The sequence below is a fragment of the Melozone crissalis genome, unplaced genomic scaffold (genome assembly GCF_028551555.1).
Source record: "Melozone crissalis strain CALT ecotype California unplaced genomic scaffold, PUWL_Pcris_2 ptg000006l_1, whole genome shotgun sequence".
NCBI classification, from domain to species: domain Eukaryota; kingdom Metazoa; phylum Chordata; class Aves; order Passeriformes; family Passerellidae; genus Melozone; species Melozone crissalis.
In genome coordinates this window covers 16,127,671-16,199,759 of record NW_026535784.1, presented here as the reverse complement: position 1 = coordinate 16,199,759, position 72,089 = coordinate 16,127,671, and the positions used below count along the sequence as shown (strand labels likewise).

Here is a 72,089-nt window from a genome sequence, read left to right as displayed (position 1 = left end):
ATGGTAGATCTAGGGCATTGAGTGTATATATCTTTCTTCTTCCTTTTTTCTTTCTCTTTCTCTCTTTCTTCTAATTTATTGAAATATGTCTCAAGCCAGACTAAAATGTTCCAGTCAACGCTTTAGTAAGGGCCCTGTTTTGTCTGGATAACTTGAAGTTGGCTAATTCTAAATTTCCTAAGATAAGGTTTATGAAGTGACTTACTTTTAATTGGAGGTTGTTTCTAAATTTGCCAAGTACCTTATTTTATCTTTGTGTTCTAAAGTTTGCAAGTAAAACTTTGTATTTAAATGTCCTGGGAATTTTGATTCTTGTGCACCACCAGAGTGAACACAATTACCTTCCCCCTTAAACTCACCCAGCAAGCTTGCAGCTTAACAGTGGTGTACAGTACTTGTCCTTGTTTCCACCACCTGTGCATGTAAATGCCTCCTGCCCTTTAGTTTGACCAGCAGTTCCCTACTCTGCCATGCTGGTCTCTTGCCTTCCTTGCCCTGCTTCTTGCTCCTGGAATTGCCAGGTGTTGCTCTCAATGGAAGACTTTCTTAAAGATTTTTTTTCTTTCCAGCTCCATTGGGCTCCTTTCTTGCTGCAGGCAGTCTCCCAGAGGGATCCTATTGACTAATGCTTTGAAGACCTGAAGATCCTAAAGTTCATGATTCTGACTTTACTCCTCACCTGACCCATATCCCTCAGGACTGCAAACTCCACACTGCATCCCAGGCTGCCTCCAGTCTCGACATCCCTGATTAGCTCACTTGTGTTGGTGACCAACAGACCCAGTATGGGCTCCCCTCTGGTAGGGCTGTCTACTACCTGGCTCTAGAAATTATCCTCCATGCACTGCAGGACTGTCCTGCACTGCCTGCAGCTCGCTGTGCTACTTTCCCAGATGTTGGGGAGGTTGTAGTGTCCCAGCAGGACAAGAGCCTGTGAGCACAATGCCTTCTGTGGTGGGAGAAAGAAGGCTTCATCAATAGGCTCCCCTGCATCAGGTGGCATGTACTAAACATCAGCTGTGAGGTTCTCTTAGTTGCCTTGGTCTCTGATTCTTACCCATGGGCTTTTGACCTGTTCTTCAAAGACAGCTCCTCACACTCAATTCAGCCCCTGATGTAGAAGGGCAATCCCTCCACCTCTCCTACCTCTCTTCTGAACAGTCTGTAGCCATTGATAGTCATACTCCAACCATAGGATTCCTCTCACCAAGGTTCAGTAATGGCAACAAGGTCATATCTTTCCAGCACAGTGGCTTCTGGCTCCTGCTTGTTGTCCATGATGTGTACATTAGTCATTAGCAATATCCAGCCAAAGAGAGAAGGAATTTGTCTGGTGCTTGGTAGTGCGCCTTACCTATAACTTAGTCTTTTAATTCCTTCTAGTTTCGTCACTATTGTCCTTGAGCATTACCTGTGTGGCATTGATCTACCTCAACAGTGAGACTTTCTGCCTTCAGTTATGCTGGACTATTTGAACCTGAGTCAACAGGCTGCCAACAGCTGAGCTACCCATTAAAACACAAATGTGATCAAAAATTGACTGATTGCTTCAGTTCCTCTTTTCCCAATATGTTAGCTTAATTAAAGGAACTACAGTTACTTTAATAAAACACTAGACTAAAGTGTGCTGCATCTTGTTCAAATACCACTTACATTAAAAAGTTAGAAGTTGCAAAGTAAAGCCTTGCCAAAATCAAGTTCCAGCAATAAGCACAAACCAACAAGTGTGAATTACAATATTGTTTTAAAATAATGATAGCTATTTTCCCAGTATACTTGTTCATAGTTCAGTTATCTCTTACTGAACAGCTATTCTATGATTCAGCTTAATCATTCTGAAGCCCAAGATCCTATGCTTTATTTGCCATGCATTATTCAATATCTCTCTCTAATACAGCTATTGTTACATTTCTTTTCTATGAATCACTTCACTACAGAATGTGCATTTCTTGAATGATCACACAGAGGGATAAAGAAGGAAGGTATTTTATGACTGTGGATCAAAGACATAAAAGCATTAGTGTCAAATCTGCAAGGTGAAGGATTATTTAACTGGAGATGTCTAAGATGTAGGGGTTTTTTCAAAGTACATGAATTCTGTAAATCGGAATTACAAATATCTTTGGTTTCAGGTGGATTTCTGGCTTCTGAGAAATTCTGCAACTGAGCTATGGGTGTTATTCAGGCAATATAGAATGAACAAAACCTAGAACAGCCTAGTCTAAAGAGAGTGCCTAGTATCATGTGAGATCTACATTCAGATGCAAACAGATTAGAAAACTGCCAATAAAACATTTTAAACCAATGATTTAGTATCCTTTTCCAGCAAACTTCTACCTCACAGGGCTCCATACCTAATACTGCGACAGAAAAGTTTACTTTATTACCAGAAAAACTCCAGTCTAGATTTCAGTGTAATCCTTATTGCAAATAACTTTGACAGCTTGTCTCACTGGGTTGTTGTTCATCATTGTGCTCTTCAAGTTTACTTGGTTGGCTAAGAACCACTAAGTAACAGCAGGAAGCATCTTCCTCGCAGCAAAGTACACCCAGTAATCTGGGTGGCTGGAACCTGCTCCTGAGCTCCCTGCAGCTTTAAGCAGGTTCCAGCTGCCAGTTAACCACATGTGATTTTTCCCCTTGTGATTTCTTTTCTTATATATTTTATACGACATGGAATTTTGTGCTACATCACCATTTTTGTTGGAACAGAAATTTACTTTTTATTCCCAGGACAAAATGCCTAACATTTGAGTTCCCTTCTTCAAAGCATAGTCATTACAGACTTCAAAGAAAAGAAAAGGTGATCAGAATTTCTTTTACCCTCCAAATTTTATTCTTCAAAATTGCATTTATTTTTGACATAGTAAAATCTCTCTCAAATAAAAACATAGAATACCTTAAAATATGACCTATCAGTGGAAGAGATCTGAAAAACATCGGCTTATATTTGAAGCTTGGCAATGGAGAAGATGAGCTCTCACAATGAAGAGCCCTAAGAAAATCTTAATGATAAATGGTAGTATTGGTCCCAACTGTAAGTGTTCAATGTTACATCCTCTATTCATCTAGATCCTAGATGCTAATGGCAATATTTTCTAAATCAGGAGTTTTGATGGCAAGCAAATCTCAGCTGATAAATGAATTCAGCCTTTTGCATGTAGTCCTAAACATTTAGTATCAGAGTATCTTGTTTGCCCTGTCACTGTAGGACACGAAATAACACGACATGCACACAGGGCTGTTCTCAAGGTAAAAAAGAAGAAGTTCGTTTTCTGACTCCAACATTTATAGATTTCCAAAAGTGACAGTGGATTGGAGGGTGAAAGTGCTACCTCTCCAATGACACTGGACGTACCAACAGTGCATCAAATTGCTCCTCCTCTATAAAAGAATGCAAACCAGTAAGTTATTTACAGAAAGTGTGTGAGAAAGTTCATTACAAGAATGTAAACATTAGAAGGCTTAGAAAATCTTAAAAAGTCAGGGCGACGTTGCCCAGAAAATAAGATTAAAAGGGTAGGAGTTAAGAAAAAAATGAAAACTGTTTACAGGAAACAGGTATGGCTGCACACTGCAATTCCCATGCTATCCTTAAATGGGTAGGTTGCCTAAGGTGAAAACTACACCACGACAGTAGAGCTGCTGGCTCCTTTGTAAAGCCTACGGAAGCACCGTACTGGGTCATCAGGCACTCTGGGAGATTGCTGTCAGGGCCCAGAATTTGCCTGGACCTTCTCGGGATGCGGCTGCCCGGGCTCAGGGCCAGCTGAGGAGCAGCGCGGCTGAAGGCCCCGGCAGAGCGAGCGGCGGGGCCCCGGCGAGCGCAGCTCTGGAGCGGGCCTGGCTGCGCCCGCCGCCTCGGCCGCAGGCTGCCGGGCTCTCCGGGCTGGGCCTTGCCTGAGCCGGCTGCAGTGTGCCGTGCCTGTGTCCTGCTGATCCAGATCCTCGCTCGCCGGCTGTGCCTGCGGGGCCTTGGCCTTTCTCTGTCACGGGAGGCAGCCACGCTGAGCAGGGCTGAGCGGGGCTGCGGGTGCGCTGCGGCCTCCCTGGGGCAGCGGGTCGGGCCCCGGCTGCCGCTGTGCTGCCCTTGGAGCGTTGCTCCTCATGTGCGCTGCTCCGGGGAAACTGGAGGGTCAGAGGGGTCCTTGTCGTTTTTCAGAAAAGCCTTTCACTCTTCTGAAATCACATTTTGGTATTTTATACTAAGCAAGCTGTGCTTTCCAAGCAAACTTGAAAAAGAATTGTTTTACTCCAATTCCTTTAGGTATTTATATTACAACAATTACAGTAATATTAACAGATTAACTCACTAATGCCAAATTATTCTGGGGATATATTTCTGGGATATATTCTTGGGATATATTTCCTTTCCCAAAGCTGTAGAAGCTGTACTGTGACGGTGGTCACAAGGGTTGCAGGTGAAGAGAGAGACGAGAATGTTGAATCCATGTTCAGAAGGCTTGATTTATTATTTTATGATATATATTACATTATGACTATACTAAAAGAAATAGCAGGAAAAGTTCTCAGAAGCTAGCTAAGCTAAGAATAGAAAAGAATGAATAACAAAGTTCTGTGTCCCAGCAGAGAGCGAGAGCAGCTCTGCCGTGAGTGGTCAGTAAATCCAAACATCCACAGGAGACCAATCACGGATCCACCTGTTGCATTCCACAGCAGCAGATAACCATTGTTTACATTTTATTGCTGAGGCCACAGCTTCTCAGAAGGGAGAGAAATCCCAAGAAAGGATTTTTCACAAAAGATGTCTGTGACACTGTACAACTTAATTTCTATCAGTTCATGACTCAACATCAGCCAGGCAATAAGTTTATTTCCAACATATTTCCATGCCTTTGATAAAGTTGTTTCTCTGGTATTCATGTGTCTGAAAAATTTCTTTGTTGAATGAAAATTGAATTGAAATTGGAAATGGAAATGAATTGAAAAATGTTTTTGTGTTGCACTCTACATATTGCTCTGTGTTATATCTTCTAATTCACATATAATAATGGTTTATGGAAAGCCAAAGCATTTGTATAAAAGATTGCATTTGCCCACTTCTCTTAAAAATAGATCCAGATTGTATTTGTGGTTACAACTGGTGGACATCCTCAAGGACATCTCCCACAGGAGGAGGAATGGCTGGGAAGTGCCATTGCAGAGGAAAATATGCTACTAGCTCTATTCTAGGGTCTGAGCTGTGCTGAGACAGAAAGGGGAAATAAAATTCAGTCATACAGTGAGTATTATCTACAAAACTACTGATTCCTTTGAAAAAGCAAATGGTATTTTTGCAAAGAATTTTACAGCTCTCTCTTCTGCAATAGAAAATTAACATCCACTTCTTTCTGAAAGCGAATTTCCACCATGCTTCCATCTCCAATTCCTCCAAAACACAGATATAGATGTAGAAGTACAAACAAACATCTCTTTTCTAGAGAGGTTTCAGCCCTGTAAGAATGCTTGCAGGCAACAGAATGCACGTCATATTTTCAGAAGGTTACTTCAATTCCTATTTCCTTGTTTTTCTCCCTTTTAAAACCAATTGAGGTTAACTATATCAAATTGAAAATAAACTGCAAATTTTCTTTTAAACTCCATTTTTTAAATTAGTAGTGAGCCATTTGCCTCCTAGGATCTGGCTTTACTTTTTAACCTGAAAATACACAAACAACCTCTAAGTTTCTCTGAGGTGTAGGTTATTTCTCTGAAATAGCTCTACAATATACACATAAAATTAAAACAACTACAAAAAAAAAATCATCTGTTTATAGCTGACTATTCCCACGAAATTGGGAAATCTGTAAACATGTTGAGTCCAGATTATATGCTGAAGTAAACACACTTTGTGTAGTTTAAAAGAATATATTTAGATTGTGTTGCAATGGCAGTTTAGAAAATAATTTTTTTTGACAGGAAAGGTTTGCCTAAAGGTTAAAGTAGATTCTGACAATCTAGGATGGGATGATTTCACATAAATGAAGATGACATTTTCTGATTTAGAATATTAAAAAATATAACTAAAAAAAAGTGCATCTAGAGGTAGGTAATTCTTTGGCTGACAAAAATGGTCTTTTGGCTCAAAAACACTTCTAGCCAGAAGACACTGTGGCTTTTTGACTTTCTGTATCATGTTGGAATTAGGATTAGACCATATTCCTTCAGGTACAATAGTTAACTTGGAACTAAGCCAGAATTTTCTGTGGTTAACCATCTACACTAGAAAAGACGTGTTTGGTTTCTTTTTTCTCTGAATTTCTGTGTTCGCCTGTTGTGAATTAAACTTTCAAGCTGTATAAGCATTCTTCTAACTGCTCAATTCATCTTCCTCCTTTAAGACGATTTGACTGATCTTCTTCAGGTTTTGTTGGGGTTTTTTTCTATAACACATTTAATGTCTTCTACTATTTTGACTAATTATTTTTGTGATTCTTTCATCCATGTTCCTTATAACTGTAATTTAGACACACAGCTTTGATCTCAGCGTAGTACTATAACAGCTTCTCCCTTGGAATAGAGGAACATTGCAATCCTCTCAGTCATTTCCAGTCTCTCAGACCAGTGGAACTGCCCAGCTGCACTTGTGTATCACCTCTTTTCCTTGCCTGTCACTATTGCATCCCCTTCTGTTATCACTGGGACTGGGGTCTGGGCGTGTTTCTGTGAACTGCCCTTGTTTATCATGCTTTGAGATCTCTGGGAAATATTCAGATATTCAGGCTGATTGCAAAGGCAAAGAGACTGAGTTTTGTCTCTTTATCTGAGTCCTGCCTAGAGAGTCATAAAACCATAGACATGTTTGGGTTGGAAAGGACATTAAAGATCATCTGGTTCCAACACCCTTCCATTTGATCAGGTTGCTTAAAGCCCCACCCAGCCTGGCTTGGAGCACTTCCAGGGATGGGGCATCCACAGCTTCTCTGGCTAACATGTTCCAGTGCATCACCACCCTCACAGCAACGAATTTCTTCCTAACATCTAATCTAACCCTTCCTCTTTCAGTTAAAAAACATTACCTCTTGTTCTATCACTACATCTAAAACTAATTTTGTCATATTCTAAGAAAAGCCTTCATCCTCTGCTAATAAATAATCCTCTGGTAATAAATGCAGATATTACCATACTGAGTTTTTCCTTCATTGATTGATCCCGCCTTCCTTAATCACTTATTGAATCAACAACCAAATTTATCAGCATTGACTGGATTATTTTTGTCCTCAGGTCTATTAAAATACAAATAAATGTAAAATCAGTCCCAGGAAAATATGATGAAAGAAAAATAGCCATTGGTGATATTCCCTATTTGCACAGCATGTTGAGATTTGAGATCCATGTTACTTAGTTGTTAAATCCTTTTGCCTTGATAATTTTTATCAAATGCACTTATAATTTCATAAAAATAAGAAATATATTGGTATAACAACATAATTTTACAAGATCAATTTTCCAGATAGCCATGTTGATTAGAAGTAATTACATTATCCTCCTTTAGTTGCTTATTTCTTGAATCCTGTATCAGGCTTTACACAATTACAATAATTTTTTTAATGCTGACAACACGAGACCTTTGACTGATGACAGATTATTTCATGACAGATATGGTAATGCAATGTGGCTTTTTAGCCTCTAAATAATCCAGATATGGGCTTAAATACCTATTTGTCCTAAACTGTTATATTAGTGTGAACATAATAGTGAACTGAATAATGTCCTTTCTCATGTTTTATTTGGTGAAAGATTTGACCAGAAGTTTCAGAAATACTTTAATCTGGGTTGTCTCTTCCCTAGAAACTTGGGGCTTTTCATAGTCAAAAATATTTTTGCAAGATTTCAGTATATGAAACACTTTTTCCTAACAAAGGAATACATTCAAGGCCTTATTTTTCATTCTTGAGAATTCTCTGTGTTTTTCTGTTGGAAGTTTCAGTCTGAAAGAGTTGATGACTACATTTTATGTATCTTATGCAGGCACATGTTAAATAAGGAGGAAAAGAAGCTCATGGAGGTCGCACAAGGGCTATAATTCAAACTGACTCTTCATGAATATTTTTAGATGCACCTCCCAGAAAAAGCAACGAGCCTTAAAACAGAGATAGGATGGAGAGATTGAGGGATGGAAGGAAAATTGGTTACCCATCCTCTCCTATCTTTTTTCCTAACAATTTAAGGTTTATTAAACTTCCAGTGTTAGAGTCCATACATAATTTAATATCTTTATGCGTTCACTAGCTAGACCTTACTTTGAAAATTTTATTTTAATTGTCTGTCACTTCCCTGATAGATTTTGTCCACAAAATGTAGTCAAGTATACAGCCACATGTTTAAAACCAAGAATCACTTATGTTTCTATACCTGCAGGAGACAGGGAAATGTTTTTCTGTGTCTTTTTGTAAGCAGACATCTATTTCTGGCATTCAGAATATCAAAGGCACTCCTGTGTAAATAACATCATTAAGAACAAATTCATAAATTAAAGATCAAAGTCAACTAGATATTTTTATCTTCTGTGTACACTTAGAGATTTATTTGATCCAACAATTGTATTGTTTTATTTCCAGTTAGTAAAATAGTTTGCAATAGCCTATGCCTTCAGATATCTGAAGAACGGATATTCAAGTTAATTAATTCTTTTTCTGATTTTCTTTTGTTACGATTTTATTTTAATAATACAATATGATCAATTGTTCTTTTTTATCACATTCTTTCATTAATTTTAATTAAATTAATGAAAGAATTTTTAGGATTTTTAATTATAAAAACACAGTGGAAAATCAGCACCTATAGGATAAATGAAAGTCTTTGGAAAATTCAGAGACTAATTAAAAGACTGGATCTAATACATTTCTCTCCCTCAGTGGTATTGGATTTTATACATGTGTCGTGGTTTAAGCCCAGCTGGCAGCTAAGCCCCACGCAGTTGCTTGCTCACTCCCCCCGGTGAGATGGGGGAGAGAATCATAAGGGTAAAAGTGAGAAAACCTGTGGGCTGAGTGAAATACAGTTTAATAAGAAAAGCAAAGGTTCTGCACACAGCAAAGCAAACCAAGGAATTCATTCACTGCTTCCCATGGGTAAGTTGATGTTCAGCTGTCCCCAGGAAAGCAGCACTCTGTTGTATATGATGGCGACTGTGAAGAAAATGAGCTCTGCCTCAGCCAAAACAAGCACAACAAGACCTTAAAGGCTTAAATAGATGTAAAACTGAGGCTGAGGCACATAATACTGAGGCTATAGGTTGATGTCCCCTAATTTTTTTAAAAAATATCTGAATTTACTTGAATATATAACTTTGCTCCTATTTTAGAACACTTCTTTGTTCTGAACAATGACTTTGCTTAAACTGTTTGATTTTGGGGATTTTTTTACAATCAGTGAGTTTTTAATATCCTTTTCTAAGTGGTTTCTTTCCTTTGGAAGAGTCTCTTGAAAACTGACCATTTTTTTCTGAGATGGGTTTTAAGTGTGTGATTAAAGGAATATACTTCTGTCCTTTGGTGATCATGGCCAAGCCATTTTTTAATGATGATTGTTTTAATGATAATTATTTTCTCAAAATAAGAAAATAAGTATGTTTGGGTTGATTATGTTTGGGTATTTTGGTACTGCTATTCAGGGAATGATTTTACTGGATTTTTGTCTGGAAGAAATAAATGTAATATTTTGTATCACCTTAAATTCACTGAGTAAGAACTTTCTTTAGCATTGTGTATGTCAGTGAAATTTGAGATATGTGTCAACAGGAGCTTGAGTAAAGGTGAAAAGTATGTAAGTGCTCTGAGATGGTGATGCTTATTGATTTTGAACTGAGAATGACATGTATTCATACGTTTTAATAGTTATTCTTATGTGATTTTTAGTGGTTTAATGTGGTAGGAAATTAGGTTGGTGGCTAAGTTTCTTGCATATAAAGACAAGAATGTTGTGGATGCCAAAGACCGCCAATTATATGTAGGAAGTAAAATGTAGAACATATTACAAAGAGAAGGAGCTGTGGCTTAGATCCTTAGCTATTCTTGAAGCACAGTGATTGATATCAAATAGACACATGATCCTAGATAAAAGGCCTTGTCTGATAAATGAGTGAATCCATATTCTCTCAAATATTATTTTGAAAGTTTTTCTTTTTCAATTAGTTGTTTTTAGAAGATGATGGGGAAGGGTGTTAATCTTTCTAAATTCTGAATCCAGAATAGCACATCAATCTCGGAGGCTACCAAAAGGGAAAAATAAGATCTATGCCTGCTAAAATGTTTTGTATAAAAACAAGAGCTATTTAGAGATTAAGAGGTTTTTTTTCTTACTTTTTCTCTGCAAAACTTCTAAAGGGAAATTGACTGGTAGGAAGAAAGAACTTATTTATTGAACTTTTGCAATGGCTGTTAAAATCCAATACTTCTGTTCAAGCTGAACTGTGTACCACTGAATAACCTTGAACCATCTTTAGTGATCCTTCCTATGTACCTTGAACATCCTTTGAGTGGGGTGGCAGAACGTAGTACACAGGGAGGATCCATTCCCACACCAAGTGTTTGATCACTCTACACAATGCAATGCTACTGCTGAGGAGTTATAGCGGTTCAGGAATCTTATTAAATTCAACTGAAATAAAAAATGAGTTGAAATGTGGAAGTGACTGCATTGTGCCATGAAAAAACATCTGTTTGTCAATGATAATGTTAAATTTTCATACATGTAGATGTATGCATTCTAGTGTGTCACTCTCAAGAAGTAACAGAGGGTTGAGTTGCTCAATGAATATTTTCCAATGCCAATCTTAGTACCCATGGTAACTAGGATAACGTTGAGAGATTAGAAGTGTTCATAGGATATTTTCATTTATACTACAGATTATGGGTAATCAATTCTTTGGACACAAGCTTTAGTTTAAATAGCAGTGATGGAAAGTTAAGAGCAAAAATGTAGGAAGAGATATTGTATGGATGGGTCTGCCATTTAGAGAAATGTTTCTCACTGCAGTTTTCAGGAAAGATGTGTTTACAAAAATAAAATTCCAGGAAGAAGGAATTTGCTTCAGAAGCACAGCATTTCTAATCTACTGAAATTCACATGATGACCAGCTTAGAACTATCTGCCATATAAGCATGTATGTTTGAATTGAACTTTCAGACAGCTTTTGAGACTGGCTTGAACAAGAGAATTTGAAGATATACAGAATAAGGGTGAAGTCATTGTTGCCATCAGAAAGAGGCAGAATTAGACTTGCTCATGAGATTTTTCATAAAGCAGGTTCTTTTCTGCATGAACAAGGAAACTTATTACTCTAACGGCTTTGTTCATTTCTTTCAAGAGAAGACTTTTTTGAGTTCAGAATAAAAATTCAACAGACTTGCTCACTCTAGATAGATTCGAAATTTAAAAGCCTCCTTTCAATGTTGAAACATAAAAATAGGAATATATATAAAAATATACATATTTAAAGTTTTATGCCTATCCTCCCATTCTGCAAAGTTAGAATTTTGCACTTTTTTTCCCCACAAATGTAAAACTTGTTCACTGAATTATGTCACACCTTTTCTAGGGTAAATTATTTTATTCTGATGTCATACTTATAACCTTTTCTGTCTTGGTATCATGTACTATTTTTAGAATGTATTCTTTATCATATATAATAGTCCTTAATAGAATTTGATCCTTGATAGTTTTCTTCTCTTGTTCCCTGTCACATTCCACTGTTTTTGTCATCTGAATTTGTATTTATGTTCCTTTAGTTTCCTTTTGGCTTAAGGATTTTCTCCAAGTTGATTATTAGCCCTTAGGGTGTCTGTTTATTCCTGGTGACTCTCCTTCTCTTTATCTGAGCCTTCCCAAACATTAACTCACTGTCCAGATTTACATTAACACTCTATAGTGGAAGCTCCTTGCTCCATTTTCTTTAATTTAATAACAGTAAAAAAGTTATTTTTTTATATAGGGTATATAAAAGAAGTGTATATAAAAATAGTGTACTTAGCATTTTGTGACAAGCATTCAAGCTAGAAGAAGACAAAGCAAAGGTTTTACTGACATTCTTTACTCTGTTCTTTTAAAATATATCCAGTACTATACAAACACAATGTGCAAAACCATACTGTCATTTCTGCACTGGTTCTGTGAAGTACAATGAAGATAAAATGTTGAGGAAAGAAAAAAATTGCTCAGTGCAGATGCTGTGGATACTTCTGATGGCGTGGTAGATCTCAGAATCACAGAATGGATACAGTTGGAACTGTGAGTTGCCTTGCTCAGCCCCACTACTCAATCAGGGTCATCCTAGAGCACAGCACACAGGATTGTGTCCAGACAGTTTTAAATATGTCCAGTGAGGGACACTCCACAACCTCTCTGGGCAGTCTTTTCCAGTGCTCAGTCACCTGAACTGTAAAGTCTTCTGCATACTGAGGTGGAACTTCCTGAGAATCAGTTTCTGCCTGTTGCCTCTTCTCCTATTGCTTGGCACCACTGAGCAGAGCCTGGTTCCAGCCTCTTGACCCCTCTCCAGACACTGACAGACATTGATGAGGTCCTGTCACAGTTATCTCTTCTCCAGGCTGAACAAGCCCATCTCTCTCACCCTTTCCCCATAAGAGAAATGCTTCTGTCCCTTAATAATCTTCACTGACCTCTGCTGGAACTGCTTTAGGAACTCCATGCATCTCTCATTCTAAGGAGCCCAGAACTGGACACAGCATTCCAGATATGCCTAACCAGGGGTGAGTAGAGGGGCAGGATCACTTCCCTCAATCTGCTGGAAATGCTCATTCTAATACTCAACATTTGTATATTCCATGAGTAGTAACCTACTCTACTACTGAGGGAAATGTTTAATTGAATGGTATTTTCCTGGCTGTGTAACTGGGTGCAGAAAATAAATTTAGCCAAGCTTTATTTTTTGAGTGTTTAAACCTTTAGGTTCATTAAATTGGCTCTTTTCCCACTCAGAAATATCAGACATGCAGCATAGGACCACTGATCCTAGGCCTGATTGGCCAGGGGCCATAATTTGGTGCTCCAGGAAAGAATTGCTGTGGGGTGCTGTGATGACATATTTTCCTAAAGCAGACCTGTTAGTGGTACAGCTTTGAAGCCTGCCTGGTAATGTATTAGGCTATTTCATTTCACCCTAATATAACTCTGGAGGATGTTCATATTTATGTGGATATCTTTGACTTGAGGAGCTTCAACTCTTGTCTATGTCAGTCTTATTGTGGCAATTACAGTTCTTACTATATCTAGTGAGTACATTAAAAAAAATAAAAATGCTTTACTGGTTTAGTTCTTCAGACACTGATTTTTTCTAGTTTCTAAGAAACATTATGGGATTACAAATAAATATGATTCACCTGGCTATTCCAGGCACATGGAGTTTGCCAGATTTCCACTGTTACAGACTGAGATCACACTCCAGAGCATTGTCACTCCTGTGAACATGAGGCAAAAAAGAGCCATCAGAAATGAGCACTTCTTCTCCAAGTACAGGGTGTCTTAAGTGCATTGCAAAATGGAATTTCAGATTCTCTAAATCTCAATCTCAGATAGCAGAGGGGTTTGTTTTGTTCTAGTTTCAAGGAAAATCGCTAAACTGCTCTCTTCTTTTACAGTTTTAGACTTGCTGTAATTCCTACTATCTAGTGAGAAATAAAGAGGTTTTGTAGAATTTGAGATTCATAAAAACTGCTGGTTAGATTTCAAATGTAAAAATTGCAAAAAATAAAGTTGGCTGCAATCCCACTATAATTTTGAGTATATTAACAGAAGGACTGCAGCAGATTTTAAAGCTCTAACAGCATTAATCAGGAGCACAAAAAATAAGTCAGAATTGCAATTCAGCATACTACAAAAAAGTTAAAAGGGCAAAAATTACCAGAATAAGTCTTCTACTTTACAAACTTGTTTGAAAGATTTTCCTTGAATTTTTATGTCTTAGAGATTACATACTAAAATTTTTTTAGAGAAAAAAATGCAAAGTTCATGCTTTAAGTGTTTGTTTTGGTTTTTTTTAGTATTTTAAAGTTTCAAATTCTCAGGGAAGATAAATTCACCTCCTTCCATATCTTACAGATTTTCATGGCAATTAAATGTACATCTATTTTTTTTTCCTCTTGTATTTAATTTTATAATAAGAAACTCTCTTGTAGGTCATGGGTGGACTTAGAGGCCTGTGGAGGCCTCTAAGTTGAAATTCCTTTTTGTGTTGGAGTAATATCATGGAAAAGAAGAAAAATAAGTAAATAATTTCCATTACATGACATGCTATACTTTTTTTAAAAATTTATTTTTAAGCCAATTAACCAAATATGTTAAAAAAAACATATTTGAAGCATCTCATGAAAGCATATTTTTCTGTTACATGTAATCTCAATTCTCCCAGATTCCAGCATCCAGAGGACTGAAATAAATTATCTGCCAGGGACCAGAATTTTATTTGGTGTCACTAAGAGATTCTGTGCCATATCATAGCACACAGTGGCTGAATTTTAGCATGAGTGGGAACAATTTATGTAACATTCCCAACATTACTTAAAATTTAAAAAAATTAAGACTCAAATATTTTTTGTTTGTACTCTAACAACTATCTTTTTGGCTACTGGGGATTGCACGTGTATGGTACTATAATTACCTTCTGTCCTCCCTCCACTACAGATATTTCTAGATTATTTTCTCTGACTACAGGTGGTAGAACTTATTCTAAAGAATCTCTCTTTATTGAACATATTCTACTGCTGAGCATAACACTGGGGCACTACCATGAGAAATACCTGAATTTTTTCCACTTCTAATATTTAAGCTGGTACCAAACCTTTTAAAACTCAAGCAACATTAGTCAATCATGCAAACACTTTCCAATATGAATTTGTCTCAAAATATACTATATCCTTATACTTAAATTAATATTCTGGCTTTTTTAATATTTAAATTTTTTAGACTAATATTGTATATAACCTAATTTTGAATAGAATTCTTGCTCATTAATTTATTTTTATGTAGCAGAATGTCTGTTTACTGAACAGCAATGGGAATATACTAGGATATGTCCTCATATCCCAGACAAACTAATTTATCATCATCAGGGACTAATATCACAAATATAAATTTTTTATATTTTGCAACTGACTTAAAAAAAAATATGAAAAGCTATAGCAGTAGAGGAATAAGATAGAAGCCACTCTCTGCAAAATTTGGTTTCAGATTTTAAAACTGCAGTTCTGAGACTACTACAGATAGAAGATTTTGAAATAATTTCTTATTCATAAAATAGGAAAGAAATTATCTCCTTGTCCTTTTATTACCAGGGTGTTTTTCATGGAAATTTACCTCATCCAAGCCAGATAGATACATCTAATGAGTTTTATGGGCTTTTGAAAAAGATTGTTTCCATTCCTGACAAGAATGATGAATATACAAATAAGTTGTTAAACTCTTTCTGTAGTTCAGAAAGAGTTGACAGAAATAGATAAATCCTCATGGAAAAGAACTGTGTCACCTAATCCAAACTCACTCAGTTAAAGGATGCACGTTGATGCCTCAGGTTTTAGCTTTTATATTTTTCAGATTCTATTCTGCTTTAGTGTGTAAGTCTAGGCTTCATATTAGGGGATAGCAAGCTCTCTTCACACAATAGGCAGACAAAACAATTCCTTCTCTAGCTTCGCAGGGCATCACGTTCCTGTCCCTTTGCATGTAGCAGTAATAACATTTTTTTCCTGCTCCATACGCTTCTACACAAACCTGCTAACCTTAGCTCTTACATAGATTTTCTGTATCTTTTAGCCCAGAGTTTACCCTTAGTCCTGACATGGCTAAGTAGAGTTAAAAAAACATTCATCAGGTAAATGCTGATGTTCCAAGACGCCCATCAGGAATGACGTGAAGAAGGCATTCAGGAAAAAGGTGAAATTAGAATGATATCTATACTATCAGTTTCTCTACTATTTGTGGAACAATAGTTCAAATTAGTTCAAATTAATTTTAGTGATGAAAAGCAGCTAGAGTAGAAATCATTGGATGAAAGTATAAACAGCTGCAGTGGGAAAGAACAAAATTATGCACATCTGATATATCACAGTCTGCTCAGAATAAAGTGAAAATTTACAGGTGCTATAAATTTAAGCTTTGGAAAAAACCACTAATGTGAATGCAAACATTGCATACAAAGACTTGTAATTGAAACACTTATGCCCTCTAGTCCAATTGACTAAAAATCTATCTTTTTTTCAGGTTTGTTTTTTTTTTTTTTTTTTCCTGCAGAAGTAAACTTTAAATTGATATGGAAATATAATCTGTATTGTAGAGAATCATAATGGTGCTACTATTTGAATGAACTATAGATGGTAATTTATAAATTGAAAATAAAAAAGGTATTTTACATAAAACAGATTTTTATGTTTGTTAAAAGGAGCAATGGGTTAAAATATTACCCCAGCTAAAACTATTCAATAAAAAATGGCTAGAAGAGCTTTGACAAGCTCATTAAAATTAATATGAACATTTCAATGGGGCAGACTGGCTGTTATAAATTATTCAGGGAAAGTAATTATGCTGTTCAAAAAAGCATGCTTTTTTTTTTTTAATATTAAAACAAAAGCAAAATTTTAACTAGTAGCTAATTTCCATTTCACCCTGAATTACTAGTTTTATCTTCTGGGGCTTCCATAACAAAATCAGCTACAATAAACACACCCCAAATTACAGCATTGAGGATCAGTGAACTTTATTGCCTTGGGTATCCATGGTTACCAGTCACTGAAGAACAAAAGAGACAAAGATTTGACAGCACTTTATTGTCAGCCAGGAAACCACAAATCAAGTTGATTTTATATCTGTTTTAGACACGAACTGAGGCTACTGCCTGCCAGGTTTAGGAGTATGTGTGTCGATCCATGTACACGGTTTGTATTGTGATAAGGAGTGGCAGGAGCCTGCTTGCAAGAGGAGGTGGATTGAGAAACCAGTATAAAGGATATGTTGATAATTCCTGTCGAGTTTATATCACTTTGTATAATCTAGGAACACAAAAATGTACAAAGGATGCCTCTCCTTGTGACTTGTGAGTTCTCCACTGTTGAAAACTGCTGTTCTAAAACCTTTCATGAACTCTAAAAACTGCATTTTAAAATGCTTGTAGTGTTTAGTCCTTTTAATCCTGCTGGAAGATTGTGATAGCTAGGGAAGTACTTCTAATTCTTTATCTGTTTATGCTCTGCAACCAGTACAGTATTTATCAAATTGAAAATAACTTTACTAACTTTACTGCTTCCTTTTTTTTTTTTTTTTTTCTGGCTAAACAAAACTTTTTTCGTTTCCTTTGAAGAACCTTTCTCCTTTTCCTTGCTCTTTTACTTATTCCATTTCTGCAGAAGGGCTCAGCAAAGATTTGGTACTTTAAATACATTCTGTTTGAAAATACATGAGCAGAACCATGCACCATGGAGGACATCTCCTCAACTTCTTCTAGACTGGCAATGACAGTTTGCTGTCCCTCTTAGAAATATTTTCTGAGTACTTATTATTACTGGGATTTTATTTATATTTGAACAGCAATTATGAGAAAAATGTGAAGTATTTGATTAAAACTCACAGCACTTATATTGTATGCAACCAGTGAATTAAAAAGACTCCCAACCAAGGCTTGAGGGCAAAATAAATGGGGTAGAAATGGTTGAGTAAACCCACATTAGCTTTGCTGACTTTACATGTTGAGCCAATGTAGTTTTACCATGTCAACCCTCTTTAGTTCTAAGCTATTCAGCTGTATGCACCCCTCTTGGTAACATTTACTTCTGGAACATTTTGAAAATTGTTTATGTAGGTTAAAAAAAATAGCAGAATTCTTTCACTGTTTTACCTCCAGCCTGACAAAAAAAAATCTAGACTTTTAGGAGTTTCTCTGTGTGTAAACAGAGATGACCGTAAGTATTTTCCATTTGAATTTAGTTTTATAAGTATCATCAAATCAGTCATTGGCTCATAACTGTTGTATCATATAATTGTATCATGTAATTTATTTATTTGCAAATATCCTCAGTAAACTTCTAGAATTTTTTGTAGCATCTTGTTTTTTATGAGAAATGACATTTAATCAAAACTTCATAAAAGAAATTCAGAGAACATGAATTGGCTCTCTTCATTAGTAATTATTCACTTACCTCAAATAAGTTTGGTAGTTTCTTAAAATCTTTGGAATGATGTAGAACAATAAAGTCTTCTGGTTTTTTTGCAAGTTTCCTCACTTTAAAATAATTTTGTTGTTCTTTTAGAAGTAGAAAACTTCAAAATATTTTTAAACATTTGATTCTCTATCACTTCAAACTTTTTTATTCCTTCAACCCCTTTTTATTAATTTCCTTAATTCTTCAAGCATGGACATTGATTTTAACAAAATATTAATGTAGGTAGAATGAAAAATTTCATATTTCTGACTGCATAATATCTGCGTCTTAAATTATTTTCATACCTTGACCTCAAAATACTCCAAAATGGGTTAACTCATTGAGAGATAAGGGAATAATGCACAGTCTTTCAGGAGTTTTTCTTTCATTGTCCTTGTGAAATGACTTTTTACATACTGATTTTAGATTTTAGGTCTGAAAATACAGAAAACAGTATCTTTGTAGAAGCTCTTCTGCGATATCTGCTGGCTGAATTGGCACTTGCAGTTTGAAAGTGCCAAGTAGTAATATGAATACTAATACTGGCTGGAATCTTTCCAGTTCTATTAAACTCTTTCCATTTCTGATAATTAGTCTACTCTGGCTGTAATCTGACAAGAGGACATTTCTGGAAGTCATACTATCCAAATTGGACTTCTAAATAGAGTACAATGATGAAAAAGGTTATGTATGGATTTTTAGGTATAGTAACAAGTTGAAGAAGTTCCCTTTTTTTCCACTTGGGAAGTTTTAGCACAAAAGGTCTTAATGGGAACAATGGTGTGGTAGGTGTTCAAAGGATGTAAAAAGGGAAGTGAGGCATAGACATGTAAGACTTCATACAATGCTTTGGAAAATCATCTGTCAAGGGATTATAACCACTGTGAAATTAAGAATTTATATGTGCAATGAAGAGTTCAAAAGCATTTGAATTTTATTTAAAGACTACGAATGGAGTTACAATGGTAATGATGAAATCTTGTCTTTCACATATACTAGAGATAAGAACAAAGTCTTACACTTGCATTATTATAGAATCATTTCTCTTATGTTTATGACATTTTCATTGTTCAGAGGGACAGGGTGGACATGAACTCTGCTTTTCTAGTCTTGTGAACTTTTCTAGGATTTATTATAATATTACCGTAGATTACTGATCCATAATAAGTCTTTTGCTCATCTCTAATAGTATACGAGAAAGTTGAATTTTTTTTTGAGGAATTGTGAATATTGCATTTCTTTGCTTGACAGTTTTACTAATTGTATTGGAAATGCTCAAGGACTTGTTGTATCTTCAGCTAAAATGCAGAGATATTATGGAAAGGAGGGAATTATTTCAACTGAGCTATTTTATGCCACTTTCCTGAGTCCTCCTGCCTTTTCAGGGGCTTATCTCACTGCATTTAAGACTTGCTCACCGAAATGAGCTGTTGAGAAAAGCTGGAAGGAGCCTTTCCTCCAGCTCTCCCACCAAACAGCTCTGCATGTTGGCTCCCTCCCAATTCACCTGGGACAAGCTTTTAAGTCGAGACTCTCATGCTTGAAGATTACTTCACTATAGATAGTTCTGTGTGAACACTACTTCCTGAAAGCTATCTAAAGAAAGAAACAACTAATTTTTGAAAGGGGCTTGGATGGGATACTGATTAAATACCATCTTCAGTTTTTAAATTAAACATCTGTTGCGTTAATTAGTTTACTGATCCTGCCCTGTTTCACTAAGTAGAGAATTTGTGTTTTAAATGTTGAATATGCAAAGTCTGCTTTATGGCTTTGTACTTCATCGTCTCAGATGCAGTTGGCAATCCATCCTGTAACAATGTCACAAAAGGAATATTTGTTTTTCTTCCTTTTTTATTTGACTAACTGTTCAGTACTTCAATAATGAACTACTGTCTTCATTTAGCCAAATTATAGTTGTCTAGGTGATTTCTTTCTGAGCAACTGGCTTCCTATCATAGCTCCTTTTCCTTTTGGTTGCCTTCATTGTTTAGCAGAAATATGGAATTTAACCTTTTCTTTAGAGTTAAAAAACATACACATTCTAAGCCATAAAGCTCAGATATTGCTTTTTGTCCTTCATATTTTTTATACTCAATAAAAACACATCGGTCAGACATAGATTTATCCTATGTAGTTCTCATTCTTTTCCACCTTTTGCTTGCACTTCAGAGAGTTGAAATTTCACTAAGGGAGCCCTTTCATTTAGGAGACAATTAGCTGAAAAACCAAGATCAGTATTGATAGTAGTTAAGAAATTGGTCTTTCCACATCAATACTTGAGCCATATCAGCCTGCGACTAGCATAATAAATGATATTACATGCATGTATTTTTTGTTAGACAAAGATGCCATCTTGTGGCAGAATGTTGGAAATTGTATCAAACTGTTTTCATTTTGGTAGAGAAATGAAGTCAAATTTTTAGCAATATTTCCAGTATTGTTTGTTGTACCATCATCCATTGAACCACGATCCTAATGTACATACATACCCAAGATATCTGATGAGCTAGCAAGTGAATATTTAGTCCTTAAGAGAAGGCACTTATGACAAATGCCTCATGGCAAAAAGTGTTCAGCATTGGGAAAAGTGTGATAATTCTTTCGTCTAGTAAGAAGTCAGCTTACAGTTAAAAGACCTTCTTTATAAAAAAAAAAAGCATGTTTGTTATGCTTTATTCTCAGAGAAGGGGTTAAATTACTCATAGATTTTTCTTACATCTAAAAACTGAAAATAACATGAGCCATTAGTGACTAAATGAATAAAAATAATTAATACTATTCCTATTTATCTTTTCTTTTACTATGCAATTTTCTCATTTACAGTAGCAATTTGTAAATGTTGCAAATATATGACCTCTATAAATAAAATACATGGAATGTGTATCACAATTAAGATTTGCCAGCCAGATATACAGGTTTTCTAAATAGCATAAAATGAATAAAATTTAGATCAATAATGTTTTGACTGAGATTAATATTTATATTTTTTATTACATGATTCAAGGGGAGGTGAAAAAGGAAAATAATTAGTGCATTGAGGAAGAATAACAGTAATTAATTGTGCACAGGTGGACTTGAAGAAAGAGGCATCTGTTGCACATTTCTGAAGCAGTAGGGAAGTCACACAGATGTGACAGCCTGTGTAATCACAATATGAGTAAGTACCAAGGAGCTCAGAAGTGTTTTCCACTGACTCTTGCCAGCTACTTTTTGCCTTTAACAGAAATCACTTTAGTGTTTAGATAAATGTTTGGTGTGTTTTGTGAGGTTTGCAATATAGAAGTAAATAACAGAAAATGGTAAATTAAATATTATTTTAGTAGAAACACCATTAGAGAGTGGCAACTTTACTCATACTCTGACTTAAAAATCTGGTTAGTCCTACTAAGCATTTTGGAGTTTTTAGAGATTGAAAACATGAATAAGGAATGGCACAAATACTTGTGGTTAACTATCTGTACCTTCAATTCAAGAACTTAGTATAAGAAACAAATTGTCAAAGCCATACATTTTAGAATTTGCATGAAGAAATAGTTCTTTTTCCATATTTGATGGTAACCTAAAAAACTGCATTTAAATGAGTTTAAAGTGAGGCAACAAATCTCCTAAATTCAGGAAAGAGATTACATATTCACATGAGTTTACACTGAAATCTTGTATGTAATTCACAAGGATGAAAAATATTGGTGGGGAATATAAAAGTAGAACTAATTAATATAAAAGCAGAATTAATTAACAAATCTGAAAGTAAGAAGAAGTTACCTCTGTCTGTACATTAGGCTATAATCTGAAGAATTTGGTAGTTATTAAAACTATATATGTATATAGAGCAATACATATATTATAGAATGACTCATATGACTTTGATATAATGAATAGTTTCTAATGTTTAAGATATGTAGAAATATTGTGTTGACTGTGTATGGCATGGGCAAACAGTTAAAGTCCTCAGAAATCTATGCAGATCAGTCTGTAATTATTCATACCTATATATTCAATATCTGACTTTTACGTATAAGAAATGTTCACTTTTATCAAGCAAGGACATGGCTATTATACTTTGCTTATTAAAGAGGTCGCAAAGTAACAAACAGTCTTCTCCTGACTGATATCCCTGTCACTTGTTCATCCAGAAATATGGAAATATTCATACACTTAACAAGAAAGAAGATAAATTGGGCTGTGAGTTGCCACTGATTCTCTCAGGTGAACACCTTATTTTGCCACTTTAAATGAAGTTCTTCTGAAAGATCACTTCTGCCACTCTTCTGCAAATACTGAGACAAGATCTGCTGTTTATCAGCTGACTTTGCAAGGGTCTTTTTGCAGCAGCAAAGCAGCTCATACATCTGGTGTGTTAAATTATCAGGGCCCTTCAGCCTAACAAGCTGAAACATGCTCCGTCGAACAGGTAAACATAAAGCAAACAATGATATATTATCTTCTGCAAGCTCTTGCGCAAGGCAGAACAGCAACTTGTCCCATAGGGCCTCTGAGGGGCAAAAATTAGTGAAGTAAGAATAAATCTTCCTTTTTTTTTTTTTTTGAAAAGCTTTTTAAAGCTGGAGCCTTGGTGGCTAAATTCTCCAGCTAAATAGGAAGTGTTTTATACTTTGGTGGAAACATCTCATTTCATTTCCAATGCCATTTTTGGTAACTGCTCTGCAGTATGAATTGAATTTAGTCAAGAGCAGATTCAGCAATCATCTATAATGGTGGAACTGAATGAGGAAAGTTAGCAATGAAATAAAAGAGTTTCAGTATTTACTGCACCTGATTCATCAATTACCCTGGAGCTTTCCAGTACAAACTGGATTTCCTTATACACAAAACTATATGCTGTTCAAGCATCCTGCCACAACAAGAGCTGTTACATTTCCTGGTAAACAGATCTCTTTTCCTTTGACTACCTCTTAACATATTAACTATTTCCTTTCTGAATATGGCATTTTCAAGTGTCAGTAACAGCTGAAACAAGCCCTGGAATTAAAAAAAAAAACAAAAACAAGCATAGGTCTTTTTTATATTGATATAATTTAATGGTTGTTTTCTTACCTGATGAATCAGAAAAAAATCTTTTTGTTCTTTGTGGACAGTGGATCAATTTTTCATGCTTTTAAAGAAAATGTATTGAGGAAAGAGAAATGATGATGAATAAGAGGTGAGGCATATGATTTGGGAGTGGATTGCAGCAAAATCTTGGGAGTTTAGCTCTAAGCATTTTAAATTTTTTCTACTTACATAGATATAAATTATTAAAAACAATTAACGCCATCAACAGGTATAAAACAGTATATGGCTATTAAAATAAAGAAATTAACAAAATTTTCATCTATCAAGTGGATGTTTATTATCTCTTATAAAAAGTTCATCCTTCATGCAACTTTAAAAATATTTGATTAATAGCATTATGCCATAAGTGATATATATAAACTGGCTGTATAGAAAGTCTGTATAGAACCTTCCTAGATGTTACAGATTCTGATTTTGAATACTGCATTAGCTTTTTCTTCCTTTCAAGGAAAAGAACAATTTCTAGTTATGCAGTAGTTGTGAGGTCAGGTAACCATATTGTATTTGTAGCTATAGTTATTCATTTTACATAGTTCATTTTTTAATAAATCCTCATGAAAAATCATCAAAATTCAAAAGATAAGTTCCATGAGACAGTAGAGAGTTTTTCCTCTTTCTTCTCTAAACACTGGAGAGAAAGAAAAAATACTTCGTCTTGTTTTACCTCTGGCTGAGAAAGATGAAAGTCTTCTGGGCTTTAGTGCTGTTTCCTACTGCATATAGAACAAGAAATTACTTTCAGAAGCACTGAGCACAAAGAGAGATTAGTTTGTATGAAGTAAAATTCAGATTTTTTTTGTTTGAAAATGAAATTATCCTCTTTCAGTGTCCGTGTTACTTTTCATTCAGTTGTATTACCTGGATGTTTATTCACAGCTCTCCCAAGGAAATTTGCCTGAGTTTTATTCACTGATCTTCTGTTTTTCATTTGGGAATTAAGAACATGAAATTCGGACTGGAAAAGTTATTGTTTTCTTTCTGATATACTGAGCATTATGGAGCTTATCTTAATCACTTCAATAACACAGGCTTTAAATATTCAATATTTGGAGTGTCTCAAATGTACTGACCTGCACAGCCATAAGGTCAATATATGCATAACCATTATCTATTGTGAATTAAACAGCTTTTCATCAGGCCTGTACACAGTCATCCTGGGAGGTGATTTCAGTGCACACAGGATGCACACATCACGCAGTGCATGGCAGTGCAAAACCATCCTGTGCTGTACTGCTCTGGAGACCTTGGGGCTTGGACTAGGAGACCTGTAAAGGACCCTTCCAGCCCAAGTTATTCCATGATTCTGTGATCTGAATCCACCTCGTTTTTGCATGATTCTACAGCAATTCTGTCATTGCACGTGCCCCAGTGTGAAGATAGAATGACGTGACTAAAAATCTTTCAGAATGAAGGGAATATAAAAGCTCTTCCAGAAGGGGGCGTTGCTTTTCTTCCAAGACAGCTTTCTCTTCGTCTAACGATGCATTTGTACTTAAAATTTTTTTCATTCACTAATGAGAATTTACCACCTCAAAGGTCTGTGTTAGATTTTCAAAGTCATTGTAGATTAACTCAATTACCCATGCATTGACTTTAATGTGAACCACTTCATGCTACTTAATGTTAAAATTGTACTAAAAATTATGAGAATTGAAAATCAGTATTGTCTAAAAATAGTGTAATAATATACAATGCATTAGATCTAAAACAGCAATTTGCCTTTAAAGATTAAGTGTCTGTGGTGAAGTGCTAAATTCACCCATAGTTCAGCTGCACTGGCATGTGGTCCTGCTGTTCTGGTCGAGAGATTAAGTAAAATACTCTTAGCAGTCAAAGCAGTTTTCTAGTCTGGAAGGCCCTTCAATTAGCCATGCAACTGCCTTTCTGAAGCAGGGAATAACATGCTATTCTGCTGTTAGACATTCATTAGACATAAAACTTCAGCAGAATAGTAATTTCATAATGTCTATATGTATTACAGCAATCTATTTTTGCAAAGCATTCCCAGCCAGTAACATTGATGTGCTCTGTCAAATAGACCTCTCAGACATGACCAGACTCTAGTAGCATATTAAACAGGACAGAAAGAAAAGGAGAAATTAATCTTTTACTTCCTTAGCCCACTGTGTCACATAAATACAAAATATTTGAAATCAGTAAATATGAACACACATACTTGACATCAAAACTTAATGCACTGTATCTGACTTGTGTGGAACAAAATAGGTGAGAGGAGCAGGTGTTTTCTCTTTCTGAGGAAAGAAAAGCACCATAAATAGGAATTATTAGTGAAAATCAGATTACTTCTGTGGAAATAAATGTTTAAAGTAAAAACTGATGTGAATGTTTGCATACAAAGTAAACGAACAGTATTTTGACCACCGTCAGCAATAGATTTGTAAGTGGATAGTGAAGGCATATACATATAGAAAATGGGTTATGATTGTACAGTTACTGCCTTCTTTACAAAAGAAATTTAGATTAGAATTTTACAGAAATGAGTGGAAATGTAGTAGTCAGAATGGTCACCTTAACAAGACTCCATCTGTCTTTGTCACAACCAAAATCAGACATTCCAGGTTATTTTAACTATCATCTGGAAAAAAAATAAATTGAGAAACGTGTAAAGACAAATTCAAAAAGAGAACCATGCTACTATTTATCACCAGAGATTTAGATAGACCAAGTGTTTCTGTGGATATTTTGATCTCAAAATGTATGCAACTGTGATAGTAGTAGTTTAGTGGCAGCATTTTGTGCAACACAGTGTGCTGGCACATAGGCTCTTTGAAAAGTTTACAATGAGATTTCATTGCAGGAATATATGGCATGAGCTTTCACTAGAGATGGAAATAATTGCCCACATGACTGTACTGCAGAGGCTAATCAGGAATAATGGAATAATCAGGTGATGGGTGGAAGACAGGTTACACAAACCATTTAAGGATCCTACAATTTGCAATTCTGTGCTCCCAAGACAATGAAACAAGAATGATACACCTGAAACTCCAGTAATAATTTCACAGTGCCATAATAATTTCTCCCTTCCAGCTGGGGAGAGTAGTTGGGTGAAAATTTTCTGCTAGAATTTTTTCCATGCTTATACTTGTGTATGAGTCCTTCCCCACAGCTAATAGAAATTCTGAGAATGTTTGTACATTGATGATGCACCAGAAGTCTATCAGTGACTTCTGTGTATATCTTTAAATCAAAAATCATGCCAAGATCATTTTTCTAATAAATGTAAGGTAAGGCAGAAAGGGAAATGTCTCTAATATTATCAAGTGAGAAACACACCTTTGGCAGTGTTAATGCTAATTTGCACAGTGGAGACTGGTGTTGATATTCATCATATGGTAAGGTTTGTTCCCATTTCTTTGGTATCATCTCTCTGGTAATTTTATAAAACACCGCTGTTCCTTTGTAATGAGATGAACTGTGGTTACCAAATTCATCCCCTTCTTTAATTTGGAGCTCCAGCCTTGGTTATCTTTGTGAATGAAAAATCAGTCTGTAGGCTTTCCTGAAGCTTCTCCATTCCCTGCTGCCCATATAATATATTATAAAAAAAAAAAATTATCCTGAATTTAGGTGCATGGCATCTAAAATAATTCATTAGCATGAGTCAAGTAAAGGTATTCATATAACATTTGGTTGTTCCTTGATTGTTCTTTATCATTCCTATTACTTTATTGAACATCTGAGTTCAGCCTGCTTCAGTAGTAGGCATATCTTTGTAGCTAGCTTTTTTAGCCCTTTAATAGTTGGCTTCAAGAATAAGTGGTGAAGGCAGTGCTGCAAGTTGTAAATCAAGGAACAGAAAAGGAGGTATGAACATAAAGAAGAATAAAAATAAAGGGGTGTTGTGAATGAAATTAAAAGTATATGCTTTCTGGTTATTCAGGATGGATAGCTATGTGTAACAAAAAATGAATGGCACAGCAGAGGGGTAGATGCATTTTTAGGCTTTCTAAATCCATTTATTTGATACATCTACAGACACTGTCCTTTGTGTGTAAAAGCAGACATTTCTCATGGGCTGGAGACTTCTCTTTTTGAAGAATATTCCTTTCTTTAGAGTACATTCAGTTTTCAATGGGAGAGTTTATGTACAAAATGTTCAGAGGGCCAAATATATATTTATATGTTCAATCTAAGACAGACAGAAGAGACTATGTGCAATTTAGGGTGAAAACCTTTCACAGGCTTCTTCTCCCTATTCCCTATAAGCAAGTCTCTGAATGGTGGCAGCCACTACATGGAATTTTCTAGGCTGTTAACAGAAATGGCATAACTCTCTCCCTCATCACCTCAATTCACATTGCAACTCACAACAGGCACTATTTTGCCTTGGTTTCTTCCTCAGTCTAAGTGAATTTACTTGGACAAAGCAGCAGACAGAAACCTGTCCTTTTAAAATAATTCTTCAAATACCATGTGTTTCTGAGGAACCAGGTTTCACAGAATTCACAAGGGTTTAAGAGATCATCTGGTCCAACTCTCCTGCTCAAAGGAGGGTCACCTGGAGCACATTGCTCAGGAGCTCGTTCAGTTCGTACATTTTCTTTACAGTTGGAGCAGTTTCCCATTAAGCTCCACATTCCTTTCTTTGACAAGAAACAGAACACTGAAATAAACTAAAATTACACACTAAATGTACTGTGAGTAACTTCAGCCTACCTGTGTTCCCATACAGCCTTTTTAATAGCTGAGGTAATTGATAATGTCCATACACTTGCATGAATTAACTGCCTTACCTGAAGCAGAAATATTTCCTCCAAATCTAAAATGAGTCTGCTCTCCTTGTCTTAATGGGAAGTGCTGTGTAGGTTCTGGGGGACCAATATAACCTTCCTCATAGAGCTTTTGAAGTTCATTGGTTAATTCTCTGGATGCAGACAGCAAAACTACTATTTTATGTGGGTTTTCTCTTTTCTGATACAGTATCACATTAGCCGTCGTGCTACAGAGAGCTTCTCCCAGAGCCTGAGCAAAGAGGAGAAGATACCTGTTTTCCAAAAGGAATGCAAGGCAAATGACCACAAAGCTGTAGTAAGGTAAAAAAAAATAGAAGTAAAGAAAATTATATTTAAATGCTTTATTTAAAATAATTTATCAACTGCTAATAATTTTTTCTTAAAAATAATATGGGGCTCATTCTCCAAGGAAACTTTTGCTACCTTCTCTTCATCCTTGTTTCCAACATATGAAAAGGTGGAAATTTGCTTGTGTTTGTAGTGTAAAGTATGTTGACTATGTAGATATGATTTCAAATACACATGAATTTTACATGAAAGGAAGATAATATTTCATAATAGGAATTTAAAAAAAAATGCCTTTTTAGTTAGAGAGCTAAATCACAGTTGCCAGATAGTTGATTAAGACTGATAGTTGCATTTCCTTTCTCAAGGTTCTATGTACTACATTGTGTACATTCTATAAATGAAAAAGGGTTTTTTTTTGTAATTGTGAGCAACAAATCTAGGAGCAAGTTAATGGTTAAAAATGGATGATTTCTTAACACTACTAATTTCCACTTATTTGTAAACACAGAAATAAATATTTAAGTGAAGAAAATTTTGTTAAATTATTCATGCATTACCTTTATAAATGCTCATTTAGTTCAAAAGATACAAGCCCATTTCTGTGCATTCTAGATAATAACATCATCAAACACCTTCCACCCCTCTTCATTTCTATGACCTAATAATTTCAAAGTATCACTGAGATTGTCCCCACTTTTTCTCACAGAAGTGCTCACAGCCCTGGAAAGCCAAATAATTATAGGAAAAATAACATAAAAATAGTTCTGCAGAAAGAGTAAGCTTGTGTTTGTAGCTGTTTTCCCCTCTGCTGTCCTTGATGACTTTTTCTGGTTTACCCACCTTGCTTAAAATCTGTGTCTGAAGGGATACTTCAGAGTATGTGAATGATATAATTATTTAGAGGTTTTTTCTTCAATTCTCCAGAAACTGCTGAAACATAGAAATCATCTTTTTTTTTTTTTTTTTCCAGGAGTCCCCATGTTTAAATGCTTTTTTAAGACATGCCAAAAAGTTTTAGAAATATTGTACTGCATGCTTTTGAAAAATCTGGACTTTTATCTAGCGCATAAAATTGACCTACTATAAACCCTTGTGCCATGCATGTTGATTCAGGCAACCATTGAAACTTGTAGAAGTAATGACGAAAAAATTCAAAGGTCAGACTCAAATCAACTTGGTGTGTTATGAACACAGCAGCTCTAAGTAATGTCTATTCTTTGTGTTCAATTTTTGACTTTGGTGAACATGTCTGAATATTTATTGGTGAAAAAACTTCATACAATCTTCATTCTGACTCCTGCTAGAAATGTAGTGGTCACCATATTTAAAGTAGAAACATCAAATACTGCATTAATTTTTCTGGTGAAACTATAGCATGAAAATTTTGAGAGCTTGCTCTAGTGTTTCTAACAAAGCCCGTAGGTATTGCAGTCTATATAAAAGAACAAACATCATTTTAATACAAGAAATCATAAATCAAAATCTGTTAAAATTCATTGATTTTGATGTTTTAAAAAATGGTGAATTTGAAGTGAGGGTATTACTGAGGATGGTATGCTGCAGCAACCCTCTTTACTGTAGCACTAATGGCTCTTGCATCTTCTGTCTCAACTCCTTGCCTTTTTTTGTCTGGGTTGGGAGGACAGGGTAGAGTAATAGTGACTGAGCTGTTAAAAGGTTGGGATGAAGGATGCTGGACATGAACCAGCGCACTCATAGATATCACTGAGTGATACATATAATGTCTTGCTTTCAATGCTGAAATTGATGGCTCAATTGGCTGAATCTAAGTGTAGAAAGAAATTGTATAATCAGCTTGCAATAAAAATATCTCTTCTATTACATGCCTGGATTTTTTTACAAGAATTTGTTTTACAAAATTGGTTTATCTTTTGGAGTTGGTTAGGCTATCACAGAAGAATCAGACTCCTCTTTTTAACCCAAGAACAACCTTACCTAAATAACAGCACTTTATACAAAGCTCAGAAAAATGCTTGAAAGTCATCAAAACTTGGAACTTCTATTGCCTAAAATATTTATATAATTTTGTTCCTGATTTGAGTTCGAGTTTTGAAACTCATGACCTTCCTCAGATTTTGAAAAATTTCTGAGATTTTTCTAATCTGTATTTTTTCATAATTTTAATTTCTCCATACTTCCCAATTAACATCTTAATGGGGAAAGGGAGAAACACAACTGAAACACAATTTGAGACTATACTCAGCCTAAGACTAATATATGATAAAAACCTTTTGTTGCACTTGCTGGCACCAAGGAGAGAAATGGTGAGAGAAATGAGTCAGATGAGAGAAATGGTTCCATTAACTTGATCACTGCACCAAGCAATTAAAGTTTTGAGTTGACACATCTTCATTGAAAATTACTATATTTTCTGAACTATATCAAACAAGGGAAGATAGATCTTTTTTTTAGCTAAAGATATGTGGTTTTAACAAAGCTGACAGGAAATCTGCATGTACAGGATGTGAAGCTGCAACTTCTGATTAGATTCTGGTTTTTGTAGACTTCTGATATTGGGAGAGATTGCACTTTAAGATTATTAGCATACTGAGTTCAGAACTGATCAGATAACAGGCTTATGGAACAAGTATCACCTATTTCAAGCTTACCTTTATCTGCCTAGGTGCCAGAGAACTGAATGTTTCTGAATGGTAAGAGAAAGAGATTTGAGAATCCACGTTCAGCTTTTGTAAGAGTCCTGCCTTTGGAACAGTAAATGTTTCCTTCTTTAAGCATGACAACAAAGAAAAAACCCCCAGATGATAAATTTTTACTTCTGCAAAGCTTTCCTGATTAAAGAGAATGTGAGGTTAGAGTATTGGAGGGAAAGGACGCTGTGTTTCACAGTTTGAGAAGGTAACATTCTCCACAGAGCCAAGTATGAAATGAAAATAAATTGACTATTATTGCCACCTGCATGCCCAAGTACCTGGTGATCTCTAGTCATCATGTGATGTTCTTCATATTCCAGTGTATGACTGGGGTGAAATGAAATCAATTTATAAATTGGGTGATTAATCTGGTCCAATACAACACTTCTGCATTTAAAAACTGTTCATTTGACATAGTTTGTACTTATTTATACTCATGGAATTATGTTATTTTGTTGTGATCTAAAAGCACAGTAATTCCTCCTAAATTTTGCTTTTATCAAATAATGCAATGCATTGCACTTATTTACAATAATCATGAAACATTACTCAACCATTAGTATTATGGGATCAAGCATTTGCTTAACATTGTAAGTGAAAAAAACAATGTTAGTAAATACTGGTTTTCAAATAGAATTAGTGCTTGAGAAAGTAGAAAGTTCTGTTTAACCACACATAGTGGGCAATATGATTTAATAATGACAACTTTACTTGAAAAACTCCAGAGACTTAACTGGGAAGCTCAAACTCTGCTTTTGCAATCCTTCGATGAGAGTTACCTTATGGTTTCCTTGGGATCCTTGCAAAGAAATAGGAGTTAAGTAGTTTGACTGGAAGTTGGCATCAGTTACCTTTACCCTAATCTCCTGATAATTTCCTCTGAAGCATGATGTAAATGGGATTGCAATGTTGATAGGGAAAAGCGGTTTTTCATAATCATAACATTCCATACTGGTGACATTGCTGACCAGCTCCTCAGAATCATCCACCACCAAGGAACTAGTGTCATTGAGTGTATTACACTTCAGATTCTCCAGAACAGTTGCAGGGGCTTTAATAAAACAAACTATTTCCTATGGTTTTTCCCCACTCACTTTGACTAGAAATATATTTAAAAATTATTTGTATTTGGAGTGGGGTAGCATTTTGTATTTTTAATTAAATATTTCAATGTAATGATGTGCTATAATGAAGCATAAGAAGACAATTCAGAAAAAATATTTTTAAGAATAAATGAGAAAATCATGAAAAATTTTATGCTTAGTCTGTTTCAGAACAGCTTATAAATTACTGTAAAACTGATGAATTGTGGTCCTTTCCTACTAATTTCCCACAATTTGAGGATTATTGACTTTACTGGCTGTGACTCAGTCCCTCTCTGGCATAAAAAAAATTATCCAAATAGAAACTTAGGGTTTACTTTAGAGCAAAGGGAAAGATCTTCATTGCACATGTTCAAATTGTAAACTGCTGTTATGTGTACAACCAGCATCTGTTCTGTACATGTATATTGAGTTTCTGCACCCACACATGTTTATAAATTAATAAGCAATAATTATGTACATGTGTTCCTAAAAAGAGGAAGAGAATGTGCTTACTCTTTGTTCATCCAATATCTAGATTTTTGTACTTCTTCTGAATCACTCACAGAAGGATTCACATCAGGAAGATCATAAGTTTGTGCTGAAGATGTGAAGGTACTTAGGTAATTTCTAAAAATCTCTTTTTTAAAATTTATTTCACTGTCTTCCATTTGTGGTCTTCACTTTCTAGCCCTTTTAAATTGTCCCTGACTACTACTACTTCCTTTTTCTTCTGTTGAAAAGAATTCATGGTGCTTCTGTCATGAATGTCCTTCAATGTCCCAGACAGAATGTCTTCCTCATTGCTTGTGAGAGCATCCTGAAAAGCCAGGTCTGGAGGCTTTTCAGTAACAGAGCTACCTCCATGAAGTTTTCCACTGCACTCTTTTTTCTCTGTAAAACAGAAAATCACTAGTTGGTGTTCACCATCTTCCTTTTTCATTGGAGACTCTCTGCTGGTGTCTTGTTCTTGAGCAGATTTGTTTTCAGCTAAGGATACAATTGTCCCCACAGTTTTAATTTCACTTGTGTGGGTTTGATTGACATTTTGACTTTCTGTCTTGTTCAGAAAAGGCTTTCTTTGGAATTGCTGTCTGGAACTGGAAGATGCTTGCACAGAGTCTGTTGCTTCTCCTTCCAAACAATGCACATCTCTTTCTCCAGAAGCATTTTCACCAGTCTGGTTCTGAGAATCACCATCTTGTCTGCAGCTTGCAGCATAAAATTTATTTCCTGCTGCTTGAAGGTGTGAGATTGTATTTGTCAAATACTCTTTCACTTTCTGCAGATAATTATAATTCCATTGTATTTTCAGGCAAAAAAAAACCCCAAAAAACAATTGCATTTTGCTATGAAATCTAGACAAAAATGTGAAAACTATTATACACATATTTATTGAATTCCATATAATCGCATAGTACCATTCAATACATAAAGCACACTCTATTTCCTGGCTTCCATTTAATGTTTTTGCATATATTGCTATTCAGGTGAAGTCAATTTCTAAGGAACTGAATAGAGACAAGTACATTTTTATACTTGTCTAAGAACAATTTTGTGTGTATTTGTCAAAATTTTACTCTGGCAACTCTAATGAACGCTTTTCTAATGATCAGACTCTAGCTAAATTCTTAATGACAATCAGTCCAAAGCATGGTATTGATAAAATATAGTGAAATCAATTTGGGAAGATCTTTAAAATTAAATATTATATTTCCTAAAATTGAATTGTGTAAGATTCTAATGTATAGGTCTCTAGCAAGGCTGTTATACATGGACCTAATTTTAAATACAGACCTTAGAAGCTCTGAATTTTGCTATGAAGAAGAGATGACAGCACAAAACCACCAGCTCACATATAATGCAAGCTTAGAAATTTGTAATATCCAGTTACAGGAATGGTGAAGATTGCCCTTGCATGTAATTAAAACCACTTTGTGAAGAAGAACGCACAAAAAGCACACAACCACTATGTGCCATTCATGTACGATTTTAACTTATATATTCTTTGATTATATTTCTTATCTTGAACCTTTTCTAAGAAATTATTCCAGATATTCTCTCAAAGGATTTAAAATGTATTACTTAGAGCTCTTCCAGCATTATATGCTGTCAACCCCTATAACTGTAGAGGTATCTTGACTAGTTAGATATATTGGAAACCATGGAAAATTTTATTTCTGTGCTGTATGAGATCCTGGAAAATTCTGTTTTGCAGGTTAAATCTCATGAAAGTCAATACAAATAAGACAATAGACATAGGGTACAGTATGGTGGGCTTCCACCTCCAATGTACAGATACAAGGAAAGAAAAACACAAAGGGCTGATGCAAGTCTTACAGGAAGCCTTTGACTTAACATTCACTTTTTTAACAATATCACATCAGGTAACTAATACCACAAGGCTTTCAGCTTGGAAAATAATTCTATTAGGAATGCCATCATATATCAATTATACATCTCTCATCTCTATTGACATCTGGTTAATTTAAACCTACAAAAAATACAGGTCAGAATAGACTTTTCCTATTAAACTTGGGGGAAGGGAAAAGGAATCTTGCGATTTCAATGGGGACCAATAGAGGAATCTTTGGTGCATGTCCCTGCCCTTGATGGCATGCCATGCCTTTTGATGGCTTTGACTTTGGGAAAGATTTTTTCCTTTTTTTTTTTTTTTTTTTAAGTATCCATGCCATGTCCCTCATATATTCCCCCCTAAATTGTGTTTTCCTCCACGACATATTCACCTGCTTTTGCAACATCTGTGAGCTTAGTTTTGGTGTCTTTTGGTCCTTTGCACTGCACCTGATAGAATCCCGGGCCATTTTCTTAGATTCACTACATTTCTCAAATTTTCTCTTTTTCTCCTCCAATTGCAATTCCTTTGATGGTATCTCCATTCCAGCGTGTTTGTAAGTTCTTCTTATTTGTTTTGGCCTTCAGTGGGGATCAATTTTGGCAAGCTTTGCTGCATGTGCCTGCACTTGATGGCGTATGGCCTGCCTGGATTTTGATGGCTCTGTCTTAGGGGAAGAGTTTTTTCTTTTTTTTGTTTTTTTTTAATGTGTCCATGCCATTTCCCTCATATCTTCCTCTCTTGATTGTGTCTTCCTTCTTGATATAATCCCGGGCCATTGTTTTGTCGTCACTAATTTCCCCAAATTTCCTCAATTTTCTTTTTTTCTCCTCCAATTGCATTTCCTGTAATGGCATCTCCATTGCAGCCTTGCCGTCAGCACACTATATACTGCCGTGAAACGTACGCGACACCTGAATCAGTGCCGTGCGCTGTTTATTTCAAAAATCTGTCTCAGTCCATTTTTAGGACAATGGAGACAACAGATGTGAACAGCTCACTGATTCAAATTGAATGCCAAGGAAACGTAACCTTACAGCATAGCATAAAGCCATCTCATTCCAAGTTTCAGGCAATCACACATAGTGCAACAACATATTGACAATTATTCTACGCAATCATGTGAAACGCACCTTACTGTAGTTAACACAATAGGGACTTTTTTTCTAACACAGTGGCTCGTTTATGAGAGACAGAGCACAGAGACGTATTCATACTAACCTTCTAAAGATATACATTAAATAAACTTGTTGCAACCTAAAAGGGCAAATCTCAGTGGCTTATTGTTCTATTTCTCACTTCTGCTCTACAGCTTAGAAAACTTTAATGCTGCATTAGCAATGTTCACAAATCTGCTGTCTGAGGCCTGTCTTTTTTACCATTTTCTCCAAACCCTTTTTTTTTTTTATGGATCCCAACATAGACATAGTACTTTTAGATGTGTTTTTTGGTTTTTGTTTGTTTATTTGCTTGGCATTTTGTTATATTTTTATTTAATGTTTGTTTTGTTAGATTTTTTCAGCGACTTTAAATCCCATAGTGAACACATCACCTGTTAGCTGTGATCTGAGAGTGCTGTGAATATAATTACATAGTTTAGCCCAGCAGCCATATTCCTTCTTGTGTCTGGAATCGAAGCAGATGGGGAATGCTTTCAACTGAAAGGATTCTTTACTTCTCTGAAAAGCTTGATCAGAATTTTGCACTTTTTTTTTTTTTTTTTTTAAACTCTGATGTCTCCTCAGGGATTCTAATCTCAATTTTAACAGTAAAAAGAAATAGCAGAACAATTTTATTAGTGGCCCGTGGAAGTAGCTGGGCGTGCGGACAGGATCACTTGAGTTGGATATTTTCCTGGTTCGGAGCACGCTGGTGCTGTGCTGCTTTCCAGCGCGACCAGCAGGTGGGGAAAGGGACAAGGCAGCAGAGACAGCGTGGCAGGAGCTGCAAATCCCCAGTTCGGCGGCTGCGGGGCTGCTTCTCTCCCAGAGTCTCTGTGGTCCAGATGACCCCGAGGTGCTGGAAAGCCTCATTTTCCCAGCCCCGAGATCGAAGGAATCAGGATTCTTCGGCTATGGTTTTCAAGGCTGTTTATTTTCTGTTATCTGTAACATTCTTTTTCTGACCTGCTGAGGTCTGTCCCGCAAGTCAGTCCGTGGCACACTGACCGCCCTTGGGGTGGTGTTATCTTTTTATACTAAAAACTATGGGTACATTATTTACAATAATTTTCCAATACCTATCACCTATGTTAGCCAGTCTGCTTCTACTCTAAACCAATCCAAAAGTGCCAGCATCACCCAGAAGATGGAGGCTAAGAAGAAGAAAGACGAAGGACAAGGTGCGCCCAAATCCCTCCATCTTAGCTTCTGAATTTTATAAAGCTCAAAATTCTACTTTTCCACCTTGTGACAAACTAACTGTCATTCCAGTTAAACTCTCGTGGTTTGTAAGTCTTCACATAAAGTTGGTAATTTTCTCCATGGGTTAAAATCAAAGGCACAGGTGTCTTTGGCTTCGTGACAAGGTCTCTGAGCCCCCGGCCAGGGGCTGGAGACATCCAGAGGGATGTCCTGGGTTCCAACACTTCTCCAGCTGTGAAACTGGGCTGGATGGCTGCATTACATTTCTTCAGATGATGTAGACAATTGGCTGTTGAATCTTTCTTTTGAATTCTTCCTGTATTTCTCTCTTTTAAAGATAACCTGAATTTACTTCTCTCTAGGATCTTCTGAATAAACATGAGTATCTGAAGTATATTACCAAGTGAAGTAACTCTATCACAAGTGGCATTATTTTGATAATTGCCCTAATCACATGAATGAGAGTAGTCAAGTAATTTTTCAGCAAGCTGAAATGCAAATTATTATTAAGAAGGTGGATATTTAATGTTGCATCTTTTTTTTTCCTCCCTCTGAAACATTGCCTTACTTTTTAAAAATGCCTGTGGTGTTCTAGGTGTTGCAGTAGAGGGGAAATAATGGTGCTTTTTGCCAGCTTTCCTCTTCTGGTGAGATTTTAATTCCTGAATGCCTCCTGATAAACAGAGAACTGTCAAAATCTTTCTTTTTAAAGACTTCTTGGAATCCCTGTGACTGTAGTGGCCAAAACAAATCACAAAAATGCTTTGCACTGGTACAAATTAGTGTCTATGGAGGTCCCTATGTGGAGAAGTGGCTTTATGGTGCAAGTAAGTGCCTTTGTGAACTCCTTTTTTTTCTTTTTTCTTTTTTTTTTTTTTTTTTTGTTTCCTTGCTGTGCGAGCTTTTGGTGGTAAAATTGTCATTATGATAGGAAAAGGTATTTTAAAGATGTTTTTGAACCTTGTGCCATCAAAAGAATACTATAAAACTAAATGAATAACCAACTTGAAATGTCTCAGTAAAAATAATAATAATAAATGTACCTTATGGACATTCAACAAGAAAGGACAATCAGCAAGATGCCAGCTGAACACAGCCAGTGAAACTTTTAAAATGTGTCTCTGGCAGGTAATTACTGTAGCTCAAGTTCCCAAATAAAGAGCTTGTCATGTTTCTTGCTCTTTGCCACCAGATATTTAGCATCAATTTGCATCTGACACAGGGTGTCAGATTGCAAAGCTGATTTGCATGATGTCTCAGTCACTGAAGCACTTTCTCTGTTTAAACATTGATGCTTTCCTCAGAAAATATTTATTCTTTGGATTAAGGGGGGGTCCTTCTGTTTGTACTACCATGTGCTTTTTATCTCTTTGATGGTACTGTGTCCTATTGCAATGCTGCTAAAGCTTTGGAAATGAGCATAAAAAGACTCAGAAGCATTAGTTTGATGAGGAAAGTGGAAGGAAATGAGTAGTGCTGGTGTTGGCTACTGTAAGAACAGCCAACCAAGCAGTAGCAACCCCTCTCCTGGGCAAATGGAGAAGGAACTTCCCTGGACAGCAATGTAGTAAGAGTGATTTACAGGCAGAGAGGTTCTAACTTTAATAATAAGAAGAAATACTCTGAGCCATAGAAATGGCACTTGATGTTCATGAAAGACAGTTCCAATGCTGATCTATCACACACCACTGTCAGCCTGGAGGCAGGTCCATGGAGCCATGCCAGTGCATCACAGCTGGACTTGGACACTTTGATCGCAGAGCAGAGGTACCTCTGCAGCTGCACAGGAAGCCCCACCACTCCTGTGCCTCCTTTATTTACAACCAGATTCTGGTGTTAGGGAAAAAGGGAAAATCACCTCTCTTCTCCTTCAGAAAAAGGAACCTTTATTAAGGCCCTGCAAAGGCCATGAGTTATTTTCTGTTAACTTTTTTGAGGTACAGGGCCAAGCCTTGATCAGCTTCAGGTTCCTTTGAGCACCTTTGCTGCCATTACTCATCCATCACAGCACTGCATCTCTGTACTTAGTAGATTATGGGCTTAATTTTGGAAAATACAGATGTGTTTTGTAATTTTGTCAACAGGCAATCAGCTTTGGCTGCAAATACTGTTCCTAAATGTGTGCCTTGATGGGAAATGGCTTTTTATGTGTGTTTTCTCCTTTGACTTGTCAAAGCTTAATCAGTGGTCAATTCTTATGAATAGGGCACTGAAGTTTCTGATGAAAGAAACAGGTTGTGCTCCAGCTGCTTCTTTGAAGTACTTTACTCTCTGGATTATTGTCAGACCTTCTGTAGGGTCAGGAGAAGTTTTGCTGCTCTTTGCACGGTAACTAATTTCTGCCAAGCACTGTGACATGTTACAGAAAGCCATGTTTGCATCTGTGGAGAGTCAAATGGTGAATCAGCTATATGTTCTTGACAGAGAAACCTATAGGTTGTGTTTCCTTCTGCAAGTGGGTGTTGAAGAGAAAGGGAGGTAAGATAAATCCCTGTAGGGGAGCACAGCCAATGGTTTTAGAGAGGATGAAAAGCAGGATAGCACTTGTGTTCCTTGGGTGCTTCTGAAACAAATAATTGCTGCCTGCATTGCATAGTATATGTCCACAAGATTAGTCCTGGTGTTGGCTGTCTGACACTGAAAACAGACTGTACCTTTTGTTGCTGAGTGTATCAACCATTTCTGCATTTTCCCTGAACAAGTAGAAGGTGTTTAGGCAGAGTTGAGATCTATGTATGCTCAGTTCTTTTTAAGGTTTTTTTAGCATAAGTCAGGCAGCTTTGAGCGATTCTCCTTTGACTCATTAGCTGTCAAAAGCAAATGGAAGGCATAAAACTGTTTCTTTCAGAGAAGAGGAGTGTAGCTGCAATACAATCTTCCTCCATATGGAAGCATCCTTCACATCAACCCAGGCTTATGCATAAGCGAGCACTGACACATAGAATGCATATCCACCTTGAGTCCTGGGGGCAGTTTTGGGCACCACAATACAAAAAAGACATTAAACTGTTACAGAGTGTCCGAAGGAGGGCAACAAAGATGGTGAAGGGCCTTGAGGGAAGCTGTGTGAGGTGTGGCTGAGGGCACTTGGTCTGGTCAGCCTGGAGAAGGAAGGGGAGACTGAGGGGGGACCTCAGTGCAGTTACAGCTTCCTCTTGAGGGCAAGAGCAGGGGCAGACACTGATGTCTGCTCTGTGGTGACAGTGACACGACCCCAGGCAATGGCCTGAAGATGTGTCAGGGTTCAGGTAGAATATTAGGAAAAGGTATTTTTGCTCAGAGGGTGACTGGGGAGTGGAACAGGCTCCCCAGAGAAGTGGTCACAGCATTGAGCCTGACAGAGCTCAAGAGGAGCTTGGGGAATACTCCTGGGCACGGGGAGTGATTCTTGGGGATGAAGCTGTGCAGGGCCAGGAGTACAACTTTATGGTCCCTGTGGGTCCCTTTCAACTCAGTTTATTCTGTCATATTTATAAGAAGACAGGAAAATAAATGAAGAATAATAAATTTGTGTAAACGTGCTGGTTTCAGCTGGGCTAATTTTTAATTTAATTGTAAAAGACATTTGAAATCATCCAATTCAACCATGCTAAATAATAAAACATCATTTTTTATATACACAGATGATGGTCCTTATATTTTATATATATATATGCTTTATTATACACAATGCAGTGATATGTATATTATGGAAGAGGAAAGTCAATCTTTGTGTTTGAGCTTTGGTGTAGCAAGTCTTAAGGTGGCTCTATAGCAGTATGCCAGCCAGTGTTGTGCTGCTTGTTACATTGCTTGAATGAAATTATTTTGATGCAGAAAAGTTTGGAGCTAAAAAATACAGTCTCTGGCTGGCAGGAGGCAGTTCCTGGAGGAAAAAAATCAAAGGGTGAGACACAATTACAATTCAAAATTTTCTTTATTAGTTGCATGAGTGATTTGAAATCAGTGAGATGAAATTTAGTTAAATTCAGGTGCTCAATACATGGGGGTAGATGTGTGTTTGTAGGCAGGCAGGGAGCATTAAAAATACAACATGATGAGTTACTGACTGGGTGATGATCTTATAATAGATCACAAACTAAATAAGGATCTGCAAAAGAGAACTGAATCTAATTCTGGGATTTATGAACAAGAAGATGAGGCGTAGGAAGCAGGAGGTGAAGCCATTGGTGAAATAGAAGGTCTGGTTCTGTACACCATGATTTAAAAAAGAAGGCTGCAGGAGATTCATAAAAAATTATTAGATATTTAAAGATCAAAGGGCATGATCTTCAGGTGATATAAATCACTTCATACTCAAAACCTCCCAAAGAACTGAACTGATTCACACCAGCTGAGGAGCTGATTAAATGACTTATTTTTAAAATTTTCTTTCTAATCTAACCTTAACAGCAGCAATTTACATTAAGTTCTCAGTGACATCAGGTTTCCCTCAGGGCTTACAGGAAAGAATTATTTGAGTGTCATAATTTAACTCTCTCTTCTTTCATTTTTATCTTAAACTGAGCTATAGATTTTTTTCACTTTCTATTTTAGCATTATTTAAAAATGAACACAGTTAAAATGGAAAAGGGAAATAATTTTTAAATACAAGACACAATTAACCTCTGAACCTTACTGTCTCTTGATATCACCGCTGCCAGAAGCTTAATAGGATCAAAAGAAGGGTAATAGATAATGAAAAAGTCTCCTGATGTATCAGAGGAGATTAAAACAAAAAGACTGTAGGAAGGAAAAAAGCACAAAAAGCTATGGGCTTCAAAAAAGAAGGCACCCTTCATATATCTGGATGGAGGAAGCTGGTTTCTCAAAGCTCATGTGCTCCTGTGGTTGCCCTTAGTGGGTTTGTCTGACTTTGAAAGATCTCCTGTTAACCCTTGTCATATGGAGGATGAGTCTGGCAATGGTGCTTTCCCTAATCTGATTTCTGTGCTCCTGCAGCTAACCCCTGTAAAGGTGACTTGAAAGGGCTATTTAAAAAGGAAACAGCAAAGAAAAGCTTCTATTTTTGTCTGTGTATTCGTGTTTGCCTGCTGAACATGGTCTGTTGTTTCAACACTCTTTATGTAGCTATGTGTTTAATTTCTCTTAGGGCTGAATTGAAGAAAGGTTTCTCCAAGATTTTATCTAGGAAAAGGTGGACATCAATAAAGAAAAATTACTAAAGAAGAATGTAAAAGGTTGGGTACTTAGGTACAAAATTATAAATGACAATGCCTAGCTACAGCTAAAACCAGCAGGGAACATTAAGGACGGTAAGAAATATCTTTTGTAAGATTCAAAAATTATGCTAGCTACTGATGAAAATTTAGAATAAGAAGTGTTGGTTGAAAAGAGCCCAATGACAGACAGTGGGGAGAAAACTGAAATTTTCAAGACCTTTTTTCCTCACTATTCACAGGCAAACTTGCTCCCAGGTTTCCCCATGTACTGCCATAGTTTGCCATAAGGAGATGACAGCCAAGAGGTGGGAGCAACAGGTTAGAGACTGGTCAGAAAAGCTGATTTTCTAGAAATCTGTGAAGGTTTTTAGGATTCACCTGAGGGTGCTGGTGTGGTGACTATGAGGCTGCTGTCTGTCATTTATCAAACCTCAGTCAGAGAAAACAAGACAGCGAGGGAAACAAGATTTGGAACCACTGCCCTGCATTCTTAATGGATGGCTTTCTCAGCAAGGTTGTGCACTAGTCTGCTTGTGTGGATCTCAATGGAGTTGATTTAATACCATGATTAAATTTTTGTAGCTCTCTTTTGCCCCCAAGCCTACATGTTGCTCTCTGGTATTGCCAGTGACTCATTTCTAATAGCTTAATGCTGTTGGAGCAACATTCCAGTCACAAGATAAGTAAGCTTCAGCTGATTTCTCCTAGGAAATGTTATCTTCTGAAAGGAGAAACTAGTTTTTCACCCTTACTGGCTCTTTACAGTGATCCCCCTTAGATCCTTCCTTGGAATAAACAAATTATGTAAGAATTAAAGAGACCAAAATGGAATGCTGAGAGGATTTTAACTTCTGCATTTTTTAAGGTGCAACTTAAACATCAGATGTGGGATGATTCTGATGTAATTTCAGCTTTATAGAAGTGAGAAGCAGTAAACTGAGTTGGATTTTTTGGTTGAATTTATAGATCCTATGCACTTAAAAACTTTTATGTAGCTTCTTTCACACTTTCTAACCTGAAAAGCCGTTCTAAGCCATTTCAACAGCATCACAAAATATTTTTGAATCATCTTGCAATTATCTGAGCAATATGTTCATTCTTCTTCTAGGTTATGGGAAAATCATGTCTGTCAAAACCCTGCTTTTTGGAATTTCCACCTTTCCTGTCAGACTGAGCCTAAAAATATGATTTCAATAATTTATGATAATAGAGAATCTGGCCTAATCTATTTTTCTTATACATAGAGTAGAGTCTTTATGTCATTTATGTTGTGGTCTTTCCTTAAAGCTTTTTGCAAATAAGTGTCCCAGGGCAGGGAAAAGAATGGGTTAAGCTGAAGGGAACCATCTGTTTCCATTTCAAGTATTACTTTAAAGATTTGAAAACTTTGTAAATGTCACGGTTTTCTTTTTGTGGCCCTTAGCTGAATGGGAGATGTCATCAGATGACAATGAGCTTCAAGCTGGTTTCCTATTACTTTTGACAGGTTGTTCATTAAGCTATAATAAATTGATAGAACTGAGGGCTGTAAAAGGTCTGTGACTTTTTTCCAAATATGTACTCTGTCTCGACTTGAAGGTCTTAGTACTTCATCACTCTTGCAGTTGAAAATTAGTTGAGTTTCCAATTTGAATGTGTTCAACTTGACCTGTATTCCCTTGCTTCCTGGTTTTCCTGGAATGGCTCAGCATCCTTGTAGGTCTCTTCTTGAAAAGGTAGGCAATGTGACTTAAATTTACTCATGGTTGTATCTTCAGTTTTGTGCCATGACTTTCCATATGTGGGCACCAGAACTGGAAGCATCATTTCCATTTCAGTGCTATCAATAAATGCCCTGAAGTTTTCCCAGGTTCATATACTGAAGGAATATAATAACCTTCCTTGCGTCTTTATAGCATTGAGAATAATGATAAGATAATTCTGTTTATCATTTATTTGTCCATTTTAACTCCAGATTAATTTAAAGTTATTGCTTTGACAATATACCTTTCACTCTGCAGGCATGATTTGCACTTTTTTTTCTATGGGTATAATGTGAATGTGATTTTATTAAAATATTTTGTGGGCTTAATTGTTTTATGTGCTGAATTACTTCAGATCATTCTATATAACTCTTCCATCTTTGCCCTTTATCATCCCACCTGTTTTTGTCAGCTGTAATTGTTCTAAGATTGCATTAGCCTTATTTCAAAATCGTTTATGAAAATGTTCTATATTACAAATTCCTAAGGGTTCATATTAAAATTACTTGAGTTCCATAGTGTTTCTCCTTTCATGACTATTTCTAGGTGTTCGTGGGCCACTTTTTAGTTCACTTATTATGTGCTTTATTAATAAGCATAGTGTTGATTTTTAGATCATATGATCAGTTGGTTATGCGTAAGTCAAATACCCTATAAAAGTTTAAATATATCCTCACAGATATCTTTCTTTAAAGAAAATCTTGACCTCATCACATATGTAAATACGATTTGGTCCATAAGGTCTGCTTTCTATAAAGTCATCATCCCTGGCTGTAATTATATCCCAACATTGGACTTAAATGAGAACTTTTCCATGTTAAATTGTAATCATGCTGAGTGTTTTACCTGCTTTTCCTAAATGTATAGGCACCAATTAGCAATCTTCTGAATTTGTTAAAAATATATAGCAGAGGCAGTTACCTCGTTAGGAAGCTGTAGCCTGTCACTGAAGTGAAAGAAAAATTTTGAGCATGTTGTCAAAATATTTTATATTTTAAAAGGCTAATCTGGAGAAATTATTTTTGTCACGAGACCATTTTTAATACTGTTTTCACTGGAAGAAAAAATTAAATGAAGTACTATTAGTTAATAGTTAATGTGTTTGCTTAATATGAGCTTAATCAAAGCATCTCCTCCTCTCAATGAAATCCTTTGTCTCATGTAAATAAAGCAAATTAAATATAATTTATATCAAATCACTAGTTAAAGCACCATGACAAGACAGGAGGCAGGAGGATGATATAATTATTGGTTTTGTCCACATTTTAATGCCCCTTAGAAGTCAGACCAACCTGTGTATGATTGAAATTCAGAGCATGTGTCCTTGGTTCAAGGACAGACTGAGCATCTGGCAAGAGTGGCAAGCTCATTCTTTGTATTGGCAGAAAATAAAGCTGAATCTAAAAGCTTTAATCAGATAGTGGCACGGAAATTCAGCACCTTATGGGTGAGAAGAAAGAGACAGAAGAGAGACATCATCAGAGGTGACTGAGAGGCAGCCTGGAGCTCAGTGGAATGCCCAGTCCCCAGAGACAGCTGCAATCGAGCTGCAGCTGTCACATGAGTGAAGGAATTATCTAAACTAAGAGATTTGGTGCCTTATCAAGATAAAATAGATCACCAATGGGAAATCCTTAAACAAACAAGACCAGAGGCAAAGGAAGAGCATGGCAGAAGCATGTGTGGGGAGGATGAACCCAGAGCTCCTCCAGATCTGGAAAGGTAAGACTATGAATCACAGGTTTCATTTTGTGGTAACAGAAAATTAGTCTGGCTAAAATTCTTGATGGAAGCTTGCCAGCAGGAAGGGAAACAACCATACCCAGGTCACCTGTGTTCACCAGAACAAGGGGAAAGCTCTGATGGTGGTAGGCTGTGTACTTTGAATGCCAGGATGTGGACATGTGTATGTAGATGTCATGCTGGCATCAGGAAATGGTGTTCCCTAAAGCAGAGAGCCCACAGCAGAAAAGAGGGAATGATCAAAGTCTGTGCTATATAATATCACTCTACATTTTACTTTATCTTCTGTGTTGCTCTATGTTCTAGGAGTGAGCAGACATACTTCTGTATGCCAATAATTATGATGTTTTTGATGATAAATTCTTCAAGGGCAACCATGCTCAACTTGAGAAATACATAGTTTTTCATGATTTATTAAAATATCCTGTTTCACTCATATGCACCTGTTTACTCTCTTTTTGTAACAATGGGGTCAAGAAGCAATCTTCAGAACTGTTGTGACAGTAGGGGAGTACCTTAATTTATTGCTAGATGAGGCTGGCAGATAACTCCTTCTTCACTGGGAGCAAGGGGAAAGCAGGAAAGGATAAGCATTTAGATGCTTCCAGAGCTAATCTTCTAAAACTTGAAGCATGAAAGCAGTTAAACTCACTTCTGTCTTGTTTGATCACAATTGAAATAACTCTGAAATAATTAAAAGGAGCATATTTTTTTTCAACCTGAAGCATTGATAGAGCAGCACCCAAAAAAAGAAAGGGCATCAAGCAGAGAACATGAGCAGCAGTATCAGAATCAGAACAAGATATTTTTTTCTCAGAATTTTGTTGTATTTCCTCTACACTGCTTATTAGATAGCAATGAGTATGTTATAAGGGTTATCATGGTATCCATGTACACTATTACTTTCTGAATGTTTGATCTTATTTAATTGCCATCAGATGACATTGTCTCTAGAACTGCTTCACAGTTAATTGTGCAGAGGGAGATAAGAGGATGCCACAAATATCTAGCAATATCAAATACACCTACAATTTAACAAAGATCAGTACAGTCTGTGAGCAGATTCTAGTTTACATTTTTGTGCCATTATTTCATTGCAAAATGACCCCATATGTTACATTATGTTTACCTAGTTAACAACAGGAGAAAAAAGTCATCACTATGCAATATACTTGTGGAACTAAGGTAGTGAAAAAAGAAGCAAAATAACCTTTGTTTTTAATTTACTTTAAGCCAAAATTTATTTTGTTTCCTTATTTTCCAGCTTGCATTTTTAATTCAAATGACAACAAAAATCATGCAGGGACAATAAGCTTTGTTAATCAGAAATGCAAAATAATATTTTGAAGTCATATAAGAAGCTTCAAACAAATATTTGAAAATAATTTTGTTTGTGCTCTTCTTTCTACCTTACCAGTTTGGGACACAAGACAGAGGCCCTTTGAAGTCCATTTCAAAATGAGATTTGCAGTGCTTTGTTTGGTATCTAAGAGTCATTGGCTTTGATAGAAGACCCCGCTTCAACAAATGACATTTGTTTCACTAAATAAATGATGTGCTTTCCTTATTTACAGAACTTCTGTCCTTAAATACTTTGAAGAGTTGTGCTGATAAAGTTAATGTATTACTCCCTGGAATCTTTGGATATTCTTATGCAATGAAATAATTTCAACAGATGGTTAGTGTACAACCTCAGAATTCCAGCGGATGTCAGCAAGATGTGCTTGACTAGGTTTATCCTTGAGGAATCACATATTGCCAGGTAAGAAATGGGTCTGTGTACTCTACCCACTTCTGGCATTCCTCTCAACAGTTTATGTATGACCAGGATACTTTTGCAGTACCAGAACTATTTTGAGTCACTGTTTTATTGTGAATGAATTTTTTCACTAGAAGTTATTATTTTATGTGCTCTTCAAGCACATGTACTTTTATCCTGCATGTTTTACAAATACAAAGGAAATCTGCAATATTCATGATATTTGCAGGTAAGATGAAATTTGAAAGAGAGAAATAGTCAAACAGGAAAATGAGAGCAATTAAAAATGCCTGCAGAAGACAGAAAGGAGTTAATTCTATATGGTCAAACTCTAGAGAAAAAATAAATAGACCAAACAATGAAAAAGTCAGTGGTAGGAAGAAAGTTTATATTAAACACTGGATGGCAGACTTACAAGTCCAGTTATTTTATGATTAAATATCTCTAATGGTTTTTGTAGCAGCACTCGTCCAAATTCAAAATATTAGAGAAATTATCCTCACAATACATTTTTATAACACCATGACATTATTTTATAGATTTTACAGCTGAGAAGCTGGTACACATGTAGATGTAGCCTTCACAGAGCAAAACATTCTCAAGAGAAGCAATTTTCTGGCTTATACCAGACAAGCTCAAGAGGCATTCACCAAGTGAGGACATGGGAACTTCTTCCAGACTGAAGCCAGAGAGGTCCTCTTTCCACATCAGGAAAAGAAGTTGTGCTGCTTTAGTGCTGATATGAATTTTAACACTAGAATTGTTCAGTTTAACTAAAAAGAAAGAAAGAAATGGAGTTTATAGTGAGTTTACATTATGGGCAGAAAGGACTTTTTATATGTCTCCACTAGTAAAATGCATGGATTGAGAAGATATGCCTGCTTTTTTTGTGACTTTTTGGGCTCAGAAAACTTTGGGTTTCAGTTCTGGACATGACAATATCAAAAATAAGCAGACTGTTTTTCAGTAACTACAGCAAAAAAAAAAAAAAAAGGTCCGGAATTAGCAAAAGAGATGAAAAATATTTATGCTAAGAATACTTGGTGATAATTAGCACTTAAATTAAAGATATGTTTCAAATTGTTAACATCCAGCATCCTCTTTGCAATGTTGGTTTATTTGTGTCAAATAACACTTTATTGCTAGTGCTATTCAGTTTCAGTAGGATTGCCTTAGCCTTCAAGGTAGCCAAGATTTCTGCTGCAAAGGTTGCAGGAAAGGCATTTACCCATGGAGGAGACAATGGCTTTTTGTCTAGAGCACTTTTAGGGTTCATGGATGTGACCCAACCTGGTATGCTCATTCTGCAGCAGAAACTTGAATCAAAATTAGCTTTGTTCAGTAAGTGGAGTGTCTGAGTCATCTGTCTACAGGTAATCTTTCAGTCCTTCTTCTTGGCATTTTTCTACTTTATATTAAAAATGTACAGTTAATTTTCAATATTGTTTTACCTCTGTGGAATTAGAAAGGAAATCATCTACTGTTCTTTTGTCCTCCACAAGATCTAAATTTAATTTGCTCTATTTTAGACCTACTTGTAAGAAATCAAATAAATTAATTTGTAAGAATTAAACAAAAGAATGTTTAAAACTTAAAAAAAAAAAAAATAAAAGACCTGACTGCTGATTAACATTTTAATATTCATTCCCACTTTCTTCTGCTTGCTGGGACCATTTTGTCACTGCAGAGGACAGGATCTAATACTTACCTGACATGCCATGCTCTCCCTTGCTCCCTCCCTCTGCAAGAGCATTGGGCTGCAATTCTGACCATGGTTTAGGACTGGACTGTTGCTGTGCCTCATAGTGATATGGAGAGAAATGTGTGAAACAGGCTGTGTTGTGCCCCAGGCACTGCTCAGGAGCACAAACTGCACTATCCCAGAGCAGCCCCATAGCAGATCTTTCTTGCCCAGAAGCTGCTCCCTCTCCTCCAGGAACCTGTCTCAGCAAGGAGGGTCCTGGGCAGCACTCCTGCCAGCACTGCTTGTGTTGTGCAGGGACAGTCATTATTGTCTGTTTGCTTTCTCAGTCTTATTTCAAAATCTTTTGTTGCTTTAAAGACAGGCAAAGGAATAGGATAAAAGTCTTCACCAGATGGCAGCCTCACTGATGAGAAGGTGCTGACTTTTCTCACTTTGTGATTTGTTGAAGCTTCCTACTCTTGCTGTTTTAATTTCACTTTGTTGGCTTGTTCCCAGTGAACCTGTTTTCCCCATATGTGAATATTCTTTTTTTCTAATCCGAGGTAACACTGCTGGCAAATGTCCTTGGATATAAAGTGCTCCTTTCTTTTTGTCTTGTGATCAATAGCACTTGTTTTTTTTTCTATGTCAAACATATCTTTACATGTGGTCCAACAACGGGCCAACATAAAAGCATCATGTTATTTGACCACTTTTTCTTGTGTCTAAATGGATGCTCAAGGATTTTTCTTTGTATCTAAGGCAAAGAAAGTAAGGTAAGTTTAGGTCATGTCTCTTGGGTTTCCAAGACCTCAAGATAATGTGTTCCCATATTCCTGAGATTAATTTTTCACCTGTTTTCCTACACAACTTGGCTATTGCCACATGACAGGTATGCATCGTAATGTGTATTTATTTATACAAATGTATAGTGTACAAATTTATACAAATGTATTAGTGTATTTATTTATACAAATAAAGGGAAAAGAAATTGAAGTTTATCCCATTGTATATAGAATGAGGGAAAACACAGAGAAAGTAAACACTGGTTTGCCATAGATATTTGTCTTTTGCAGGACTGAACTTCTAGATCACCTCTTGCCATGTAAAGAGGTGATTAGTACAGTGAAAAATATCCAAGGAGAGGCAGGCTAGCTATGCTTGTGTTACTAAACAAGTGTGCAAGGGCCTTGAGAGTGGCTTTGATGAAAATGACATGGCACTTTTTGCATCCAGCTTTTCCCCCTCCCCAAAGTGGCATCACCTGTTTTGTAACCTGGACATTTCCTGTGAGATTCATAGTTAAGCATAGGACAAAGCTGCACTAGGGAAGCCAAAGGTTTAGCAATATCGGCAAACATGGCAAACTCAGTCTGGCTTTTATTTTTTATTATTATAGCTGTAGCCTCAAACCCAACTGAATGAACTTAGACCAGATGGAGTGTGGCTTAAAAGCACTGAAGATGCCCAGACAGAAACCAATGGATTCATTCACATTGTAACTTGGCTAAAGTCCTGCTTAAGTTTTTCTGCTTAAGTCTTGTTTCTCCTTCCATAAGGAGAAAAGGCCTCTTAGAATAGCTATTAACCCTCTCCCTGGGGAAATTCCCAGAAGTTTAGGCTTGGTCCAGCGTCTTCCTGGACTGACTAATTTGGAAGAAATACTTGAACCCACATCTGCTTCCAGTTCAGAGGAAGGAGATGAAGAGTTCTTTGTCTGAAGGTCGTGGTTTGGAGCCATTCTACTTTGTATTAAACAATCATCCCATGACATGAGAAGGTGAGAAAATAAGAGAACAGACAGTATTTGCAAGAAGTGTGGTGAGCCTGCTTAGTGGTGGATCTGCAGCTGATGCACGGTGACTGATCCTGTCTGTGTTTGCAGTCAGTTGTGATACACAGTAAATCAATAATAAAGATGATTTGTGCTCCTCCTTTTGATGTGAGTTTGGGAGTTTACAACTGGGTGATTGTAGAACTGGTTGTCAACATGAATGTTCTTCTCTTCTCAATAAAAATGGATGTGGGAAATGGAACCATTCCTGAAGCCATGCCCTATTGATATTGGTGTCTTGTGATCAGGAGCTTATTTTGCTGGGTCACTGTGCACATCTGTCTGAATCCTCATCCGGAGGGGAAAAAAAATACATTTATATGTCCATATTTATATATAAATAATCAAGGAATAGATTTTCTGACTTCACAGACCTCTGCACATTAACCAATATTTCTGAAATTATTCTTTCTTTTGTTTCATTTAAGCAACTTCTGCAGACATTTAATGTGGAAAAAATAAAGAGGTTGAGAGATGTGTTTTCTTTTTCTCATTAATTCTGTTAGACACATAAGGACTGTAGATTAATTAACACATTGATTTAGAGTAAATATAAATTAGCCTCATAATTTCTCACGTGAAAGCTTGGGGAATAAAAGCTTGATAATAGTGCTAGAAAAATGTTTTGATTTTCCATGGATGTAAATTTTATGGTCAAGGAATGGGAAGGAAAGGAGGGTTATACATCAAGCACTGACATTCTCTTTCATCTAACAGATTTCATCTTTCTAGCTTTCAACATCAAGAGCTAAAGACAGATCCTAATGACTGTGATTAAGATATGCCCTCTTATATCAGGGCTCAACGTTATGCCTGGTTATTTGAAGGGGAATAATAAACACCACAAAGCTGTATTTTACTTGGCTAGAGCTCTTCTTGTATTAACCAACACACTGCAGAAAAGTTATGGGATAATGAAATTTTATAAGAGGACTTATAAACATAAAATGAGTGTAAATTACTGAAAATTTATGGGTCATTTATTCAACTACTGTAGTAGTATTCTGGCTAGATCAAACATTTGGCTAGTGGACTAGAATTTTTTTTTTTTAGATGAAAGAAATCAATAAGAAATAGTATTGTCCTCAGACCTGTAGCCAGCCTGACCTCTGTCTCTTGTAGATTCTTCTGTTCAGCTATAAAAGTGTCATGGGGCTATTTCCTGAGCCCACAGAAAATCGATTTGCTTCAGTGCAATCAAGAAGGACCAGCAATATATTACTAGAAGTAATATTTAACTAGTGTATTAAATCACCACCTGTTAATTAAAATGAGACTTAAGGGGACCTATACCTGGAAGATTAGATCATAAAATCTGGTTTCTAAATACTTAAATATTTAAAACATCTCAGTGAAAGCTGCAGTTAGGATGGAATTCTCTTGGGAAAAAAATGCTCAGCCTTGCTCATTGGTGATTTCCAGCATCTAAGCATATTTTCAAGATATAAGTCTGAAAACGTAACAGCAGAACTTTTGATCAGAATTTAAGAGGGACAAACTGAGTTCAAACTAAAGAACTGTCTTGCTCAGACTGTGGTTCTAACAGATTCTTGGGGGAGGAGAGAAATAAACAGGGCAGGTATTTCCCTGTTCTGTCCTGCATCTTGCACACATCCTAACATGTCCCAAAGCCATGTATTTCTAGCAGTTAGTACCTTTATCTGCTAACTGTAGTGGATACAGAGCTTATGGAGTTTGCAAAGCCCTTTGTGTGGATTTACAGCAGAAAAACAAAACAATCTTCATTTCTTTTCATCTTCCTTCAAAGAAAGATACTCCATTCCTTTTCTTGCTTTACTCTCTCAGCACCTGCCACCTTCCTCATTAGATATTCAGGTGAAGCGATCGGAAAGACTTTGGCTGAGATCCTTCTGCTTCCTTCTGCCAGGAAGAAATTCACTGAATCATGTCCCAGATCGTGTTGGATTTGAATATCACCCTTGACAGACAGATGAGCAGAGCCTTATCACAGCACTGCTCCTGCCTGGGGGCTGATGAGGTGATGGGACTGTGACAGGGAATCTTCTGGGACTGCATTATCCAGGTGCAGAGCATCCATGTGTCCTAAGTGTGATGGAATGAAAACTCCAGAGGGAATTTGTATTGCAGATTGTGTAAACAGGCAATTCCAAGGCCATAAAAAATAAAATTATCTATGATACAGCACTTGGAGACCTAAACTCTAGGGTACAACTTGTGCCTATCCACTCTGAAACTTCTCATGTACTTCAGAGAGTCAAAAAAGTGAGTGTGCTCTAGTGCATACAGATGAAGCCATGTAAATCTCTGCCCTCACAGACAAAACTGTAGTCCTGCAGTCCGAGCTAAAGCCATATATTTAAAAGAAGGGAAGGTTCTCTTCTTGTCCTAGCCTTTTTCCTGATACACTTTGGTGAAGTTAAATACAGCTCTGGAGCCAAATGAAATAAATTTTTTGTGAGAATGAATAAGGATGTATGGAGAGAAAAATATTTTTATTTGTCTATTCAAGTCTTGTATAAACTCTCCTAAAAGTTGAATTTGATTAAATGTCAAAACCAATTCGCTTGGGATCAGAAACTCTACATTTTGAAGGAAGTTCATGTCAGGATAAACCTCCTTTCAAAATATTGTTACAAGCCTAGCACAAAGGTTCAAGTTGATTCCCCTTCTCCTGGACTTATTCCAGTTTGAATGAACAGGACCTGGTGGCTGCTCTCTAACTACTCCCAGGCAGTCTTTCCTAGCAGGAGAACACTGTTGAAAATGTCACAGCTAATCATAATATTTAAAATCACTGGCACTATTAAACATGCAGCGTTTGTTAAGGAACATTAAAGAACAGCAATAAATGGTTTTCTGTGTAGTTTGAGATCTGGCTGTACCAGAAACAAAATATTTGCCACATCAAGAGCTTTTAATGATTGAATACAGACCAGAAGTAAACATGCCTAACGCAAATAATTTGTTGGTCAGATGTGAAAGCTCGGACTAGCCTTAGGTCTGTTCACTGTTGGAGATCAGGATCTTTCAGTGCTTCTTTGCCTTTTCCTCCCCTCCCAGACTCTTATCCAGACTGTTTTCCCAAGGTCTGCCAGAGCAGCCCTCGTCTTTCCTGCTGGATTTGTCCCCAGACAGTGATGCAATGAAAATGTTGTTGATGCCCTGTTGTGTAAAGGTGGCTCTCCAAGCCCCTCCTGTGGGGCCCAGGATGAAGCCCAGTGGCAAACTGGCTGCCCTGGTAGTGCTGGCTCCCTCTCACTTCCACCTTCTGCTGAGAGGCCAAAAAGCATCTCAGAGTATGTTGCTAAGAACAGTTTTTTATTTCTTCACAAGAACCTAACGAAAATGGATAATGAGGTTCATTAAACTGGACAGTGGTTCTAGGGATTCAGCAGGGTTAATTGCCGTTTATAGTGATTAGCATAAGAACTAGCTCCCCTAAATTCCTTTTGCAAGGAGTGGAGAGCAGTAAGCACTTTACAGGGAGGGTTCTGCAGTCTGGTTAAGGTGTCTGCTACTGGATGAAAGGGAATTTATTCCAGAATTGCCTGATTTTCTCCATTAACTCTGAATGAATCACGTGGTGCCTGGCTCAGGTGTTGCTCTATCACAGGGGACAGCAGACCCTGCCTCTATATCTTTAAAGAAACAACTACTACAGATTTCCTTCCCTCTAGATACATTTACAGGACAGGAAAAGCTGAAAATCACTTAGGACAGAAGTGAGTGGTGTTCTGATGCAATGAATATGCTTGCAAAGTCTACATACTTACCAATATCCAGAGTACATCTATTCTGTTTAAGTTGTATAAACAAAAGGACTGAATCTAGCAAAAATTAGTCATAACACTGTTTTGTTTCTTGCTATGAATTCTATAAAAGTCACATCAGTTTTAGAATCTAAACACTGTTTTTATTTCAAACCCACTGATGCATCACTAATTATTCCTGCACAGTGAGCATTTCATCTTGAGACGTTGTAGAATAGTTTTGCAAGTTAAAGCAAGCTACCCACTAATGTGATCTGTGAGTAGACCACGATTCATTTTGGATTAGGAGATGATACTGAGATCCATTTCTTAGGATCTACCTGTATTTTTCCATGCAGCAGTGAGCATGGCTTTTTGAATAGCCTTTTTCCTTTTAGCAACTCAAAACACATTAAGGAACTATCCAGCTTGTGAGAAGTGCTTCATTTTTTCTTTTCATTAGCATAAATATTTGTAGAAAGTTTTGTTCCTTGCATATTATAAATACTGATCAAGTGTTTATATGTCTGAAAATCCTACAAATAAAGGTCTCAGAGGAAAACAAAATAGGAATTATGCACTTACTGATTATTATCTCTGTGTGATTGTTCAAGTTAATCTCTGAAAACAGGTTAGTTTGTTACACAGGCTGTTTATAATGCATATTTTCTTGGCATTTTATCTACATGTGTGTGAATATTTATATGTGTGTGTAGGTATGGGTAGTTTACTTAGAAATGCATTGTAGATTAGTTATTCTTAACTTCCCTGTAGCTACTGGCTGACTTTCAAGCAATCACAGGACAATCCATCATAAAAATTCTTGATTTATATTCTGATTATAGGAACATTGATGCCATTTGAATACATTTGCTCTATGCATTATGCATACAGAAGTATGCATATTATGAAATACATTTATCTATTTTCTCTGCTTGTGATATTTTTTGCATGCTAGTCCAGGTTTCTGTAAGCAGCTTTTCAAGGGGAAGTTCTGAGCACCCAAATGAAATTAATCTGATTTTATCTTTTCATTTGGTCTGAGCAGAGACCAAAATATTTGCTGTGTGCCTTGTGAGATGACTTTTTAGTTGTTGGGGTGTCACTCACTTGGGGTCACCAATTGTGGTGGTGTTGTTGCGAGGGTCCCCAGGATGAGGTGAGAGATGAGAATTGACTCCAAGTTGTCAGAAGACTGATTTGATATGATATGATATGATATGATATATTACATTACATTATATTACATTACATTACATTATATTATATGAAAATTATATACTAAAACTATACTAAAGAAAGAGAAAGGAGACATCAGAAGGCCAGCAAAGAATGAATAATAAAATCTCATGACTGACTCAGAGAGTCTGACACAGCTGGCTGTGATTGGCCATTAATTAAAAACAATTCACATGCTGGGTAAAAAATTCTCCAAATCACATTCCAAAGTAGCAAAACATGGAGAAGCTGAAGCTTCCCAGCTTCTCAGGAGAAAAAATTCCTGACAAAGGTATTTTTCAGAAAATATGTCAGTGACATTTAGTAGACTAAATGATGACCAGTATTAGACTATTACAGTTGTCCAGGAACAAAGGCAAGTTATTAACAGCAGCCCATTATTTGCTGCACCAGAAGTTAAGCACTTTGGGGAGCTACAATATTTCAGCAGGGGGGTCCTTCTGCCACAGCTGCTGTGAAGTTTGTGTGGGCTGCTCTCAGAGAACAGGGATCCCCTCTCCCTCTGGGGCTTTGCTAAGGCCTGGAGAAACCAATGTGGATATTGAAATGAAAGCAAAGGCATCTCTTCTCTTCCATCCCCCCAGCAAGGAAGCACACAGCACAAAGAATTTGTGTTCTGCTCCTCTTACAGGGGTGTACACAAGCACAGAGCTTCTGTAAAATTCTGTTTTCTGCACTGGCAGGGTGTGACACGTGTTTGACCTGTTTCAATGTGTGTGGTGTCAGGCTGTGGAGCATCAGATTCAAAAATGTGCTTGGGCAGCATGAACCACCTCCTGTCTCACACAATAGAGGGCCCAGTGCACAGGCAGAAGGGAGGAACACAAAGTCCATGCTGTGAAAGCAGTCTGAACAGAAGAGAGCCAGCTGAAAATACGACCTTTTATCAGCTGCAGGCTGTTGTCATGAGTGACAAAAGCAAATATGCCTAGCTCTTGTGTCTGGCTGGGAGCAAACAACACTGCAGCCTGACAGAAGCATTTTAAATCGCTGTTTCCCTCAGCATGGGAAAGATGTGGCTGATATTGATGTGAGCGGTACCCACAGCCTGAACCAAAAGCCTGGGATGTTCCTGCAAGTTACGCGTGATGCTGGTGGGACCTCAGAGCAGGGATGTGTCACAGCTACAGAGAAAATGAAAGTTGGGCCTCTCCTAGAGGGAGAAAATCTGTTCAGCTGCCTTCAAAAATGTGCTGAAGAGGTGAGATTGAACCAGTTGCCTACCAGTGCTGATGGAGGAAGCCCTGTCTTGCCACTTAATTTTCATCTTTTCAGTCCTATAGCACTAAGGAATGTAAGCTGACAGCACAATGCAGAGAGTTCTCAGAGGCTTAATGTGTTAGTGTCAAATGAAACAAAACCTGAGCTTAGCTTTTTAAAGGGTTTTGTATGCTACAGATAGGAACTGAAAGGCTTTTATAAATCAGCTCTGTAGCTTTGGGGAAGGAAAGGGGGAGATGAGCATCAGGAAGGAATAGTGATGGACTAATTAAATGGATTAATGGATAGCAACAATAAAATGGTGCATTTGCCTACATAATTAGAACCTGCTTGGGTTTCAGAAACTCAAGGTAATTGAAGCTGCAGATCATGCAGTAAGCTGAGAAGGATAAAAAATACATTTCTAAGACCTAAAAAACCCTTGAAATTGTGATGATAATTACTAATTCTAGGTTTGCTGGTTCCTTTGTTTCCACTTCCTGAGCTGTGTCACTTAATATTGTATAAATGAATATTAATTTAGCCAGAAAAAGTATATTCTCATATAGAAAAAATCTTTCGTTTGGTGTGATGGAGAGGGGCTGAGGTTTGGCTGACTGTGCCTTTTAAGTAAATCTTTCCTTCCTGCCAGGAGGAAGGAAAGTAGGAATAGGCTCATGCAGAGGAGCTGGGTGCCTGGGCTTGCATCTTTGAACACAGGTGGCAGCTCTGCTTCAGACCAGGATGGAGGTCTTGGCTGTTGCCAGTAACCTTCAGCTGCATGCTGCTGGTGCCTGAAGTCTCCTGCTCAATATATTTGTGGAGTTGCTTCCTTTTAATTTTAATGAAAGAGAAAAAATTATTTGAATAGCAGTTTTTCAGAATTGGTTTTGAGTGATCCCATCACACAAGTGGCTGAGCAGCAGAGGTGAGCACAGAGCTTCCTGGAGGAGCAGAGCAGCAGCAACACCCTGGGGCAAAGACCTCCATCCAGCATGGATGGACCTAGGAGAAAACTCATTCCTACTGCCATGCAGTGAGGACCATAGTGCAAATCAAGGAAAAACCTCAGGAGAGCAGGGAAAAAATTTGCCAGTTCAGATCTGAGATAGACGCTCATGTAACAGAAAATGTCTCCTGGTAGTGTTGTTCAATTGGTGGTCATGTTGCAGAGGGTAGCTTCACTTTTGACAAGCAGACTTCTTCCAAGCCACAACTGTTTTGTTAAAAAATCCCCAGGCAGTCATAATAGTGACAGCACAGTCTGAACCACTTCCTGTGGGTATCTTCTGTGCCATCAATCTTCTCCTGAGCAGCTGGTGGTTTCACCAAGGTGTGTGTCCTGGCACAGGCTTGACAAGTCACCCTGTGGGGAAACTGAGATTTCATAAAGGCTTCTGCACCTTGGTGCCTGATTATACACAGTACAAGTGTGTGCTGAGCAGATGGCTTTCCAAACCTCTTTGATTTGAAGAGCTGAACATGTCTTTCTGAGGATGCACTCTTCAGTACTATTTATAAGGCCTCAGAAAACACCAGGAGAACTTTTCAATTATATTATTGCTTCTAAAGTACTTGTGTGCTTACAAAAATGCCAACTGTACTGGTGACCCCCACTTAAGTCCAGTTCTCTGGCTGCATGCAGATAGTATGTGTGGGAAAAAATTCCATTTCATTTCAGCATCACTCGGTTTTTCATAGTTCTTCTTGTAAGATTTTGTAGAATTTTGTTTGGATATTCTGTAGAGGTTGCTATCTGGCTTAAGTAGTTAACAGATGATGCCATTTATGAAATTCACAAAAGCTTAACCTGGGAAAATACCACAATGAATAAAACTCCCATTTATTGCATTTAATTTCCATTTGATATTTACTTTTCTTTCTTTAACCTTTATTTATCCTCAAGTCCAGGGCTTCATGGCTGGTTTACACTTAATTAAATACTTAAGCAGAAATCAGTATGAGGGTGTTTTACAAATCTGGTTCTTACATAACTTTGTTAACTGTCAAACAATGTGAAATGTTGTAATAGGACACCATAATTTAGCAGATAAGGAGGGAGTTAGGATAGCACATGCAGCTTGCTTTTTCTTATGAGTGCTTGCATGTGATGATTTCTGAGGGCTTGTTACCATCAGACCCCCAGCCTCCACTGGCATTTAATACTGATTAAATTAAAAAGTGCTTAGTCCTTCTGTGAGCACCTACAGTCAGAATAAAGTAGCCTTTGGTCAGCTTACCAGGAAGGTTAATTATGCTAAACTGAAATAACATTTTAATTCCAATTAAAATGCAGGGTTCCTGCCACAGGACTTTATTGTGTAGATCACTTTACTGCTGTAGGTGTGCACTGTATCCAGATGTTGCTGCTGGGTAAGGTGGAATTTGAAAACCAGAGGCAGCTGTCTGTATGCACACCCTAAGAGACAAACAATGGGTAAAAGGGGTAAATTATCTTCCATTTTCTGAGTGGCAGAAAGATGTACAAACACAGCTGCAAGAGTTGTCAAAGTTCGGCTCTAAATTCACAGCATCTCACCCCTTGTATCTTACCTGTGTGTTGAGAGCCTTCACTAATTCCAAATGACTTTCTTTATTGCTCCCAAACAGATGAACTTTCAGTCTTTTCACTCTCATTGTCTGTTAATTTGTTTGTTTTCTTTGTAAGGAAATGCTATTTCAAATACCTCCTGTTGGTTATTTCCCCTAACAAGCAACTGTCATTCCATAGCTGAAAGGGACAGGCTGTCCCAGGAGAATGCAGCTCCCCTTGAATTTCTGCATTCAGAGTTGTCTACACTGTCACTGAGGAAGCCTGGAATTGCTTAGGAGCTGAATTTGGAGAGAAGAAGTCCCAAAACAGAGCAGTGGAGCTGGCAACAATTCTACTGACAACAGTTGAACCACCGGCTCCATTTTTAGCATAGCAGGAGCCCCATCTGTTTCCAATATTAAAGTATACACAGATAAAATGCTGCTCTAGCAAATGAATGTAAAGATGGTGTGGCCACAGTTTGCAAATATGCATTTCTTTAGCAAGACTGACAAAAATTTTATTTTGAAACATGAGTACTCCACAAGTCCTTATTTTAGTTCTGGGACTTGATGTTGCTGTATGTCATGGTCACTTTTTATTTGAGTCCCCATATGTGTCATGGTAGCTGTGAAATGAGCAGGCGCATTCAATTCTGTTCAAGGCTGTTCAATTGGTGCAGTAAAACCTTTCAAGTCTCTTTAGAAAATGGATTTCTCTAAGACCATCTCTGTAAGTTACATCTTTTATTACCAAACATGAAAGTATTTTAACTCCATGATGTCAACAAGGAGCAACCACAGCTGGCTTCTGATGTCAGCACAAAATGAGATCCATGGCAATGTCTTCTGCTAAATCTAGAGAACATTTTATCCTCATTCCTTCACTCCCATGCAGGATGAATCAGTGCTACCTCACTGATTAAAGGTAGTGGAATTACAGTAGCAGAAAATAATTTTAAGGTGGTGGTGAATTGCCAAAGTATATGTTGTGTTTGAGATGCATTTGAGATGCAATGCAGAAATACAGTGATTCATGTAGTTGTCTTGACCATACAAACTATTTCCATAAACCAGCTAATTTTGGTCATTCCTTAAATATTCTTTTGTTTCAAGCAAAATAGGTGTTTCAAGTTTCTTATCTTTTATTCTAGAATAGAACTGTGTATAGTTTGAACTTCCCAGGTGTAACTGGAGAAACAAACACAACTATTTTTTCAGAGGATTCTTATGTAATAAGGCACCCAACTTGCACAGAATATAGTTGTTCTCTGGCAACTAGTCAGAAATACAAAGAACATTGGAAAGCTGCAAGAACAAAAAAATAAAAAAAAGCAATGATATAAGCAGAATGAGCCATCATAAACACAATTAAAAGAAAAACAGGAACATAAAGAAACAAAAAGGACCCAAAACAAATAAGAAACAAAGCTGCAGAGACAGATAAGACGTTAGCAAAGTTGTAAATGGCTTGAAAGCTGGGATGAATTCTAAGAAAGTGCATGTAAATAAATTTTACTTGTCTGTTCTTGTTTTACCTTTCCTTCTGCAGGCAGCACTTCCACTGAGTAATGCCTTGTCTTTACCAGTCAGTATAATTGTCCAGCACCATACACAGACATCCCACACAAAATGTAAATCCAGAGTTTTGCAGCTGCTTGGGCACTGCCCTGTCATCACTCAGACTGCACAACAAGGACCCAGCCAGAGCTAGAGCTGCCTTCCCACTGGGTTATTCCCTTCAGCTGACCTGCCTGGAGCGTGGTTGAGCTCAGCCATCTCCACCAGCCTTGTTCTGGGGAGTCTGGGCTGTTTCAGAGGTGGTGGGACCCCAGCCAGGGAGGGGTGCAAGCTCTGAGAAGGATCTTTGGCCTGGGGAAGGCAAAGTGAACAGGCAACACTGGGGTAATCTGGTTTTCCTGTCCACTGTGCTTTGGATCAGCTCTAGAACTTGATCTCAGGAAGATAATAGTTCTTCTAGTCCACGATACTAAATTTCAGGTTTAAACTCCAGTAATGAATGTTTTCTGTTGTCCCTCCCTGCCATGCCCCTTTTCTTATTTCTTGGCAGTCTCATGAGACACCTCCTTCTTCTGTACCTGAGTCTTAAAATGCAAAAACCACCAAGGACTTTCTGGGGTGTTGGATCATAATGAAAGGGATTATTATGGGCTGCTACTGTTGTTTCTCTGTTAATAAAGAATTAGCTATTTGAAGCAAAAGACATTGTCTGGAGTTCTACCATGCAACAAAGTTATCAAGGAGAAATAATGCAGCAGACAATGATTATTTCATAACTCATACAGAAAGCTATGATTAAATCTCATGATAGGATTTATTGAATTTTGAGAAGAAAAAAGCTAAGGCAAGATAGTAGAATAAGAAATACTGAATGGATGATGATTTACAGACAATAAGAAACTGCATCTGTGCTTCTGCCTCAGGTGTCAGACTTGGTCATCTCATAGATATGCACTCTTCAGTGTCATTAAAGGGAAAATTAAAAGCCATTTCCAGCTTTTTCAGTATGGTGGCATTGCATTTAAAGAAGCTCATGACTCACACTGTGTTTACTTCATCAGGGAGACTGACATTTAGAAGGATGTATTTAGTAAGAGTGGTTGTATAGAAGAAGAAAATTAGTTTCTCTTAACTACGCTTATATGTTAAGCACTAGCAAGATGTTTAGATCCACATTAGAGATGAGGCCTAATTTTCTTCTCAGTCATGCCTGTGTTAATTAGCAGTAATTCTAGTGCAGCAGCAAAGTGACTTGGTAAAGTGACAGCAAGTATGAGCTTTTCCTTCTTATGTTGCTGCTGCTGTTGGCAACAGACGAATTTTGATACATTTATTTACATTAAACAGAACCCAAATGCATTAGACATACCAATGAAATGCTTGATTTAGCACTGGACAATTGTAGCATTTGTGTTAATTTTTCATTTATTAAAAAGCTAAGGTAAACATCTGTGTGTGTGGAGACACTAACTAGGAAACACAATTTCAGTTATTTTTTTTGCGGCTTGGCAGTAAGCATTGTTAGCCTTGACTTTTTCAGTTGCACATGAGGCTGACATTTTCCTACAACAAAGGGGACATTTTCTTCTCCTTTTAAAAGATTTGACTTGTACTTCTCTCAGGAATTATTCTTCTTTGGTTATTACGACAAACAGTGAGGGCTGCAAGACCAATTTGTTTCAGAAGCTTAAAAATCCGTGTTTATGCAACAGAGACACATCTTTTCAGCACAGAAGGGCTATGAGTGCCAAAGTGGGAATGGACAAAGCCTACTTTTCTGAGAGTATCATGTTTTCCTGTTTGTCACGTCTGCAAGAGGAAGAAAACATTTTCTCCCTGATTTAGCTGTGTGATTTATTATGCTTTCAGCTCTTGTAGCAATTTTCTAGCTGCTCTTCTTAGTGATTCTGAGACATTCTTTACTGATTCAGGGGAAGGAAATCTCCAGGATGGCTTCTGCTGCCTGGAGTAAGACCAAATCATTGATGAGAAGGGCTGTATTTCTGGGATCTATAAATGCAAGTGCAGGTTTTGGTGCTGCAGATATACCCAAGCCTGAGCTACAGCCACTTCATGACAGAGCCTCATGTAAAGTGTGTTATACTTCTTTTGCCTTTCTTTTTTTTTTTTGGTGATTTTTTTTGGTGAAATTTTCTACTTTCTGAAGCAGAAAATAGTGGAAAAGAAACCATATACTTTAACCAGCTTGGGTTAAACTTACTGAGAGATCAAAGTATATCCTTCCACCATGCTAGGGAGATACACAGGTGCTGTTGGAAAGTTGATGCAAAATAACAGCCGTGTCAAAAGAAACAGCAACATAGCAGAAACGTTTTGCAGCACTATTTGCTTTCATTTCTTGCAGCCACAGCTTCTATAAACCCCAAACTGAGAGGATTTCTTGGTGGTTCCTACCCATACAACCCTTGTAAACCTGCCTGCCTCTTTCAAGCTCATGTATCTTCAGGCCTCAGAAAATATCTTCGGGAGAACTACAGAGTCCTGCCCAAATTGTTAGCTCCTAATGGACTCAATGGCTCAGAAGAAAGGAGAATCCTCCAACTTATTCACAAGAACTGTTTTTAGTGACCCAGTTAAACAAAAATAAACAATGCTCTGAGATGCTGCTCCTTTGCTGGAACCTTTGATGATCAGAGCATTTTACCCCATGATGTACTTTAGTTTTGTACAAAGAGTTGTTAAATTATCTAAGAACCAGGCTCTGCAGTCTTTATAGATTTCCAGGAGTCATTTTGATTTTGGGCTTCCCAGTGATGATTCTTTACATGATGAGATCATAACTTCTGCAGTGTCTGTTGTGCATGTTTGCAATTTCTTAAAATGCATAAAGAGGGCGGGGTCCTTCTGATTTGGGTAAATTAAAATAGTTAAAGGATGTTTCATACCATCCCTACTGTACTGAGATGGCTGCTCTAGGAGTAGCTTGAAGCTAGGGACGGTCTGCAGTGCCGCCCCAAATCTTGCCTTTGTAAACCTGAACCTGCTTGCCTTTCAGATTCTGTCTGTAATAACAGATAGTCAAGAATAAAACCGTTGTCTCCTGAGGTATAATAGAAACTGAAAAGAAACAATCAAAGTCTGGAAAATATCATGGAGTGGAGTTGGGATACAGCTGGGAGAGGTACGTGGGAGAGTAGGTGAATTAGTTTGATGGTAAAAATTTAACACTGGAATTAAGGCTGAAGGAGAACGGAGTTTTGAACTAGCTGGAAGCTGCCTTGGTACATGAAGACATATTTTAAAAATTGAGAGCAGACTGAGGTTTGTGTGCCTGTGACAGCTTGTGAATCTGACTGCACGCCTGCTTTTCCTACACAGTGTAGATGAAGCCTTGGTGTCTGCACGAGAGGTTATTCCAGGACAGCTCTTCAGAGACTCAGAAATCTATTCTGTGCAGATGCAGCATTGGAAATATGTCTTGCTTTAACCATATTTTTCAGGATTTTTTTTCACTGGAATGTGTTCTGCCTGCTGGCTCAGTGCTGGCAGTGTTGCTTGTTTCTTTGCTCTGCCATATCATGGTTCCAGCAGGAGGAAAAAGCTCCACAAAAGTTAGCAGCAACAAATAGCTCAGTAATGGAATGGCAAGTATGAGAGCCATTCCCTTTTGGGCTGTCAAGCACAGAACATGGATCACACAGTTTAGCATTTGCTATTTGTTATAGCTATTTTGAAGTGTAGAACAGGGAGTCACATGTTTGTCTGTTAAAATTAATGCCTTAATTAGAAAAGCATGCCCCATTGCTATTTTGGATTAAATTGCAAGGAAACCTGCAGTAAAGATTTAAGTCTGATTCCTCCTTTCTGGTGCTAGTAGCTAAATAAATGCAGTGTAGCCTGGCAATATTTAGGAGTTACTGAAAGAAGTGGAGGTGGTAAAAATGAATCTGTAAGGTACAGAGAAAATAACCCAGGCTGAACAAGATTTATTGGGTAGTAGTGGGAGGACAGGTGGTGGACACTGCCTTTTGTTGTTTTGGGATTCTTTTTAAGGGGAATGTAACATCAGATCAGTCTGCAAATAGACAAAATGCAAATTGAAAAATGCATTTTACTAAATAAAATGTAACTATTGACAGGGACTGCAAAACCAGGGAAAAGTACAAAGCCATAACTCTTCCTAAATAGCTTTCACTTTTTAAGATTTAGAGATATCTTATCTTGTCCTTGAATTTCAGGGTGATAATTCATTCCTTTCCCCAAATCCTTTTCCTCTGGTTTTGCATAATAATTATAGTCCTTTCCTTCTTTACCACCTCTACATACCATCTACCTTATACAGAAATAGCTGTTACAGTTCTGACCAGGCTGCCTTATAAATAGCACTGCATCTTCAGTATTAGGCTTTAAACTCTTTTCTGGGTGAAGAAAAAAAAAAAACCTTATAAGGAAAGAATGTATTGCTGATGTTCTTGAAATCTGAGCAGTCTGTAAAACCTTTCAAATTTCTTCTTGAGCAGGCTGTGGCCAGTTCAAGCAGTGGAAAAGCCCATTACCCTAAACACCTGCTGAAAGCAAGGCTCCCTAGAGCAATCTGGCTTAGAAGAGGAACTGCAACTCTGCAGAAGCAGTGGCAGGTTTGGATGAGGGGCTCCAGCTGCCCCCCATCCTTGCCTACAAGGATGTTTGTTCCATCCCTTATTAAGAAGTCATCCTTCTCCCCCCATTTCTACTTTGAGCTGGTTTCTGTCTTTCACTGTACTGCATTTAACAACAAAACAAAAAATAAAAAAACCAAACAACCCTCTGCAATTATTTGTATTTATGAACCTTCAAACCCATCAGTTAAATTGGGAGCTCTGAGGAGCTGGTGGCCTGGTGGCCTCAGGTAGGAAGGTGGGGTGAGAACAGAGGGAGGGGCTGGGGTTGGCAATTCCCTGGCCTGGGTGGGTGCTTTTGATTTTGGTTTAACTGAACCTGATGGGTTTGACTGAATCAGGTTAGGCAGCTGTCAGCTGAGCAGTTTGCAGTGAGTGATTTGAAAGCGCCACAGTTTCCAAGAGAGGTGGTGGTGAGGAGCTATTGCTGAGCTGGGGGATGTAACCTTTTCACCCAGCTGAGCTCCAGCCTGGGCAGGGGGTAACCAGATCCTTCAGCAGAAATAAAACTTCACAGAAATCTCTCATGGATAGCTGGGAAGAAGAGAGGGTGAGAAAACACAAATTTGGTATTAAATGCTAAAATTTCAGCCTAGTGAAATTTGAAAATGAGTGGGGACTTAATAGCACAAAGGTTTTTGTACCAACACATCTCTGGGAATTATTGAAATTTTTATTTTTTTAGCCTCTCTAAAAAAGCCCTGGACAGGCTTGCAGCCAGAATCCTGTTCTTTCTGCATTTTACTTCATTCAGTGTTTCTGCCCCACTCAGAGCTGTTCATCAGCCACCAGTGCTGGAGCCACCTCAGCAGAGCATCATTTCCCCTTGCCAGGGGGTGTTTTGTTCCTTCCTTGGGAAGAGGCCACAGCAAGCAAGGGTTAAACAGCAGTCTCTCTTATCCACTCAGGCTGAGAGCCATGCACACCATCAAAATTCAAGTCAGAAAGGAATCTGAAGAGCAAGGAGTGTGTTCATATAGTTTCTACTTTTAAGAAGTTTGCCCATTTTTCTAGGGCATTTTTGAACCCATTGAACCATGCTGAAACCTAAATTCAGCATGAATTTAAGAGGATGGGAACATGCTTGCAGTTTTCAAGATTTTAAACATCAGTACCTTAGTATTTTGTAATATAAAAAACCCTATATGATATGGTATTACATCTATGTATCATGTAACTACATAACAGTTTAAACATAATCTACTTTATAATTTATTGCTTGAAAATTATTTTTTAATTTTGTGTAGGAAAATTAATTGTGTACATATGTAAACTGAGATAATTGCTTCATATTATTAAATTAGCTTTCAAGAGGTGTGCTTTTATTTATGCTTTTATCATAATTACATTAAAGTGTCAATGTGAGCTTTTTAATTTTTAATTTTGAATTAAAAATTCTAGATCATTGTTTAAGTAATTTTCAACTAATTTTTAGAGAAAGCTGCAAGAGGTTATCCATGTTGCCTCAGCATGCAGCAAGAGATGAGAAGTAAATTTCAGATGTATTTATTAGATTTAAAAAAAAATTTGATTTCCTATTTTGATTGCAAATATTCTTCATGTTACCTTGAAAAGCCACACAATAAAAATTGTACTAAACAGAATATGTTATGCCATTAATGTTTGCAAAATATTTCATGGTACTCTTGAACAACTCTGATACTTATATTGACAATATAAAATACACATATAAATACATTTCCATTAAACACAGGTAGAGTCATAGTTAGAGTCATATGTTCTTTACCACTTCTAATTAATAAAACTGGGAAATTTTCTCTGCTTCTTGCCCAGCCTTTGCTGTAGTGGGGCTCTCCTGTTTTCTTTCTGACAGAGCTGAGAGGTTGTGACTGCTGGGATAATGTACAACTGAGCCAAAATTTTCAGATCCTGAAAAAGGCCAGGTTTGATGGGTACATGGGCAGTCAGGGGAGCCTGCTCTTTCTGGCACTGCCAGCAGCACGTGTTGGCTTTACCAGCCTGCCCAATTATCTGCATTTAGGGCACACCTGCCCTGCTTCTGCCATCAGAGGATCTGTCTGGGGCTGTCACTGACAGGAAATTTGGGCATCCTGGGCAGCCGCAGCCTCACTGCTCACCCAGTGCAGGGCTCTTTGTCTGCACTGAATGTGGCTGCAGAGCTGAGCTGGGGATAAATTAGTGCTTCTTCTCTGACAAATTGTAAAAAGCATTTCACTCACACACACACAGTCACGCATGTGCTTTAGAGAACTGTACTGACAGTTTGGGATTTAGCAGGTGATGAATTAAGGGGCAAGAAATAAAAAGAGTCCCTAGCATGGTCTTTTTTCAATAGTGCACTCTGGTGTAATAACTACTCTTGTAGTAGATATTTTTAATTGTAAGGTATCTACGTGTGAGGTATTTTAGGAGCACAAAATAATATTAGCTAAACCTTAGCAAGCTGAACTTCTGATATGTTATCTTGCTTTTATTTTCCCCGGAACCTAATTCTGTAGTGTTATCTCAGCAGTCCAATACCTGAGTCAGGCTTCTCTTTTTTATTTTTCAAGTGGTGTCTTTCTGATATTGTGACAAGTAATCTGTGAAAAATGTGGAAGTGATAAAAGAAAAAGAAATTGTTTACAGGTAAGCCCGCTTCATCCATGCTCTTTTACCAGAACAAACAAAATTGCTTTGTGAGCTTGAGCAAGAATATATGTTTTTCAGTTCAGTAGATATAAAACAAAGCAGGACTCACTGAAATAAGCTCACATTGCTACAAGAGAAATGGGATATGTACTATAATATCATATACCTCCTCACTAGCAGCAACTGTTAATTAATCCCTCAGAGCCAAGGAGTCTGATGAAGACCTTTGGATTTGGCATGCTGTTAATAAGAAAGGCACAACACATGTCTGTATTCCATGGTTTGGTTCCAGATTTCCTATCCTAGTCTGTTGCCTGGAGAGCTTCCCAAATCTTCCTTTTCCAGCCAAATTTAGGAAAAAAATAATTAACAAGCAACGTTTCACATAATCTAAATTTTCAAATGTTCAGATGTTTCCAATCCCTCTTCGAGTTCATGTCCTTTTACAGAAGTACTGTGAACAGTTTAAGGAAAATTGTCCTTAGCTTGTACCATCTGGAGGTAACTGTCTCAAGGCTGGGCCACACAGATAAGTCAGGTATTTCTTGCTCACCTACTTCTGTTCAATGACAACCCAGCTAAAAAAGCCCTGAAATGGTTTGGATTAGCTGAGCTCCCTGTGCACAGGAGATGAATATCAATTAAACGGCCCTTAACAGATTTGGGTTGCAACTAAAACCACACTAGACTGTGACTATGTGGCTGTGTCTTAAAAACTAACCAGCAAAGCTTAGCTTAAGTAGCTGAGCCTCAGATGCTTTGGTGGTGATGTGGTTTTCTGGGTCTGGTAGATATTAGTGTTGCAGCTGGACATTGGAAAAGCTGTCATTTCCTGTCAAGTGGTGTCCCATCCATATTCATCCACCACTGCCTGCTGGCTCCTTGCTTTTCTGAGGACATCTTGAACAAAAATTCTAATTTGTTACTGTCTTCTTGGTGCAGTGGAAGTTACAATCTATTGCTTAGGACTTGAATCTTTAGAGCATGACAGGCTTGTACAGAGCTGAAAGAAGCACTGCTCCTAATGATGCACTGATGCTCATGTGCCATTGGAGGTGGTGTTTTTTCCAGCCCCACTTCTTACCCCGTGACTTCCACCACAAAAATCCTTTGTTTACCAGGAAAACAGTTCCTAGGCTTCCAAAGCCCTTCTTGTTTTCATTTTATCTGCTGCTCTGTCCTTCTGCATCTCTCTGGGAATTGATGTAAGTTGTCACAGCAAAGGCTGCCTTATTTTAGATTTTGTTGCATAAATGTCAGCGAGGAGAACCCTTTCTGGAGAGCCCTGTAGAGGAATTTAGCAGGAATCTCCATCAAGAGCCTGCTGGGAGCTGGAGTGGCTGGCCCAGGGCAGGACCTGGCAAAGGAACATTGCCAGCCCACTTTTAGGCTGACACATATTGTTTTGCCCAAGACACCACTGGACAATCATCATTTCTATGGCTTGGGATTTTTTTTTGTTTTTGTTTTTGTTTTTGTTTTGTTTGTTTTGTTTTGTTTTGCTTCCTTTGGCTGAATTATTCTACAAATTTGATCCATTCAAAAGAAAAAAGAAAAATTAGACAAAAATAATTCCTTTGAAGCTAACAAATGGTACTGTAGTTCTAACAAAAAGTGACTGCTTGGTGGACTGTTGAAAGCAAATAATTTATTCATTGAACTGAGTGCTTTCATGTTTCCTAGTTGCCAGCAAACAGATGATGACAATAAAATCCAGAAATGTGTATGTTGCTCATATGCAAATCAGTAGAAGAGTATTTGTGTGGATAAACAACTTGGAGATAAATCTGGCCATTAACTTTATGGTGCAGGTATGTATGTATGTTTTATAGCCTCAGTAATTCTGATTTGCAATACAGAGATAGGTACCTCACATTATTTGCATGAAGGGATAAGTGTTAGTTTTAGGAGCAGGACCAATCAAACTTAGTTACTATAAAAAATGTGCTGAAAAAACAGCAATTGCTAAAAAACATTCACGTGCTAAAATTGCTTTTTGAACTATGTCTAAAATAATGTGCCTCATTTAAGTGATGTGGAGTATTAAATTCTTAACTGCTATCAAAATTACTTTAGCACCTGGTATAAATGCAGTGTTTAACACTGCTGTTAACAATCAGAGAAGTGTGTTCTTACTGGTGGCATGGTTGATGGGGCCTCTATTACTGAGACTTTTTGAAGAACTGTTGGGATAAAACATGTGGGGAATTATTTAAATATGGATGATCCTGCTTTAGCACAGAGGGTTGGACTTGGGATGTCCCTGGTTTCTGGGGGTCCCTCTGCAGACAGTAGATTTGTCTCCAGTGGCTCAAGTGATGGACAACCTAGAAGTGATGGTCCAAGCAAACCATGTTGAAATTATTAGCAGCCAAATCAGCCTGCAGGGTCCAGTTTGGCATAGAATCTTCAGGATGACTGCAGATTACTCAGCCAGAACAAAAGCTGGGCCCCACTCCAGGGAATTCAGTCTTATTCTCATGTCCTTTGCAAAGCTCTTGATGAACAATTCAACCCTTAAAAAGAAAGAAAGTCATCTTGACCAATAAAATAGGAATAGGATGTGTTTTGCATGTAAAGTAATAACTGATTGTACATTATTCTTTGAAGGCAAATTTCTATCAAATAAATAACTACCGCTCTTTTAATAACTATTTTTCTTATGCTGCTGTTATGTACATTTAATACCAATCTATTATGCTATGAAATATGCATACGGAACTAAATATGTTGACCAGAATTTCTCAAAAGAGCTATTTTCTACAGAGTACTTCAAAAATTCTTCCTGAAATCATTTTGCTGCTCCTGGCTTGGAAGAAGGGACAGACTTTTTATTTTCTAGAAGATTAATGTGTAGTCGGAAGAGAGTGCTTATATTTGGATCATTCTTCACAAGCAAAAGGCTGAGTTTGTTTCACAGTGATTGCCTTTGTTTGATAAATAGTTTGTGGTTGAAATGGAATACGTAAACATTTAGGGACATAAATAACTCAGTCATGGTAATGACTTGTAGACAGTGATATATCAATGCCATTATGGAAATTTGTGTTCAGCACCATAAACAAAACTAAACCACATAAAATGGGAGGATATTTCTATATAAGGATTCCAGGAAGCAGAAGTTTTTCTGTGTATGCTGCAGATTAGCCCAGATTTTCTAAAGTGAGGTATAATGAACAAAACTTGTTCTGCAAATATGTGTAGTCAGTCAGTGCAGACCTGGTCTAAGGCTGCTCTGAGTATTGCTGCAAGAGTACAGAATAGAGATCTCAAGTCTTTAATATATAAACAATATCAGACTGGCAAAGAACTGCCCCAGGTAAATATGGCAATAGGTGATATCAGCTTAGTGCAAAAGGTCCCTTGAACATCTTGATTTGAGCTGATCTGGGCTGGCTTTGCGCAGGTGAAGCAAAACTATGAGCAAAACTAGCACAGAGGTGGACTCAGGTATCTGCCAAAGAAGGTCGCTGCTCCCAGGCTGGGGAGGTGGAAAGGAGCTGAAACTCCTTTGTGAAGTGTGGGAGCCCAGGGCACAGGGAATATTTCTGTCTGCTCTGAGGGGTCCTGACCCCCAGAGAAACACTGACTTTGACCCTCACCCATGGAGAAAGCTTCCAAGACTTAGAGATAGACTAGAGTCTACAAGAGTGTGAAATAGATATTAGAGAATAGTATAGTTTATCACAAGTTGTTCTTCTTCGCCTTCTTTCTTCTTCTTCATGGGTTTGGGTGGTGTTTTGTAATTGGGCAGAAAAGTCTGCATTGCAGGTTCTGTGGGATCAGTTATTGGGTTAAAAGGGAAATAATCTAGGTGTCATTTCTTAATTGGATATTTTAGTCTTAAAAGACCTGGTAACAAGAGATAGCCATTTTGTGGTGCTTTTCTGGCATGCAGGGTCTGGTGCAGGTGCAGGTGGCGTGCTGAAGTTTTGATAAGGTAACAATAAACAACAAGCTGAAGTTC

General features: G+C 37.3%; 1 protein-coding gene across 1 annotated transcript; it reads right to left on the bottom strand.

Annotated features, from left to right (window-relative positions):
• Positions 1-22,354: 22,354 nt before the first annotated feature.
• Positions 22,355-49,158, bottom strand: DTHD1 (death domain containing 1). The gene is given in 14 exon segments (XM_054291341.1): positions 22,355-22,644; positions 23,208-23,265; positions 26,523-26,769; positions 27,660-27,789; positions 27,983-28,272; positions 28,828-28,868; positions 28,870-28,990; positions 29,815-30,056; positions 30,901-31,080; positions 31,722-32,049; positions 32,541-32,707; positions 32,743-33,306; positions 47,696-47,922; positions 48,858-49,158. Coding segments are annotated over 14 exon segments (3,186 nt in total).
• Between the last annotated feature and the right edge of the window lie 22,931 nt (positions 49,159-72,089).